This window comes from Lathyrus oleraceus, chromosome 5, assembly GCF_024323335.1.
Source record: "Lathyrus oleraceus cultivar Zhongwan6 chromosome 5, CAAS_Psat_ZW6_1.0, whole genome shotgun sequence".
Classification (NCBI taxonomy): domain Eukaryota; kingdom Viridiplantae; phylum Streptophyta; class Magnoliopsida; order Fabales; family Fabaceae; genus Lathyrus; species Lathyrus oleraceus.
The window spans coordinates 98,434,261-98,506,349 of record NC_066583.1 but is presented as its reverse complement, the minus strand read 5'-3'; the positions used below and the strand labels follow the sequence as shown (position 1 = coordinate 98,506,349).

Sequence of the window (72,089 nt, the reverse complement as noted above, 5' to 3'; positions counted from 1 at the left end):
GTGAAAAACACAAGAAAGGGGGGTTTGAATTTGGTTTTACAAGCAAAAGCTTTTTCCAAAACAAGAAAACACCACTAACAAGTTAATAACAAAGATATAAAAACACAAGTATTTTAATCTTGGTTCTCTTGAAACTCAAAGCTACTCCAGTCCACCCGCCAAAATGATTTTGCCTTATACACAAGGACTTAATCCACTATAATCAGCAAATTACAATAATCACAAAGAATAACCTTCTTCGTCTTCTCAAGGATCCAACTATACCCTAGTCTCCTTAAGGACTCACAAATAATAACCTTCTTTATATTTTAAAGGATAACATCCTCAAGGAATCAAACAAACAGTTTGAATAATGTTTTTATGTGTTACAAGATGCTTCTATAGAAGCAGATTTTACACAAATGATAAACAAACACTTAAAGAAAAACTGTGTATAAAAGAGTGATAACTTTTCACAAAGAAATAGACTTGTCAAATATTGTATCACCGACGAATTTTATTCAAGTCTCCAAGTATCACTTATATAGCATAAGAAGAAGATCGTTGGAGGGAAAATAGGGAAAGCTCATAGAGAGGTTGTCCACTGTTGGATGGTGAAATGAGGGATACTACGTATTATCCTTCGCCCAAAAAATCAGTGACATGTGTGATGTATAGTACTTTCCTTTGCCCATGAAATCAGGTAGTGGGAATGATATTTAATTTGTACTATGTACTATTTAATCACATTCCCATTTGATCTTATCTTCAAGTTCATTGACTTCTGATGAAATTTGATGAAGCATGAAATGAAGATACAGAAAGTTGGAATCATAACCTTTAGAATCTCTGGTCAAAACCTTGACAACGTCAGTAGTCTGGTTTGAGATCTTCGGTATCTTCAAAATCTTTAGAGTCTTCATAATTTATAGTCAAAACCTTGATAACGTCAATCGTATGGCTTGAGATCTTCAGAATCTTCAGCTATGTAACATAACTTCAGAAGCTTGCCATTCTTCAGAAGTTGGGTGATCAGCGTCATGTCCAGAAGCACGATCTGAGAGAACATTGCAGCAATAACATAATGTTTCCTCAGAGGCTTCTCAGGAGTGAATCAATACAGAAGCAGAAAGATCATTGCAGCAACAATATTAAACATCTTTCAGAACTTCTAATAGTTGGCGCATACGCAGAGTTAGAACTCATTGTTCAGAAACTGATAATGTTGCACATCATGTATTCATAATTAGAACTGGATGTTAAATCTACACAATAACAAACCATTAGGGTACCAAAGTTGTTCTCAAACAAATATAACATTGTTATCATCAAAACTCAAGGTATAGATGCAAAACCAAATCTTGTTCTAACAGGTCGTACCAGGATATGTCAGGTCTAAAAACTAATATTATATGTGAAGAGGTCAAACATAAATTTGATGTTAGTTTCCTAATAGTTGCGAAGTACCCCCAATGGGTAGCTAACATTGTGTATGTGCCTAAGAAGGATAACAAGGTCAGAATGTGTGTCAATTATAGGGACTTAAACAAAGCTAGTCCAAAGGACGACTTCCCTCTACCACATATTGACGCTCTAGTAGACAACACTGCTAAGTTCGTTGTGTTCTCCTTCATGGGTGGATTCTCAGGTTATAATTAGATCAAGATGGCTCCAGAAGATATGGAAAAGACTATGTTCATTACCCATTAGGGAATGTTTTCCTATAAAGGGATGCCTTTCGGTCTCAAGAACATAGGGGCAACTTACCAGAGAGCGATCATCATCTTTTTCCATGATATAATGCACAAGGAAATTGAGGTTTATGTAGATGACATGATCTTTAAATATCAAAGTAAAGAGGATCATATAAACCACTTGTAGAAGCTATTTGAGCGTCTCTGAAAATTCTGACTACGATTGAACCTTGCTAAATACACCTTTTGTGTTCGATCAAGAAAATTGCTTAGTTTCATCGTTAGCCAACGAGGACTTGAGGTAGATCCTGAAAAGGTTATAGCAATACAATACATGCATGTTCCACGTACCGAGAGAGAAGTCAGAGGATTCCTTGGGAAAATATTGAACTATATCTCCAATTTTATCTCCCATATGACCGTTACTTGTGAGCCCATATTCAAGTTTCTTCGAAAAGATCAAGAAATTGAATTGAACTCTGATTTCCAAAAAGCTTTTGAGAAAATCAGAGATTATGTACAAGAGAATCCTATTCTGATCCCACTTGTTCAGGGGAAACCACTATTTATGTATCTAATTATGCTTGAAGAATCGATGGGATGCGTGTTGGGGCAACATGATGAAACCGTCCAAAAGGAACATGCCATTTACTATCTAAGTAAGAAGTTTATCGATTGTGAAACCTGATATTCACTCTTGAAGAAAACTTGTTGTGTTTTAGCATGGGACACTCTTCGTCTGAGGCATTATATGATTTATTATACTATTTTGTTGATCTAAAAAATGGATCCAATAAAGTATATCTTCGAGAAGTCTGCCTTAACCGGAAGACTTGCCCATTGGCAGATGCTATTGTCTGAGCATGACATCTAGTATGTAACCCAGAAAGCTATCAAAGGAAGTGTGTTGTCTTACTACCTTGCACACCAGCCTTTGAAGTTTGACTTTCCTGACGAAGAAATTATGGCAATAGAAGATTACAAAATTCTAGGCCCTAATGAAGGACCTAAACTAGGATCCCAATGGATGCTCATGTTCAAGGGTTCCTCCAATTACATAGGGCATGGTGTGGAGGAGGTTTAGATGAACCCAAATGGTAGCTACATTCCTTTCACAATAAGGTTGTGCTTTGATTGCACGAATAACATAGAAAAATATGAGGCGTGCATCCCGGGTATTGAAGCCGCAATTGACCTTCGAATCAAAATCCTTGAGGTATATGGTGACTCAGCTTTAGTAATCTATTAAATCAAAGTCGAAGGGGAAACTCGTGATACCAAACTGATCCTGTATCGCGCTTATGTCATGGAGTTGATAAAGTACTTTGATGATATCACCTTTTATCAAATCCCGATGACATAAAATAAAGTCGTTAACACTTTGGCAATATTGGCCTCAATGTACCAGGTCAGGTTCCGTAATGAAGCACCTCTCATCCTGATAGAGCGGAAAGTTGAGCCTGCCTACTGTCAATTGGTTGAAGATTTGTAAAATCAAGAGTGCCCAACAAATGCTACAACCTTAGACAAGAAAACCTTGGGGAAGTTAGCTTCCAAGTTCTTCCTCAACAATGGTGTACTATACAGGAGAAACCACGTCATGATTTTGCTCAGATGTGTGGATAGATACGAAGCATACATGTTGATCAAATAGATTTATGAGAGATCCTTTGGACCCCATGCCAATGGGCATGCCATGGCTAAGAAGATATTGATAGTTACTTGTTATTGGTTAACCATGAAATCTGATTGCTTCATCTATGCTAGAAAATGCCACAAGTTTCAAATTTATGCTGACAAAGTACATGTCCCACCAACACTGCTAAATGTTTTAACTTCTCCTTGACCTTTCTCAATATGGTGCATTGACATGATTGGCGCCATCGAGCCTAAAGATTCCAATGGAGACCATTTCATCATGTTCGCCATAGATTACTTCACCAAATGGGTAGAAGTTGCCTCATACACCAATGCGACGAGACAAGTGGTTGCCCATTTCCTGAAAGAGATTATCTACCACTATGGAGTTCCAAGTCGGGTCATCATAGACAACAAGACGAATCTGAACAACAAGATAATAAAAGAGTTATGCGAGAGCTTCAAGATTGAGCAACATAACTCTTCCCCATATCGTCCGAAGATGAATGACACTGTTGAAGTCGGTAATAAAAACATCAAGAAGATCCTACAGAAAATGGTGAAAACCTATAAGGATTGACACGAAATGCTACTCTTCGCATTACATGGATATCGGACCTCATTCTTCACTTAAACTAGGGAAACCTCATTCTACTTGGTATATGGGATATAAGCAGTTCTCCCAATTGAAGTAAAGATACCTTCGATGAGAATCTTGATGGAGACTAAGCTAGAAGAGGCTGAATGAATCCAAAATAGGTTTGACTAACTGAACCTCATCAATGAGAAACAGATTATCTTTTTGTTCCATGGACAGCTGTACCAAAAGCGACTCAAGAGGGAGTTTGACAAGAAAGTCTATCTTCGGGAATTCAAAGAAGGAGATCTTATGCTTAAAAAGATTTTGCATATACACAGGGACTCGCGTGGGAAGTGAACCCCCAAGTACGAAGGTCCATGTGTTGTAAAGAAAGCCTTCTCTAGAGATGCCCTGATTCTTACAACTATGGATGATGAAGACCTCTCACAACCCGTGAACTCTGATGCAGTCAAAAAATACTATGCCTAATAAAAACCCGCTAAGTCGAAAACCTGAAAAGGCAACTTAGGTAAAATGGGTATCCCGGTGGACTAAAAACTCGAAAGGGCGACCCGATAAAAAGTTAGGGATAAATAAAAAAGTAATAGCTCACTAAGTTGAAAACCTGGAAGGGCGACTTAGGCAAAAAAGAATGTCCCTGTGGGCTGAGAACTCAAAAGGATGGTCTAGGCAGAAATTAGGGACGAAAGGTAAAGACTGCATCAGATAAAACTGATCAACACAAAGAGCCCGAGATAGAAGATCAATCCAGCTGCTTCCTTCAAAAGTAAGGTTTTGTAGAGTCATGGTTATTAGGGATAGTTGTAGTTATTGGATTCAATGTAAACCTTTTCCCATTACCATTTGCAAATTGTAACATTCCATGAAGCTACGTTATTTGCATGCTACCATTCTTGAATTAATACAAAATTTGCCTATCATTTACTGTCATTTGTGTTCTTCTATGTTTTTATTTGTTATGCGAAATATCATTTGTTTGTTAATAATGAAATTTTGAATTTAAAAAGAATTTTTAAAACATATTGAAAAACACAAATTTGCTTTGACATATGTGAGGATTAAAAGGAAATCATTTATTCCCCGAAAGTCTCAAGGTTGTAAAAGCACTCCTAGATCACCACAACATGAATCTCCATGGAGCACAACCTATAAATCCTCTGGAATGACCCCTTATTTGGTTAACAGACGTCAAGCTTGGTGGATCCTCTCCTGGCAGCATCTATTATAGAATACTTGGTTGAGTTATTGGTGTTGAGGAATCAGAACCTCCATAAATAGCCTCTACAAACTCCCGGTTTGCATAAGTGTCAGCATTTGCATATCATGATCATTTATATATCATGCATCAAAGCAAATTCCAATCATGCATAACCAAAGTGTAATTCACGCTTATCTAGTATTGACCCTGGTCTCTTTGGTTGATCATATATCCCTTGACCTCATAAGTCCAACTTTGATTTGGTGCCCTTAAATCATAGTTCGGCTTTCGCAAGCAAAAAATCCGTTGAAGCTGGCAAAAATTCCATTTGAAGCCGATATATATTTTATTGATGCCTACAGTCAAGTCCAGTGTTATCTGGAAAACTCCGTTTGAAGTCGGAAAATATTTTACTGATGCCTTTAGTTAAGTCTAGTGTTATCTGGAAAACTCTGTTTGAAGCCGATAAATATTTTACTGATGTCTTCGGTTAAGTCCAGTGTTATGTGGAAAACTCTGTTTGAATTCGGTAAATATTTTACTAATGCCTTTAGTTAAGTCTAGTGTTATCTGGAAAAATTCGTTTGAAGTCGGTAAACATTTTATTGATGCCTTCGGTTAAGTCCAGTGTGTCGCATCCTGCGAAAAATCAACCGGCGAGCCTAAAAAGAAAACACACAGAGCCGCCACTAAGCGTTATTTATCCCAAGATAGGGAAAGGAAACGCTCAGAGAAACCTGGAAAGACATGGTCTCGCGACCAAGACAATGGGTTCGGGAGTCGGTTACGCGAGGGGAAGGTATTAGCACCCCTCACGTCCGTCGTACTCGACGGGATCCACGTTCTAGAAAGATAAGGTTGCTATAAACATACATCACACACACACACGGGGACGCAGGTGGGGTTAAGAAGAAAGGGCTCGATAAGGTATCGCACCTTATGCCTACATATCTTGTCTGGAACAAGAATCAGAGCCACTGTAGTTCGGCTTACACACGCCAAACAACACAAAACAATCATACAAAGGGGGTGGCAAACATGGAGCCCGACAACCACTGGATGGAATTACGTCGGCATCCGAACCAAAATATGTACAAAACGGCAAACGTGGAGCCCGACTGCCAATCACTGGGCTTACGTCGGCATCCGAACCCAAACAATCAATAGCAAGTAAACACACGCAAAAAAGAAAAAGGTTGCCCGGAGTGGTCTCGCACGACCACCTGCCTACATACCTCGTCTGGCACGAGGATCAGGGCGATGTAGTTCCCCTGAACGGGACTGAATTGCTAACCAGAAACCGGGGAAAGATACACAACTAGGGAGCTGAGACTCGAGCCTAATGTTGTCATGCATCGTTAACCCTAAGTTCGGTTTTCTATCCTACTTGCATAAGCAAACTAACCTAACCAGGAAAGAAGCTAGCACACAAGCATACAATCATATATCATCAAATGAGAACAGGTATCCCAAACAAGCATGTCAATCAGATATCCACATAACACGCACTATAGCCAAACAAGGGGCTCAATCAATCAGGTTTGACCGCCGAAGCGAGTCGTCTGTACAGGCTGGTTTTGCTCTTAACCTTGCCATTACGAGGCTAAGGTGAAGCAGATGAAAGGATGAAGTGAGGATCAGACCTCACGGCTCTTATCCCTAACCAGGGAGAGCTGACAAATGAGCATGGGTCCAGAATAGGGGAACCCTTCTATACTCGATGACTCTGACTCAACAGATCTTGGGCTTTTGATCTCAATGCTACAACCATGTAATGGGAGCAAGGAGAAGACTCACTGAATAGTGGGGGACAGGTTGCTTGTCCCTACCTTCCACCAATTGCCTTACTCGAAGGGCTTTTCCTGCTTGGCTTAAAAATAAACATACACAAGCATTGCCTCTTAAGGAGGACTTCAGACATTTATTTGCCCGGCCCGGTAGCAGCCGGGTCTCCAGACTACATGAAGCCAAGAAGACCTACCTCAATGCAAGTTGCTTAAGCAACGCAAAGCAAAAGTTCGCAAGGAATTGAGCAACTAAAGGTACCTGTACAAAAGTCAAACAGAATCAGCATCTACTTTCACAAACAGACAACAATATAATGATCAATTAACCAAGTACAATTATACTCATAATGAGGTGCATAGCACAAGGCTCACATGCACCAACATCCTACAAAACAAATACATTAGTCATATGTGTCAAGTAACACAATCCATAATGTGGAGCAAATCTCCTTAATCATTATCTTTAACCTGAAAAGGTACAATCACACTCCAAGGTAAGTACTATGACCACTAGGACTAGCCTAGGGTCAAAAAGATGGAAAAATCCTAAAACAGCAGCCAATTCATGATGAAAACCAAGTAATATCAAATACAAAGGGATCCCAATTGGTCCCATATTCAAACTATGTTCCTATTTTAAATTATGCAACCTAGAAGGCAAATGAAGCAATGTTGAGTCTCATACAAACAACCAGCAAGATCATATCCAACCACATGTCAAAAAGGATCCAAAAAATCCACAAAAATTCTATCCTAACCACAAGGCATTCAACAAGTCACATATTAAATTTCAAGTCATTTGGCCTAATAGATCAATAGGAATTAATTAAACATGGTACAGCATGCAAAAACAACATCAAATGAAGTCAAAATTTATACACCAACTTCAATCTAATGGTAAACAGCAATGGTGCATCATAAATCAGTAGGACCAAAGCCAAAAGCTACATTAATGTGTCAGGAATTATGCTATCAATTTTCATGTCCATTGGATTAATTATGAGGATATGGCAACATAAATGCTAAAGGTTACACCAATGGAACTCTAACATGCTAGGCAGTAAGAAAAAATACTAATCAAATCGAAAATGGATTGTAAAAATCCACAAAAATTATCAGTGATAGCTAACATGTTAAACAAGCTTCATGCAAAAAATTAGGGTCATTGGCCAATGGGAAGCATGGAAAAATATTTGGGGAATTCAGCATACCAAACTATGTCACATATGTACATATCCAATTTCAATAATTCATACATAACTAACCATAGGCTAAAAAATTATGAAATCTATGTCAAAAATTCCAGGGATGAGTTAGGAATCAATATCTCAATTTTCAATTATTTTGGATATAGCATGTGGTTTCTATAATTAAAATGGTAACATGTATGAAAATATGTACACATTAGAATATCTCTATGGCTATTTAGATTTTTTTAAGCAACAATTTGTTTTTTATTCTAAAAAAAAGAGAAAAAAAAGATGATCAACAAAAAATCCTTGAATTTTTTGGATTATTAGTGAGCATTTTGTGATTTTTTTGAAGTTTTTTAAATGATTATTTAATATTTATTTAGGTTTTAATATAGGATTAATTGATTAATTATGATGCAATGGCTCAGCTGGTAATTCTTAAGCTAATGCCTAAAACGGCACCGTTTCAAATAGATGAGGTGGACGGTGGTGATTGATTCTGGGGACTGAAACACGAATCCACAACGAAAAGCAGACGGTAGCGGATCAAAGCATGCAGAAATTTCCAGAAAGTCCTTCTTCTTCGCGCGGCCAGTGTTCCTCAACGGCGATAGCGGTTTCGAGCAAATGGCGACGGAAACGCATGAATAATATACCGATTGAAGCGGTTTTGTACCAGGATCATGAATCCATAATCAATTTCAACAATAGCTTACTACATAATGCGAATCGAAGGAAAAGGCGAATGGAGACGAAACCTAAATCGCGGATTTCTCCCTCAATCTTTAACGAAATTACAAATCACAAATGGATACGTTATCTATGAGCTACGTACTACACAATCCCTAACTCGATTGAAGCTACCACATGATGCGAAATCCAACCTTTTCTTGATGAACAACGACGAGTTCGGTGGACTTTGGCTTTGATGATGACGAACAGACGCGGCAAATCGCTTCAGGAAATGCGAGAGACGGTCCTTGTAGCTCCAGCACTTACGATTGATCAATCTTCTTGGACTGTTATGGAAATCGCAGGTTTTTTTGCAGCCGCTCGAATCGGTAGCTAATTCCCTTTGTTCTTCATCAACAGAACTTGTTCAACCTGCAAAATGATTATCAACCGAAAGTTTTTGCCAAAGTTCACAAAGTCTTCATCAATTTGGGCAAGAATTGTGATGAAGCTCTTCGTGAGAAATGAGAGAGAGGAGAGAAAATTTTCTGTTATCTTCTGTTAGATGAAAAGTGTGTTTGTGCCAAATGTGATTGTGAGAGAAAAATGATTAACCCTGCATTTCTGTTATGGATTAAATATATATACCAAACACTAATCCAGGTCTTAATTATGCTTAATGAAAAAAAAAGTGAATTAGTGAGAATTGGCTTGTGTGCATTTTGGACTTTAATTCTTTTTGAATTTAGAAGCATGACAGCAGCAAATTAACACTTTGAGCAAGTCCAAAATATCATTTGGGAGCTGTTGGTATTGGCCTCATTTGCAAATTCCCAATATTTTCCAATTTCACCATGTGATGGCTTATGTGTCCATTTTTCCAATTCATTTTCAAATCCAATTCTCAAACCGCAAGGCCTAGGCATGTTGTGAATATTCCAACAAATTTCAAATGCCATTTGTGAGGTGTTGCAAAAATCCCCACTCAAAAATTCCAATTATTTCACAAGTTGGACGATTTTGCCCCTGGTTCATTTAACAGTCCAGTTGAAATTTGACCTTTTGCATTGAGCATTTTTGGGAAAATCCAATGATGCACCCTCAAAGTACATGTCAAATGGAGTTTGTGCATATAAAGAACTTGCAATTTGGACAAAGTATGTGGTAGTTATGGCCTCCCGATTACGGTCTTTTCTGAAATTCATCTGACCATATCTTGCAAACCGTACATTGGATTTTCAAGTTCTTGGACTTTTTGGAAAGGTGAGAACAAGATCTACATCTGTCATGTTGAACAATTTTTCATTTGAAGCTTCCTTGGACTTCTGTTTTTGAGGTCAAAACTTTCCACTTTTGGAAACTTCTATTACAAGTCAGTTGCTATTTTTGGCAGTTTTTGTCCTGACTTGATTTTCTTCCTTTTTAAGCTTTGAGATGTCATTTAACACTTGTTCCAACATGAATGAAGTGTGTCTAACTCATTTCCACCTCCAAATCCATCAGATCATGTACAGTTGACCACAGTTGACTTTTCATCTGATAGATGAATCTGGCAATGCATAGATCAATTTAAACCCCAATCTCCAACTGAAATGGCTCAAGGGTGACACCCTAGCCTCAATAAGCACCATATAGTCACAAAATGAACCCCACAACCATCAGAAACCTCATCTCCTGACTAAGCCCTGACTGGCCCAATGCAACTGATTAGGGTTGACCAGTGGTCAAAACCCTAATCTCAAGGAATCTTCTTCAATCTTCAGATGACGTCCAACCATGATGATGATGATGTATCGATTCCATCAACATGAAGACCAATACCCTTGGGAGTCACAAAACCCTAATTCACAGCTCAATCCTCAGATGGCCCATGATCAATCAGTACAACCCTAGGCTTGCATTTTCTGACTTCCTCATCTTCTGATTCAAGACTTGGGAAGATAGCTTGCACTATGTAACCACATGTTATGCAATATGAAATGCCTAATGTCCTAAAATGAAATGCAAACATGTTAATGCTAGTCCCAAGAGAGGAGGGCAAATTTTGAGGTGTTACAGCTGCCCCTATTCAATCCACTGTGAACCTGTCGATACGAAATAGCCTCGGCTTTCGGATGATCAGGATGAAGAGTGATTGAATACCAAGAACAGACGAACAATTTGCACTCTGATGGGATAATAATTAACAACGCCTGTCAGCATCGGCGAAGAAACAAACTTGAAAAACGTCGACCTGAATACCAAAATAAATGGTAACACAGGGATAACCATGGCCTGATCACCACATCCGCCTGGGATTTGTCATTCTCTTCTTTTTTTTTTTATCTTTTTTTTCTTTTCTTGAACCCCAAAACTTCTCTGCGCAAACGATCCTCGGACCTCTGCATTTGAACCCCGGAACTTTTTCCTTCTTCTTGGTCTGAAAACCACCTCGGTCTGATCCCCGGGAAATCGGCCTGATCGCCACTTCGGTCTGGATACCGCCTCGGTCTGAACTCCGGGAAATTGGCCTGATCGCCACTTCGGTCTGGATACCGCCTCGGTCTGAACTCCGGGAAATTGGCCTGATCGCCACTTCGGTCTGGATACCGCCTCGGTCTGAACTCCGGAAAACTGGCCTGAATACCACAAGTACATCAACCTGATTGTTGGAAACTTCTTCGATCTGAGAATCGGAAACTGGGCCTGAACGCCACTTCGGTCTGGATACCGCCTCGGTCTGAACTCCGGGAAATTGGCCTGAATACCACAAGTACATCAACCTGATTGTTGGAAACTTCTTCGATCTGAGAATCGGAAACTGGGCCTGAACGCCACTTCGGTCTGGATACCGCCTCGGTCTGAACTCCGGAAAACTGGCCTGAATACCACAAGTACATCAACCTGATTGTTGGAAACTTCTTCGATCTGAGAATCGGAAACTGGGCCTGAACGCCACTTCGGTCTGGATACCGCCTCGGTCTGAACTCCGGGAAATTGGCCTGAATACCACAAGTACATCAACCTGATTGTTGGAAACTTCTTCGATCTGAGAATCGGAAACTGGGCCTGAACGCCACTTCGGTCTGGATACCGCCTCGGTCTGATCCCCGGGAAACTGCTAATCGCGTAACGTCCTCTGATTTTATTTCCCTCTCTGTCCGACGGAAACATCTTCTCCAATATCGCACTACTGGGGAACACTGCTGCTCTGACGTTCTGATGATAGACTCCTCAGAGTACCACCTAACCCTTGTCTTCAAGCGGTAACCACGGCTTGAGTCGCGCTGAACGCATCACCTTTCCATCTCTGTCCGACGGAAGAAATCTTTTCCAGTGTCATACCACTGGGACAATACCTTTGATCAAATCATGAGGCTAAACTCCTCGGAGCAACACCTTCATCTTTCGGCGAAACCACCCCTCAAACGGTAACCACGGTTTGGAACTAGCTTACGCTTGCAATGATGTATGATTGATTTTTCTGCGTAATGCTCCATAAACATGGAAATGCTACGCGATCTATTTATTTTTCTATGCAATATGCCATGCTATTTTTTCATGATGAATGCATAAAAAGAAATATCCCCCTCTGGGGAATTCTTCTGGGGAGCACAAGACACTCTGCTGAGGAACCCGTCACTGCTCCGATTCCACCCTGTCGGGGAATAAGTACTGCTGCTGGGGATAAGGCAACCCTTGCTGGGGAAGAACCTCCTTTGCACCCCATCCACTCAAGAAACCGCTGGGGATAAGCACCACCAACACTCTGTGGGGATACAGCCATCTTTGACTTGCTGGGGAATATCAAACCTGACTCCGCTTCGGGAAGACCCTCACAGATACCTGCTGCCTTCACTGGGGAAATGCTCACAGATACTCCGCTGGGGAAAATAGCAATCTCCAGACTCAACTGGGGATGCATCACTCTATTACCTGCTGGGGATAAGTACTGCTGCTCCTGCTAGGGAAACGCATACTACTCCGCTGGGGACAACCCATGCAATCCCTAGGTAGAATCAACTCAGCTGGGGATGCAAAAATCCGTCCGCTACGGGAACTTGTCCAATCCACTGGTAGGATGAACACTGCTGGAGATATATTTCTCTGAAAAAGACCCGCTCCACTCGGGGAGAAACAACCTTCAGACCTGACCGCTGAGGAAACACCGTTGTAAACCCGCCGGGGATAATCATCACGGCTCGGCTGGGGAGCTAGTCCTACGATTCTGCTTGGGGACTTAGCTGGGAAATAAGAATTTTCGGACTCATCCGGACCTTTTCTGCTCCATCATCTTGTATTTCAAGCCGCTTCGTGCTCGACGAGAACGTACTCCTGGGAATTATACAGAAATTTCAATTTTCCGACTTTGAAGAGTCTTCTTGATTAATTTCAATGGTCGTCGGACGTCTCTCGTCGTCTCTCCACCGTTCCTCCTTCTTCCCTGATCGAACTCTGCGGGGAATTACAAACTTTCCAGTCTTCCGACTTTGAAGAGTCTTCTTGATTATCATCAAGGCTCGTCGTACGTCTCAACGCCTTCGTCATTTTTCATACACTCGTCCCTGACCGGACTCTCTGGGGATTTCTCTTGTCAAAGCTTCCACATCACACCCTGCAAGTGAGTGAAAAGTATCTACAGTTCCTGCAAAACAGATCGTTAGATAAAACCGTGCCCCAGGCGCGTCAAGATTTCAACCTTTGGGTCACTCAACCTTCCAAATAAGATTTCAAGCTTCAATCTTATAAACATGCATTGGAAGGAAACCTGTATGTTTTAAAAATGCAAGATTCTTTATCAAAAATATCTGGACGTTTTCGCAATCAAAGCGGTAATGAAAAACAAAAACAAAATTATTTGACTGAATATGCATTTTATTAATTGAAAAAAGTGTGGCTCAAATGAGCAATACAAAAGGAAGCAATTCCTGAAAAGAGGTAATTGCGCTCAAAAGGAAAAATCTATCCTAATGGCAATGTGAAACCCGTGATCTCATCGAGTTCCAACTCGGTTACACCCCATACGTCCTCAGACTCTCCTTGCTTTCTGCCTTCTGAATAAGACAATTCTGATTGATCCCCACCGGGTATTATCCATGATGCTTCAACCAAAGCGCAAACGATCATGCTGGACGCAGTGGTTCGTTTCAATCCCTCTTTTGCCTGGACCGCCCTTTCGGGTTTTCAGTCCACCGGGATACCCTTTTTTGCCCAAGTCGCCTTCTCAGGTTTTCGACTTGCCGGGTGTACATTTTTTCCATTTTTTATCCCTAATTTTTGCCCGAACCTTTCTTTCTGTTTTTGGTTCGCCGGGATGCCCATTTTTGCCTGGACTATTTTATTCTTTTCGTCCAGCGGGTCAATTATACGAAGTATTTTTTAACTGCATCCGCATTCACAGGGGACGGAAAATCCTCACCATCCATGGTCGTTAACAACAAGGCTCCACCAGAGAAAACCTTCTTGACCACGAACGGACCTTCATAATTCGGTGTCCATTTGCCCCTTCGATCGTTTTGAGGAGGAAGGATCCTTTTCAGCACCATATCACCCACGTGATACACCCGAGGTCGCACCCTTTTGTCAAAAGCACGCTTCATCCGTTGCTGATACAACTGCCCATGACAGATGGCTGCTAACCGCTTTTCCTCTATCAGGCTCAACTCTTCGTACCGGGTCCTTACCCATTCAGCCTCTTGCAATTTCACGTCCATCAGGACTCTCAAAGAGGGAATCTGAACCTCAACAGGTAACACAGCCTCCATCCCATATACCAACGAGAAAGGAGTTGCCCCAGTAGATGTGCGTACCGACGTTCGATACCCATGCAATGCGAACGGCAACATCTCATGCCAATCCTTGCAGGTCACCACCATTTTCTGCACAATCTTCTTTATATTCTTGTTGGCTGCCTCAACTGCCCCATTCATCTTCGGACGATAGGGAGAAGAATTGTGATGCTCAATCTTGAATTCCCGGCACAGCTCTGCCATCATCTTATTGTTCAAATTAGAACCATTATCAGTAATGATCCTCTCGGGAACCCCATATCGGCAAATGATGTCTCTCTTGAGAAATCTGGCCACGACCTGCTTCGTCACATTCGTATAAGAAGCTGCTTCAACCCACTTGGTGAAGTAATCAATAGCCACTAATATGAATCTGTGCCCATTCGAAGCCGTAGGTTCTATTTTTCCAATCATATCAATGCCCCACATAGCAAACGGCCATGGAGACGACATTAAACTCAACGGATTTGGAGGCACGTGCACCTTGTCAGCATAAATCTGGCATTTATGGCACTTCCGCACGAAATTAAAACATTGGGCCTCCATCGTCATCCAATAGTAACCTGCTCTCAGCAGCTTCTTCACCATTGCATTCCCACTGGCATGGGTACCGAACGAACCTTCATGAACCTCTTTCATTAATTGGCTTGCCTCTGCATCATCAACACATCTGAGCAAGACCCAATCAAAATTCCGCTTGTACAAAACCCCATCCTTATTCAGGTAGAATACCATGGCTAATCTCCGCAGAGTCTTTCTATCTTTCTTAGATGCTCCCTCAGGATACTCTTGCGTCTCAAGATAGCGTTTGATATCGTAATACCACGGCTTCTCATCATCAGGCGCTGTATCAACAGCAAACACATAAGCCGGTCTATCCAGACGACCCACTTCCACACTGGGGAACTGATTCCACCTCTGCACCTTAATCAAGGCAGCCAGAGTAGCCAAAGCATCTGCCAAAGGATTCTCCTCTCTGGGCACATGATGCATCTTCACCTTGGTGAAAAACGTCAACAATCTCCTCGTATAATCTCGATACGGAACCAAATGAGATTGATGCGTATACCATTTTCCGTTAACCTGATTTATCACCAGAGCTGAATCTCCATATATGACAAGGTTCTTGATCCTCAAATCAATCGCCTCTTCAATTCCCAGTATACAAGCTTCATATTCAGCTACATTGTTGGTGCACTCAAATGTTAGCCGGGCAGCAAAAGGAATGTGGGATCCTTTCGGCGTAACCAAAACAGCACCAACACCGCTTCCATTCACGTTAACGGCCCCATCAAACATCAGAATCCATTCGGATTCAGGGTCAGGCCCCTCCTCCGGGATCGGTTCCTCACAATCTTTCGATTTGAGAAACATGATGTCCTCATCAGGGAATTCAAACTTCATCGGTTGATAATCATCAATGGGTTGCTGGGCGAGGTAATCAGACAATACACTACCCTTAATCGCTTTCTGAGAGGTATACTGTATATCATATTCTGTCAAAATCATTTGCCACCTCGCAACCCGTCCGGTTAATGCTGGCTTCTCAAAAATGTACTTGATTGGATCCATCTTGGAAATCAATAAAGTGGTATGAACCAGCATATACTGTCTCAGTCGGCGAGCAGCCCAGACCAAAGCACAGCAAGTTTTCTCGAGCAGTGAATATCTTGTTTCACAGTCGGTAAACTTTTTGCTAAGGTAGTATATGGCATGCTCTTTTCGACCAGACTCGTCATGCTGCCCCAATACACACCCCATAGACCCCTCGAGGACTGTCAGGTACAGAATTAACGGTCTTCCCTCCACAGGAGGCATCAAAATCGGAGGCTCCTGCAAATATTCTTTTATTTTTTCAAATGCCACTTGGCAATCATCATTCCACCTGACCGTTTGATCTTTTCTTAACAATTTGAATATTGGTTCGCACGTGGCTGTTAGATGAGATATGAACCGTGAAATGTAGTTCAATCTACCTAAGAAACCACGAACCTCTTTCTCCGTTCTCGGTTCAGGCATTTCTTTTATCGCTTTTACTTTTGCAGGATCAACCTCGATTCCTTTCTCACTTACAATGAACCCCAGCAATTTACCGGACCGCACTCCGAACGTGCACTTGTTCGGATTCAACCTCAGTCTGAACTGTCTCAACCGGTCGAACAACTTAGCCAGATCTACCAAATGCCCCTCTTCTGTTTGGGACTTTGCTATCATGTCATCAACATAGCATTCAATTTCATGATGAATCATATCATGAAACAAAGTCACCATAGCTCTCTGATAAGTAGCACCGGCGTTTTTGAGACCGAATGGCATCACCTTGTAACAAAAGGTACCCCACGGTGTAATGAACGTTGTTTTCTCCATATCATCTGGCGACATTTTGATTTGATTATAGCCAGAAAAGCCATCCATGAAGGAAAACACCGAGAATTGAGCTGTATTATCTACCAACACGTCAATGTGAGGTAATGGAAAATCATCCTTCGGACTAGCTCTGTTCAGATCTCGGTAATCCACACACATTCTTACTTTCCCATCTTTCTTCGGGACTGGCACAATGTTCGCAACCCATGGCGGATAATTAGTGACAGCAAGGAAACCAGCATCCCACTGCTTCTGCACTTCCTCTTTAATTTTCATTGCCATGTCAGGTCGAGTTCTGCGCAACTTCTGCTTCACTGGAGGACAATCTGTTCTCAACGGTAGCTTGTGCACAACGATATCGGTATCCAACCCTGGCATATCTTGATAAGACCAGGCAAAGATATCGACATACTCTTTCAATAGCACCACCAACCTGCCCTTAACACTTTCCTCCAAAGCAGCCCCGATTTTCACCTCTTTTCTAACCTCGTCGGTACCCAGATTCACAACCTCAATCTGTTCTTCGTGCGGCTGAATCACCTTCTCCTCTTGTTTTAACAATCTGGCTAATTCCCCTGGCAGTTCACAATCTTCTTCGTCTTCTTCTTCAGCAAGATAGATCGGATTGTCGAAGTCATACAAGGGTGTAACAGGATTGTTATCAATGAGATCCGGAGAGGAATCGCATCTGCATGAATGTTGATTCATGCATTGCTTTAGAACCGGTGTGAAAAAACAAAAAGAAAAATGAAAACATTGCCATTTTTATTTTGTTTTTAATTTTAAACTGCGAAAATAAATGAAAAACAGGGAACACCGCTTTTAACTGAAAAACATCCTTTTATTAATGATGCAAAATTCTGCAAATTTAAACATGAGGTGGCCCTTACAATGGACCATTACGTGTCGGGCAATCACGTATGGTTTGCATGCAAATAAGAAAGAAAACAAGAAAAATATTACTCTTCGAGGAGAGTGACCCGGATGATTTCTTCGGCTTTCCAGTTGTGGATTTCCATCCCTGGTGCGCACGGTGTTATCCATCGGTCCATATCACAGTCGCTGTCAGCATCTTCACCCATCATGCAGATGTGGTCTGGATCTAGCATTCCAGCACTGGTGAAAGTTACAGACGTACGACCCCCTCTTCCTCGTCCCAAGCCTCGGCCCGGTTGATATCCAACCCCAAAACGGTCTTTTTTCTCAGGGACCTCCATTATTCTGCCCCAGCCTGGAGCCTCTCCGCTTTTGACTACCTCAGCAGCCTGCTTATAAGAAGCGATGGACGGTTTCTCTTCCTCTTGCTTGGCGAACAAAGCATTCTCCACCCTGACGGTTTCAAATGCCTGACTCGGCGTTTCCCATATCTCGCCGTCCATCTCCACATACTTAAACGAAGACAGGTGGCTGACAAAGATGTCCTCCTCTCCGCAAACAGTAACGACTTGGCCTCCCCAGACATATTTGAGCTTCTGGTGCAAAGTCGACGTAACTGCCCCCGCAGCATGAATCCATGGGCGACCCAACAAGCAACTGTATGCCGGCTGGATGTCCATAACATGGAAGGTTGACTTAAACACCTCCGGGCCAATCTTTACTGGTAACTCCACCTCTCCAAACACGGCCCGTTTTGACCCATCAAAAGCACGCACTATCAAATCAGTCGGGGTCAAAATCAGCCCATCACAGTTTAGCTTTGCCAAGGCTTTCTTCGGCAACACATTTAATGAAGAGCCGGTATCAACCAACACATGCGAAAGCACGGCTCCTTTACATTCCATTGCAATGTGTAAGGCTCGGTTATGATTCCTTCCATCTACGGTCAAATCCATATCAGTAAAGCCCAACCCATGGCTAGCATGCACGTTGGATACGACCGTCTCTAACTGGTTGATTGTGATCTCCTGAGGCACATAAGCTTTCTTCAATATTTTCAACAAAGCTTCCCTATGACCCTCAGAACTCAACAGCAGTGAAAGAATAGAGATCTTAGAAGGAGTCTGCTGCAAGTGATCAACCAGCTTGTACTCTGACTTCTTGATAATCCTCAGAAATTCCTCAGCTTCATCATCAAATTTACTATCCGACCCCGCAGGCGTCGGTGTCGTCACAGGAGTACCTTCATTATTCACCACAAATTTTCCTTTTGCCCTGGCTAAAGCCTCGGCCTTTTCTTTTTTCTCTTTTTCTTCCTCTCCCCTCCTCAACGCGTCGGGAGCAAACAGCCTTCCACTGCGAGTGAAACCGCTGGGACCGGCATTATCCACTTTTAGCACGGTGGTTTCACTAGCAGTCTGTTCTTCAACCTTCTCACCGTTACAGTAGACCTCTCCCCCATAATGCCATGGCACGGCATCATCTTTGTCATATGGAATTGGCCCAGGTACCGTGATGGTAACTGGAGCCTCCTCCACCAGGTTAGACAAATCCACCGGATCATAGTATATAGTTATGGTGGAGACCTCTTCCTTCTTTCCTTCCGTCCTCTCGACCACAATCTCACCACCGTCCATCAGACCCTGGACATGCTTCCTCAGAAGCTCACAACCTTTCGTAGAAATAGTGCACTCAGCACACTCAAACCCACAGCCCGGGTAAACCCCATTCATCAGCAGTTGTCTTTTCAACTCAACCAAAGGCGTCTTCAACTGATCGACCTCAGACAGCCCCACTCTATCTTCCACAGAAATAGCGTTTACTCCCCTCTGACCATGCGCAGGCATGGGATTTGCATTTACGTTGGGAGAAGGCGCAAAGTTGATTGCTTTGGAATCCACTAGGTCCTGGACTACGTGCTTAAAAGCTTTGCAGTCCTCAATATTATGCCCGGGCGCCCCCGAGTGGAATTCGCACTTAGCATTTTCATTGCAACTGGGCGGCCTCTGATCAGGTCTCAAAGGCGCCAGCGTCCTCAGTTGCACCAGCCCGAGATCCAGAAGCTTCTTCAACAGAAACGAATAAGTCACCGGAGGCCTGTCGAATTGTCTATCATTTGCTCTGCCCCTGACCTGGTATCCAGCCCTCTGGGGCCTCTGTTGGAACGGTTGTCTTTGTTGCTGCTGTTGTTGTTGCGGTTGTGCTGACTGAGACTCAGCAGGAATTGTTACTGCAGCATTGTGCTGGAAGTAACGGTCCCTACTGGGTCCGCGCTGTGTATAAACTGCACTGGTGTCTCCTTCCTTCTTTCTCTGACCGTTATTACCGAACGGTTTCTTCGTTCCTGAAGAAGACGCAGATGCACCACCCTGGATTTTACCCAGCTTCAACCAACTTTCGATTCTTTCTCCTGCCACCACAATGTCAGAGAAATTGGTGACAGGGCAACCCACCATTCTTTCTGCAAACGGCCCCTGCAGGGTCCCCATGAACAAATCGGACATCTCTCTGTCCACCAGGGGAGGTTGCACCCTTGCAGCCAGTTCTCTCCACCTCTGCGCATACTCCTTGAATCCTTCGTTATGCTTTTGAGACATACCCTGCAGCTGGGTACGACTCGGAGCCATATCAGCATTAAATTGGTATTGCTTAAAGAAAGCATCTCCCAAATCTTGCCAGCTTTTGATATCGGACGATCTCAACTTGGTGTACCATTCCAAGGAGCCTCCAGACAGGCTATCCTGGAAAAAGTACATCCACAGTTTTTGATCCGCGGTGTATGCCGAGATTTTGCGGACAAATGCCTGGAGATGAGTTTCCGGGCAAGAACTGCCATTGTATTTGTCGAACGCAGGCGCCTTGAACTTCTGAGGAATGACAATCCCCTCCACCAGCCCCATGTTGGACATATTTACCACCCCAGGCGTGGCATAGCTCTCCAGCACTTTGATTTTCTCAGCCAGCAGCTGGATTTCCTTATTCTGAGGAGGAATGTCGTAAGGCACAAAAGGCTCATTTCGCATAGAGAACTGGTCAGCCTCTCTATCTTCCTCCTGATCTTCGTCAAACCCATAAAACGGAGGCACAAAGTTGTCTTTCATATTCTGACTAGGCCCAGGTTGACCAGCAGCACCAGCATTATTCACCAGACCAACTGTTGTCCTCTTTCCACCATCACGAGATCCCTGCCCCTGGTTGGAGACTCCATCCAGGTTGACCCCACTGTTCTGAGCAGAAACCCGCTCGAGTTTCTCAACTTTATCTGCGAGAGCCTTCTGACCAATGGCAAAACCTTGCATTATATTGATCAGTTCGGTCATTTTCTCCTTCAATTCCAGCATATCAGCACTGGGAAGCTCCATGAGTCTGGGAGTGTTTCTTCTTGTGTAATATCTGTGAGGGCGAGTTGAGTGCAGGGGTACAGCTCTACGAGCGCGAGCAATGGTTCCTGTTTACAAACAAGCGCGTTAGTAATAGTCACCTGCAAAATAAAACACAAGTTATCATGATTAATGCATGTATGCAGTGTCTATCCATATGAAGGACACTTTGTCTCTCGACCCTGGCATCATCGAGACAAATAATAAGCCGGCATTAACATTCTGATTAGCAGTGTTTGATTTTGTCGTGCAGATCGGAGATATGCGATTTAGCAAGAATACCCCCAACCATGTGTGTGCTTGTGTAAGTGCATACAGTAAAGCAAATAAAGCTTGTCACCCAATCACTGAATAGAAACCATCATTACATAACCAAAAAGTGCACAATCGGTGCAATAGTCATACATCAGATCAAATATCAAATACAATCCTCCAGAATAGAAAAGAAATACAGACAAAGTGAATTCCGTCAACAAGCCTGACGGTAATTCAACCCAAATGAAGGATCTAGCTAGATGAGGGTCCCACAGATGGCCTTATCTCGCCTTCCATCCTTGCGAACTCTGCGGCGAACCTGAGCTCTATGTTCTCCTGCTGTAGTCTTCCAACTTCCTTCTGATGAATCTTCATCTGCCTGAAGTAGTGGTCTCTCTCTGCCATGTTATGATCTCTCTCGGCCCTGATCTTTGCCTTTTCCGCTTCCCACTCTGCAGCGAGGACTCTGGCTCTCTCATCTCTCTGATCCCTGATTAGGATTTGCCTCCTCTTCTCATCTTCAATCACCTTTGATGCTCTGAACAGCTTCTCCTTTGTGATGTCATGCTCCCGGTTGGACGATGCTAAAGCTTGGCTGATCTTCCCATAATAGGCTGTATCCATCTCAAATCGCTTGGTCTCCAAAGCATGCCGCTTATCCTGATCTTCCATCTTCGCTTTGAGCTCCTGATTAGCTCTCTGAACCCGAGCAACACTCATCTCCAATTCCGTCTTCTCTGCAAGTAGCTGATCTCGTTCCCGCTTCATCTCTAAGAACTCATCCATACTAACAGTAGAAGGAGTCTCCTCAACCAACGGATACCACGGATCGACCATAGGAAATGGTAGACAAGTAAGCTCCACTCTCTTTCTGAGCCAATCATCGAACGGAGGAAAAGATCTGTTGTTAGCTCTACCCCAGGAAGCCTTGCCCTTCCTCTGAATGCTGCGCCATGCATCGGATACCTGCTTTACCCTATCCTGGTTATCCTCAACCGGGAAGTACACAGATTCCTGAATCTCACTCTTGTACGGTGGAAGCTCCATAGCGAATCCCATTTGCCTCTTAAGAAGTGTCGGGTTGTAATTGATGCAACCCTGAACCCCTATAAGCGGCACATTAGGAAAACCCCTGCAACTGCAGATAAAGTCCTGTCCAACTCCACTACTGTGAGTCCAATCTATGTCCTTAGCCCTCAAGCCCATCAGTTTGGTCGCCCAAGTAACATTCTGGCCCAGAAGAACAAAAGCACCCTTGGATGGTAAGTAACCCATAAACCACTTGACCAATAACTGCGCGCAGCATCGAATCAAACCCCCACGCCTCTTCTCATTCCGGTTATGAACCGAATAATAGACATCTCCAATCAATGTAGGGATAGGATTCCTTCGAATAAACAGGCGGATGGCATTGATATCCACAAAGTTCTTCTGGTTGGGAAACAAAATGATCCCATAAATGCTCGCCGCAACCAGAGCACAGACAGCTTCCCAATTCCCCAATTCTGACTGCTCTTTAGCCTTAGCCTCTAGGAAACTCAGATGAAAACCAGGCAGCTTACCCTTCTCCTTCAGATTACTCTTCACTTCCTCTGGACTCAGATAGAAAGCACGGGAAATCCCACCAATATCAGGTTCTTCCTTAGTAACACGGAAAGGAACTTGATCCCTGATCTGGATATTCAAAATATCAGCATAATCTTCCAACATCGGCCCTAGCACGTAATCGGGGAAGACGAAACATCTCAGCTCGGGATCGTAAAACTGAAGTAGAGTATGGATGGCGCTCCTGTCTCTGTCCATGAGCCTGAAAACCATCTTCAGAATACCCCCATACACCGCACGAAACAACCCCACATGGTCAGGAGTGATCAACGCTATCATATCCTTCAACACACTGATATCCGGGTCAAAGAAACTGTAAGCAACATCATCCTTCAAGCCGGGTCTTCTCATCTCTGAATAGAAAGTCTCTCAGCCAAGATCTCGATCCAAAGGGTCCCTGCATATGGGTAAACATGTGTTAGATGTAATTAATGCAAGATGCAATGATGCTGATGAATGAATGCAATGCGTTGCCATCCTCCAAGCCATCTGGTCATCTGCACTGAATCTGGGCTCTGAATTGATCATAACCATCTGAGGAATACACAATCACAATTCTGACCCACGGGTTCCGAAATAAACGGAAGACAGATACATCATCATCACCACTGGTCTCTGATCAGACACACCATCACCATCTGAATCGGCCCAGGGAATCCGAAATAAACGGGTCCCCACTGATAAATATCTCGGCCCGGGGAATCCGAAATAAACGAATCCCCACTGATAAATCACGGACAGCACTCCGGCGTCACGGCAACAAATAACCATAAATCCGACTCATAAATATGTCTCTGAATCACAGCTCAAAAGGTCACCATCTGATTATGCATCTGAACAAATCAACCTCCCCTCACAGGTTAATTCTAAACAGGTCATCCTAAGGCGGATAATAGTCTCAACGATCGGGCGGAGATACTCAATGGGTTTGCCCTTGCGGGTGTGCCATTGTAGCTCCCTTAAGATCGTCTAAACCAAAGATCCGGGAAATGATCGGTCATCAGAGTCAACAGCCCAAAAGAGATAACCCAACCAAAGTGGAGAACCCCACTGGAAGAGCACTTCTCAGATGAACCTCATCCGACTTGTGGTATGTCACGTCGCAACAATATGCCCAACCGACACATGAGCGACATGAGACCACGCTAATCCTAGGTGTACACTCGGGCCTGGGTTTTAGCCCCACTCAGAACACCCACCCCACACAACAAAACCACCTGCAGAGGACAGCAACAACATGATAGTATGATGCATGCAAACATTTAATGCAAGTATATAAACAATGGTTAGTATAATAAATGCAATAAATAAACAATACAAGCAACCAAACCTATACTAAAGCGCTAGGAGAGACTCGCTTAGGGACCATGGACCAGCATAGGTCAACATGCTCAAGTCCCCAGCAGAGTCGCCAGCTGTCGCATCCTGCGAAAAATCAACCGGCGAGCCTAAAAAGAAAACACACAGAGCCGCCACTAAGCGTTATTTATCCCAAGATAGGGAAAGGAAACGCTCAGAGAAACCTGGAAAGACATGGTCTCGCGACCAAGACAATGGGTTCGGGAGTCGGTTACGCGAGGGGAAGGTATTAGCACCCCTCACGTCCGTCGTACTCGACGGGATCCACGTTCTAGAAAGATAAGGTTGCTATAAACATACATCACACACACACACGGGGACGCAGGTGGGGTTAAGAAGAAAGGGCTCGATAAGGTATCGCACCTTATGCCTACATATCTTGTCTGGAACAAGAATCAGAGCCACTGTAGTTCGGCTTACACACGCCAAACAACACAAAACAATCATACAAAGGGGGTGGCAAACATGGAGCCCGACAACCACTGGATGGAATTACGTCGGCATCCGAACCAAAATATGTACAAAACGGCAAACGTGGAGCCCGACTGCCAATCACTGGGCTTACGTCGGCATCCGAACCCAAACAATCAATAGCAAGTAAACACACGCAAAAAAGAAAAAGGTTGCCCGGAGTGGTCTCGCACGACCACCTGCCTACATACCTCGTCTGGCACGAGGATCAGGGCGATGTAGTTCCCCTGAACGGGACTGAATTGCTAACCAGAAACCGGGGAAAGATACACAACTAGGGAGCTGAGACTCGAGCCTAATGTTGTCATGCATCGTTAACCCTAAGTTCGGTTTTCTATCCTACTTGCATAAGCAAACTAACCTAACCAGGAAAGAAGCTAGCACACAAGCATACAATCATATATCATCAAATGAGAACAGGTATCCCAAACAAGCATGTCAATCAGATATCCACATAACACGCACTATAGCCAAACAAGGGGCTCAATCAATCAGGTTTGACCGCCGAAGCGAGTCGTCTGTACAGGCTGGTTTTGCTCTTAACCTTGCCATTACGAGGCTAAGGTGAAGCAGATGAAAGGATGAAGTGAGGATCAGACCTCACGGCTCTTATCCCTAACCAGGGAGAGCTGACAAATGAGCATGGGTCCAGAATAGGGGAACCCTTCTATACTCGATGACTCTGACTCAACAGATCTTGGGCTTTTGATCTCAATGCTACAACCATGTAATGGGAGCAAGGAGAAGACTCACTGAATAGTGGGGGACAGGTTGCTTGTCCCTACCTTCCACCAATTGCCTTACTCGAAGGGCTTTTCCTGCTTGGCTTAAAAATAAACATACACAAGCATTGCCTCTTAAGGAGGACTTCAGACATTTATTTGCCCGGCCCGGTAGCAGCCGGGTCTCCAGACTACATGAAGCCAAGAAGACCTACCTCAATGCAAGTTGCTTAAGCAACGCAAAGCAAAAGTTCGCAAGGAATTGAGCAACTAAAGGTACCTGTACAAAAGTCAAACAGAATCAGCATCTACTTTCACAAACAGACAACAATATAATGATCAATTAACCAAGTACAATTATACTCATAATGAGGTGCATAGCACAAGGCTCACATGCACCAACATCCTACAAAACAAATACATTAGTCATATGTGTCAAGTAACACAATCCATAATGTGGAGCAAATCTCCTTAATCATTATCTTTAACCTGAAAAGGTACAATCACACTCCAAGGTAAGTACTATGACCACTAGGACTAGCCTAGGGTCAAAAAGATGGAAAAATCCTAAAACAGCAGCCAATTCATGATGAAAACCAAGTAATATCAAATACAAAGGGATCCCAATTGGTCCCATATTCAAACTATGTTCCTATTTTAAATTATGCAACCTAGAAGGCAAATGAAGCAATGTTGAGTCTCATACAAACAACCAGCAAGATCATATCCAACCACATGTCAAAAAGGATCCAAAAAATCCACAAAAATTCTATCCTAACCACAAGGCATTCAACAAGTCACATATTAAATTTCAAGTCATTTGGCCTAATAGATCAATAGGAATTAATTAAACATGGTACAGCATGCAAAAACAACATCAAATGAAGTCAAAATTTATACACCAACTTCAATCTAATGGTAAACAGCAATGGTGCATCATAAATCAGTAGGACCAAAGCCAAAAGCTACATTAATGTGTCAGGAATTATGCTATCAATTTTCATGTCCATTGGATTAATTATGAGGATATGGCAACATAAATGCTAAAGGTTACACCAATGGAACTCTAACATGCTAGGCAGTAAGAAAAAATACTAATCAAATCGAAAATGGATTGTAAAAATCCACAAAAATTATCAGTGATAGCTAACATGTTAAACAAGCTTCATGCAAAAAATTAGGGTCATTGGCCAATGGGAAGCATGGAAAAATATTTGGGGAATTCAGCATACCAAACTATGTCACATATGTACATATCCAATTTCAATAATTCATACATAACTAACCATAGGCTAAAAAATTATGAAATCTATGTCAAAAATTCCAGGGATGAGTTAGGAATCAATATCTCAATTTTCAATTATTTTGGATATAGCATGTGGTTTCTATAATTAAAATGGTAACATGTATGAAAATATGTACACATTAGAATATCTCTATGGCTATTTAGATTTTTTTAAGCAACAATTTGTTTTTTATTCTAAAAAAAAAGAGAAAAAAAAGATGATCAACAAAAAATCCTTGAATTTTTTGGATTATTAGTGAGCATTTTGTGATTTTTTTGAAGTTTTTTAAATGATTATTTAATATTTATTTAGGTTTTAATATAGGATTAATTGATTAATTATGATGCAATGGCTCAGCTGGTAATTCTTAAGCTAATGCCTAAAACGGCACCGTTTCAAATAGATGAGGTGGACGGTGGTGATTGATTCTGGGGACTGAAACACGAATCCACAACGAAAAGCAGACGGTAGCGGATCAAAGCATGCAGAAATTTCCAGAAAGTCCTTCTTCTTCGCGCGGCCAGTGTTCCTCAACGGCGATAGCGGTTTCGAGCAAATGGCGACGGAAACGCATGAATAATATACCGATTGAAGCGGTTTTGTACCAGGATCATGAATCCATAATCAATTTCAACAATAGCTTACTACATAATGCGAATCGAAGGAAAAGGCGAATGGAGACGAAACCTAAATCGCGGATTTCTCCCTCAATCTTTAACGAAATTACAAATCACAAATGGATACGTTATCTATGAGCTACGTACTACACAATCCCTAACTCGATTGAAGCTACCACATGATGCGAAATCCAACCTTTTCTTGATGAACAACGACGAGTTCGGTGGACTTTGGCTTTGATGATGACGAACAGACGCGGCAAATCGCTTCAGGAAATGCGAGAGACGGTCCTTGTAGCTCCAGCACTTACGATTGATCAATCTTCTTGGACTGTTATGGAAATCGCAGGTTTTTTTGCAGCCGCTCGAATCGGTAGCTAATTCCCTTTGTTCTTCATCAACAGAACTTGTTCAACCTGCAAAATGATTATCAACCGAAAGTTTTTGCCAAAGTTCACAAAGTCTTCATCAATTTGGGCAAGAATTGTGATGAAGCTCTTCGTGAGAAATGAGAGAGAGGAGAGAAAATTTTCTGTTATCTTCTGTTAGATGAAAAGTGTGTTTGTGCCAAATGTGATTGTGAGAGAAAAATGATTAACCCTGCATTTCTGTTATGGATTAAATATATATACCAAACACTAATCCAGGTCTTAATTATGCTTAATGAAAAAAAAAGTGAATTAGTGAGAATTGGCTTGTGTGCATTTTGGACTTTAATTCTTTTTGAATTTAGAAGCATGACAGCAGCAAATTAACACTTTGAGCAAGTCCAAAATATCATTTGGGAGCTGTTGGTATTGGCCTCATTTGCAAATTCCCAATATTTTCCAATTTCACCATGTGATGGCTTATGTGTCCATTTTTCCAATTCATTTTCAAATCCAATTCTCAAACCGCAAGGCCTAGGCATGTTGTGAATATTCCAACAAATTTCAAATGCCATTTGTGAGGTGTTGCAAAAATCCCCACTCAAAAATTCCAATTATTTCACAAGTTGGACGATTTTGCCCCTGGTTCATTTAACAGTCCAGTTGAAATTTGACCTTTTGCATTGAGCATTTTTGGGAAAATCCAATGATGCACCCTCAAAGTACATGTCAAATGGAGTTTGTGCATATAAAGAACTTGCAATTTGGACAAAGTATGTGGTAGTTATGGCCTCCCGATTACGGTCTTTTCTGAAATTCATCTGACCATATCTTGCAAACCGTACATTGGATTTTCAAGTTCTTGGACTTTTTGGAAAGGTGAGAACAAGATCTACATCTGTCATGTTGAACAATTTTTCATTTGAAGCTTCCTTGGACTTCTGTTTTTGAGGTCAAAACTTTCCACTTTTGGAAACTTCTATTACAAGTCAGTTGCTATTTTTGGCAGTTTTTGTCCTGACTTGATTTTCTTCCTTTTTAAGCTTTGAGATGTCATTTAACACTTGTTCCAACATGAATGAAGTGTGTCTAACTCATTTCCACCTCCAAATCCATCAGATCATGTACAGTTGACCACAGTTGACTTTTCATCTGATAGATGAATCTGGCAATGCATAGATCAATTTAAACCCCAATCTCCAACTGAAATGGCTCAAGGGTGACACCCTAGCCTCAATAAGCACCATATAGTCACAAAATGAACCCCACAACCATCAGAAACCTCATCTCCTGACTAAGCCCTGACTGGCCCAATGCAACTGATTAGGGTTGACCAGTGGTCAAAACCCTAATCTCAAGGAATCTTCTTCAATCTTCAGATGACGTCCAACCATGATGATGATGATGTATCGATTCCATCAACATGAAGACCAATACCCTTGGGAGTCACAAAACCCTAATTCACAGCTCAATCCTCAGATGGCCCATGATCAATCAGTACAACCCTAGGCTTGCATTTTCTGACTTCCTCATCTTCTGATTCAAGACTTGGGAAGATAGCTTGCACTATGTAACCACATGTTATGCAATATGAAATGCCTAATGTCCTAAAATGAAATGCAAACATGTTAATGCTAGTCCCAAGAGAGGAGGGCAAATTTTGAGGTGTTACACAGTGTTATTTGGAAAATTCCGTTTGAAGTCGGTATATATTTTACTTAGGCGTTCAGTTAAGTCTAGCCTCATCTCGCATTTCATTTTTAAAGTCCAACATCGTTTTGTATTCTATCATTTTTAAAAGTCCAACACCGTTTGGCATCCTATCATTTTTAAAGTCCAACTCTGTCTGGTATTCTATCACTTTTAAAATCCAGCACCGTCTGACATTCTGTCATTTCTTTTCCCCAATAATTTATTATCCCCAGTGAGTCTTCACCCATTCGTCTTTACCATTTTCCTGTGGATCACTAATACCATATGTATCCTTCATTCCCCACAAGTCTGGTTATCATCTATCATAAAAAATCATGCTAGGGTTCACCTAGCAAAAAAAAAAGTCCTTCAGCTCATAACATAGCATGTCATTGCATCTAAGGGAAAACTTCGGGTCTTATATATTTAAATACCTTTCACCCTGAACTCATGAGGATTACCATCACTTATGACATCCAGTAAAGCTATTTAAATAGGGGCAACTGTCATACCCTAAATTTTACCCCACCTAATTCATCTACATTCACCCATTGACATTCATTCATCTATATCTCATTATTTGAAATGACTCCTTATGACCATTGCATATGGTCATAAATGTTTAATTTTCATGCATAAGTCAAGATTAATATTTACTTTGTTTTGTTTCGACGAGTTCATACGTTCCTACATACATATGTTACATGTCCATAATTGACATTTATTTTGAAACTCACCTAACATTTGTTAATTTGGATGCTTACAGATTTTCTTTTTATGAATTTTTCTTAGAGTTTTGGTTGATTTTTAACCAATTAGAGTCACCACCATTTGTTTATTCATGCATACATTGTGGTTAAATTTTAAACTTTTTTCTCGTGTTTATTGGGAAATAGATTTGAAGCTTTATCTTTGTGTTACAATTTTCAAGATTAAATGGGATAGACAAGTCAAATATTTAAACACCATTAGATTAAGCAAGCATTTTGTTATAAAGATTAATCTCTCATTTATTTATTTTACATAATACATAAGTGCTATTTACATCAATTTCTAAATTAATTAAAAAAAAGGGGGGGGGGGGGGGGGGAGGTTGTCTTTCTCAAATGGATACTCTCAACTTTGAGTTCCATATGTTGTTGTGGCTTGCTGTCATGAATAATGGAGCATCAAAAATCCAACCCAAGTAGCAACATAGTGCAACACCTCATACACCATTTAGGCACTTGTTTTGTTCTATGCAAGCAGAAAAAAAGTAGCAAGGTAGCATAATTATGGAAAGAAAGTACCGAGCAAAGAGCTAAAATAGAAATGTGCAAAGCAAAACATTACATGTTTTAGACACATCCTAAGCTTACACTAAAATGGCAAGATCAATATGGCATCTTAGAAAGCATAGTAGACCATTTCCATTCTCATCTTTTTTTTTGCAGCAAACATACATCTCAAACCCCAATCTTCACTATATAAAACCAACATTAATAGAATACCAAAATAAGGAGGAAAAAGTAACCCAAGAGGAAGCCATTAAACAACAGATATCCCAGCAAATCTGAACATCATAAAAAAAACCTAGCTACACCATAACGCATTGCATTGTAAAAAAAAACTAACCACTTTCAAGAAAGAGTACGTTAAGAGAAACAGAAAGATACACTGATAAGTAAGGGGTCCTAGTGAATTGATAACAAACGGTAGAAACAACATAAGAGTCATACACGCAAGCAAAAAGAAGAAGCAGTGGAATCAAAAAGAGCAATATTACCTGGTATTTGCGTTGAAATTGTTCCTCAAATAGGTAGCTTGTTTTTTACCTTCTTTCTCATCTGCATACTTGCTTTGAGGCTGTAACCATTTTCGTTCGTCTCGGGCCTCCTCTTTTTTGTTTCTTTCTTTTATCTACGATTCAGTTTTTGTTGTGTGCATTTTGATGTTGATATATTTTCCATAACATGTTTGGCGTCGTGTTTGAGAGGACTTAGTTTTTTAGGTTAATTTCGATTTGTTTACCAGGGGATTTTACTAGCTTGTTTTCTTTAAATCTCAATTACAGAGAAGAGAGATTAGGGAGAGTTTTGTTTAGGACAAAAATGGCAGTTTATGCAAACTAAATAGCGGATACGAGATGCGATTTTAGAAGAGAGAAAGAGAGATCGTGATAATTGATATTTTTCTTGAGGTGAGTTTGACGAGCGTGTTTCCTAAGAAAACGAGGAGTGACTATTTTGGAACATATTAAAGTTCTTTTTTTTTAACTTGGCTTCATGATTCGGATCCGGGCCAACAAACCTATAACCCGCCACTTCATAGAAAATTTTACCCTATACCCCTACAATTGTACCCATACCCCTACATTAAATTTTTTTTTACCAAAATACCCTCATATAAATAGGGTATATTTTCCCTTTCAATTTTTTTTTACCATTTTCGTTGAAGACTTCCGGAGAAGACAAATATTTGGCGTTTTTGCACTGTATACCGGAACACTTAAGAGTAAGTCTTCCGGTTTGGATATTTGTATACCGAAACACTTCTCTAAAGAGCTCCGGTTTGTTGTCTATAATGGACACTGAACCGGAAGTCTTTTAGAAAGTCTTCCGGTTTGTATACTTGTATACCGGAACACTTTCTTCAAGACTTCCGGTTTGGTTGATGTATACCGGAACTCTTTAAGAAAGTGTTCCGGAAGGCTTTTTGTTTTTTTTTGCTAACCGGAACTCTTCTTGGAAGTGTTCCGGTACGTTTTTTTTTTTTTTTTTAATTTTAATTATTTTTTTTAACATTATTTTTGCAGTGGTTCGAAGAAGAGGTGCAGATGGCCGGATTCCAGTCCGCACGTTAGACCGGGGTGCATCTTCATCTGCAGCTGCAGCTGAGCCGACTGGATATCCAGGAGGGCCGTACGATACGTCTCTTTTGGTGAAGTACGAGCCTTTTTAAATGGACATCCACATTTCTTGGACGCACTTTGGGTACCACTATCACTAATCTTGTGTTTCCCACCTTTATCACAACCAAATATTATTTTGTTACTTCTCCCTCTCTTCCCTGTTTCAGTATCTGAACGACTGATAATAACAGTTACTTTATTGTCGATTCCAACCTTTTTAATCCATCTGATAACCTCTTCTCGTGTACCAAATCTTTCCGTCGTCATAAACGCATCAGTAGTATCTACACATATTTTGGGAAGATTTTCCATTTCTGTAAAAAAAAAAAAAAAAAAAAAAACGTACCGGAAGACTTTAGGAAAGACTTCCGGAACACACATAATGCATACCGGAACTCTTTGGAGAAGAGTTCCAGTATGCAAATTTTTTTGAATTTTTTTTTATATGAACCGGAACTCTTTCCTTAAGTGTTCCGGTTTGTTTATTTTTGTGTTCCGGAAGTCTTTCCTAAAGTCTTCCGGTTTGGAAAAATACATACCGGAAGTCTTTTTGTAGGAGTTCCGGTGCGAGGGGTGTGAAAGTGTAATTTTTGCAATTTTCAACCGAATGGTAAAAATGAAATGGTAAATTGGTTAAAACCAATTAAGGGTAAAATGGGAATTTTTAAATTTTTGTAGGGGTATGAGATTAATTGTAGGGGTACAAGGTAAAATTTTCCACTTCATAACCCTTCTGCCCTAGGCCCAACTTCCTTTTCATTTATTTGGTTTCTTTTAGAAAAAATGAAATAAATATAAAATAGAACCAACCTTTTTATTAAATTTAATTTAAGTTTTTTTTTGAATATATCAAAACAAAAATGGTAAAAAAATATTTTCTTTATTTAAATTTTATCTTTTTAATAAAGTAAGATCTCCTAACTTTAGAATATATAATAATAAATTTTTTCCCTTCAAAATATGTATATATATAAAGAGGGATTAGATTCCTTTAAAATGATAGTTTATTTTTATTTTATTTATTGAGTTTTATATGATAGGAACTTAGTTGTAATTTGCTTTTTATATCTATATAAAAATATAAAGAATATAATAATATCTTAATCTAAAAAAAAATCTAAGTAAAATAAAATATATAATTTTGTTTTTCTTTTTGAAGTAATTTTGTTTTGATTTTATAATTGTCATTATTTGCATGTTTGTTTATTTAGTTTTCAATTTCTTATATTTATTATTTATTTATTTTATTTCATCATTATCCTCCAATTTTTAAAATGTATCCTCCACCCTTTATTTGTAATTGTGTATTTATTTCTTTATTGCTTTCTCTTTTATTTATTACGTAGAATAATAATTAAATAGATAATAGGTAAAAAACCTAAATATAAAATCAAAACTTTTCAAAAAGAACAAAAAATTATAAAGCACTCGATTCAACATCGAGCCACATTTCTTAAGACAAACCACCAATCATTTCCATTCACTTTACTTCATCTGCAAATCATTTTCAAAACCCTAAAACCAATTCAAACTTTTTCATAATTGTCAATAAAAAGTTTGATCCAACGTCAAGTTCCTTTTCCAAATAAATTGAAAATAACTAACCCTTAACAACTTTGACCATCTTCATAACAAAATTGGAAGAAAAAGATTATCGGGATAAAAAGTCAAGTTGTAGTCTCGAGTATTAGATCAAAATTGTAAGAGCTTGCAAATCATAAATACTCGTCTTTCAAACCCAAAAATTCATCAAACACATTCAAATATTTTTGCCTCTTGGCCCAACCGTTAAACCATTTTCAAAAACGAAAGACATTATATCTTAAGATGATGTCAAGTAATACTTCATCTACCATCGTTGAGTTGAGATAAGTGGTATTTTCTCGTGAATATTGATACCTAGAAACTCATTCAATGTGATGCAAACGTCCGCTCCTCACTTGTTTTGGGTAGCAAGCAATGTTTTTTTCGTCGATTGAGACAAAATAACTTTAGCTAAAATTGACCAAAAAATAAAATACTTTCTACCCAAAACTACGCATGTCTTGAGTTCTCTACTACACCCAGAGATACGTAGGAGCAAGATTCAAAATCTTGTCAGACACATTAATAGAAAATCCAAAAATATTTTCCTTTTTCTTTTTACACCCTAATAAAAAAATAAAACCTTTTGTCCCTTTTTTGCTTTCAATAACTTGAGAAGCCTAAAATTTCAGGCTAACATTAATGCACACAACTAACCAAATGATTCTTGTTGAGTACAACAACCGTGAGGGGTGCTAATACTTTCTCCTTGTATAATCGACTTCTGAACCCTGATTTGGTTGCAACGACAAGTAATCATTTTCATTCTTTTAGGGGTTTTATCGGTATTTTCCTTTTCCCTCTTTGGGAATAAATAAAGTTTAGTGGTGACTCTGTTAAGTCCATTTTATGAGCGTGTGATTATGCTTCGCGAGGCCGTGTTCTCATTTTTCGAGGTACGACAATATGCAACACCAACATTCATCACAAAACAATTAAGTGGTCAAAACTATTATGTAAATGAATGAATTATCAAACATAAATAATGCATGAGCAATTATACAAATGCTCAAATGCACATGATTAGTAATACACATTTAAAAAGACTTAAATGCAAACAAGAACAATAAAAAGTATATGCTATAGAGATAAATGAGTAAAGGTACGGATGTAATAAGCAAACCAATCTGCAACTCTAGCACAAACACATATAATGATATAAACAAACCAATCTGCAGCTCTAGACAAACATATATAATGAATTATATTCATATTTCTATATAATGAAGTTGTTTGAAAGTGAATGAAATATTCTTTAGTTCAACTCCCGTAGTTCCTTTCAATTATCTTTTGTTCCTTTAGATTTTAGCTTAGTATCCTTTAGTATTTATCTCACCATTATCTTGGCCAGGTTATAACACAAATAAAGTCCTTTTGATTTTTGTGTACATGTATTTCAAATGTAGATATTATAGTATTTTCAAGCTTATGATAGTTCTAACTTTCATGATGTACTTTGAGTGTAAACAGATAACCTAAACACTTAAGAGTGATAGAATATTATATCATGTGAGGATCTTGCCAATTTTTATGTATTCTTTGGTAAATTATCCTCTTATTTTTTTGATTGTCACATGAAGTTACTCACAAATGTCATTTCCTTGAAGCTTAGAATGAGGATTTTATTTACCCCTATGTGATCCTGAAAGTATTTTAAATTGCATATCCTGTTTTTGTTCTTGTTTCTCGTTTTTAGTTTTGTATTTATTTTTAAGTTAGAATTTTGCTCAGAGTGACAAAGTTCAAGTGTGAGAGAATTGATCAATGTATTTTAATACATCATACTTTACTTTGTGCTACAACAATTTTATAATTTCTTGCATTATTTTCATTATTTTTAATATATTTTTGATGTTAAGTTTAAATTTACTTTGATACCCTATCATACTTTACTTTGTGTTGTTGTCGGGACTCCCTATTGATTTTAGACAATTTAAGAATCCTAGTTTATATTCTTCTTAGATTTTTTTTGTCTTTTTTTGTTGATTTTCATGGTTGCATTATAGTGGTAACTATCTCAATCTATCAGGTGACTTTATAAGCCACTATTTTAAATTGCTCCGAAATTTTTCCATATAATAAGAATTGAATCAACACAAAATCTAATAAGTCACTATCAAATATGCCTAATAAAATCACTAATAAAATAAAATTCAAAATCAAATTAATACATAATCAACATAAAATCAAATAAAATCAGAAAGCACTACAATGCAAAAATTACAAAAATGGCAATAATATCCCTATTAAGAAAAATAATGGAAAAATAGAATTGCGATTAAAATAAAATATAAAAATTATGAAAATATGACTAAAAATCAAATAAAATCAACTAAAGAATCTAAAAAAAAAATTGGATTTTTTAAAAATATCAAATAAAATAGAAAAAAAGGAACTAGCAATTTTGAGGGTCATTAGAAGTCTTTTCAAAGGGAGTACTATTTGTTGATTTTTTTTTCTAATTTTATGGAAAAATTTCGAAGCAATTCGAAACAGTGACTTACAAAGTCATCTGATAGGTTGAGATAGTTATCACTATAATGCAACCTTGAAAATCAACAAACAAAGACAAAAATGAAAACAAGACTCTAAACAAGATTCTAAAATTAACTAACATTAACAGAGAGTCCACGACAATGACACCAATTTGATTTGTTATCGCACACGAGTAAAAAATGAGTAAATAAAGTGTAGAATAAGGAAGCGACACTCGAGTCGTATCGCAAGGACTCTAAGTTGATTTAAACAAAGGAAAGAGACAAAAAAGGGAATCATAGGTTTTTAAACAATTCAAAATAAAGAAAATGATTACAATTATGATCAACAAATTAATCTACTGACTCAGTAATTTCAGACTTATCATCGGGTATTATATCACCAATTTCCTAAGCGAATTCAATTACTATTTGATTATAGTATCGATTAACAAATGTGATCAACACTATGTGAATTATATTTATATTTTCCGCATTAAGCATGACGGCTGATAATCGAACGAAGTTAATGAATAAGCTAAGTTAACACGCGGAGTTAAGGAACATGCATCGATCAAATTTAATAAACATTATTATATGCAACTCGAATTAAGCAAACAAGAATACACAAAACATGATTGAAAGAAATTGAATAAAACTGATAATATAATAACCTCAAAGTCTTGATGAAATTCACAAAAAGTATATTAGCCTTGGAGTTTAGCCGGTCATGTAATCCTAATACTCTCTCTAATTCCTATAAATTGTCTAACTTTCCCTAATGCTGAGTTTAACTTAAATAATAAAGAAAATTGGGTTTTAAGAGTAACGACACGAAAAACATAAGCTTACCCAAAGCTAACTAATTTATATTTATAAAGTCCGGAACGAAAACTGATAATTTGAATCCTCTGCACTCCGAATTGGCTTATAACATCAACATAAAACTTATAGCTCTTTTTCTTAGCTTTCCAACCCATACTAGGATACGTCAAACAAAATCTCATAGCTCTAATTATGATCTACATAGTGAGAAGATATCAAATTATAGTTTATTCTAAAAATAAGCAAAATAAATAAAATTGACGTATTAAAAGTAGTATAAATAATGCAAGAAGTTATAAAATTGTCGTAGCACAAAGTAAAATATTGTGTATTAAAATACACTAATCAAGTAACTTAGAGTTTCCTCGAACGAGAACTAACCTAAAGTATATCCAAAGGAGTACAACTGAAGTCTGGCCTAAGAGACTTTAAGTAAAGTCTTGTATGAGGGATTGATAGAAGTCCATCCCAAGGGGCTAAACACCTTGTTTGAGGGACTTTGAGTCTCACCCGTCGAGGCTTAAGATACAATCTCTTCTGAGGAACTGAGAGACCCATCAAAACAGGCTCATCTAAGCGTCGCGCCCAAGTAACACAGAGTTTCCTCGTCCAGGATCTAACTTGAAGTCCCGCCTAAGGGACTCAACGTCTCGCCTGAGAGACTTGGGGCCCCTTAGACAAACACCTCAAACGCTTTATTGTTTAAAGTGCTTTGACGTTTATCAAAGCCCTTGTGCTTTAGAAACTGTGTGGTGATATATTTGTAAAAGATCTTTTAAGAGCAATAGAGTGCCAATCTCCCTTAAGATGCGACTCATATCCACCGTCCGTCATTAGGGACTGCCTCGCACTATATGGTGATATATTTGTAAAAGACCTTTTAAGGGTAAGGGGATGTCAATATCCCTTAAGGTGAGACTCTTATTTGTCGCCCACCATTAAGGTTTGCCTCGCACTGAATGCTCCTTACTCTCCCAATCATGGGAAACGTGATAAAAGATATTCCTCGGCCAGAGAGAAATCATTATCAATAGTTTACTCTCATCTTCTTATGAAATAGAAATTCAACGGTCCAACATTGACTGAGTGAACGATTATCATTCCCAAAGAAACCATAGGCCTAAAGTGCCTTTATAAATACCTAAACCTTATGGTTGAGAAACAAATCATAACTTACCCAGAATAACGCATAACCCAAGAGTTTTTCACATCATGTGAGCTAACTCTCTCTCTCATTACCATAAACACCACCAAACAAGACCTTTCGCCACCGCGGATAAGCTCTCACCACCAGAAAAATACTACGGTTTCTGGTCATCCTACTAGTTTAGAGCATGGTTTAAAATTGTAGCCCACAACCGCAATTGCACACACAATATTGCTAATATGGTAGTCTCTGCAACCGCATTGAACCGCAATTGCGGTGTGGATTAAAACAACGCGTCTGACCGTCATTAGAAATCACATCAGACAATTTCGCCCAGATTTCTTCAAATATTTTCATTAAAACTTAAAATTTAAGAAATCTCAAACTCAATTTAGTTCCTATGTAATAAAAAAAATATTAATATCTAGTATTTCTTAACCATATATTTCAAACTCCTCTCAATTAAAATTCACGTTACGAACGATCGCAATACATATCACAACAACCACAATAAATACAATCACAACACGTACAACCACATCCGTGGTTTTAAAACCATAGTTCAGAAGTTCACACACTAGTGTGCTTTTTTGACAAGTACATGTATGTTAAATCGATGGTTCTCTATTGCCTTTAAAACATCTTTGGCCTTTAGTTTTTAACCATCAATCCTACCTTTTTCATGTTAAGTAAAATATTATCTTTTTCCTTTCTCCGTATATGATAATAACAATATTCATCCTTGATGTTGACATTATTAGTGACATTATGTTACCGTATATATATAGCAGTATTAACAAAACAAAAAAACATAATGCACTGTTGCGTTGCATATGAATATGAATCCATTCACAACAAATAAAAATATAGTGACGATTGATTGGTAATGGATGGATGGGTGGAGATGCTTTAACACCTTCCTCAATACTCGACACGTGTCCCTCTCCTTTCTCTTTTCAACCCATTTTCCTTTCATTAAAAAGTTTCTTTTTTTATTATTATTTTTTCTCTCTCTTTCTTCTTCTTCTTCTCCAATTCCTCTCTGGCGATTCCAACTCTCACCCACCCAGGTATGCATACATCATCAAAATTCATCTTTTCTTCATTCTATGTTAATTTCTTCAATCTAATTAATGGTTTCATGTATCAATTTCAGCAGGAAATTCAGAATTAGTGAACTCGAGAAAGAATCTAATTAGGTAATGAAATCTTTTACCTTTCTTTTATTGTATAATTGTTAGCTCAGATCCAGGCAATTGGTTATTTTATGTGGAAAAATGGTGTTTTTATCTTTTTAGGGTCTTGGGTTTCTTTTTCTTTCTTTCTTGTATGATTTTATATATATATGTATCTATCTATCTATAAGTTTTTGAGGATTTAATCTCTTTTTATTTGGTGCAATCTTTTTTTTTTTTACAGATAAAGTTTGTTTCTTTCAAGTTTCAGCTTTCAAGCAGTTTGTTTTTCACTAGAGTTTACACAGATAGACAGATGGGAGTAAGGTAGTATTTGGAAAGCTGTAAGGTAGAGCTATTTTTGGTCAAATTATCGATAAATGGAAGTTCAGATGGACTGTTGTTGGCAAGATCTGAATTTGAGTTTCGCCGAATGGTTTTAACTAGTCCATGCTTTGGATGATTGAGTTTGTTTTTTCTTAGATATGAAAAATCGTCTTGTAGAATTTACTCCCCGTGTTCTTGGATTGTTTTCGATTGGAAAATCGATTGGGGAATCAGTGAAAATATGGCTAGCTGTGTGATATTAGAAGGGTGGGATTGTGACTTTTTGTATTACTTAGACAAAGGTTCTGATGGAAGAAATGTCGGTTGCAGTGCCATTAAGAGCAAGTAATTCAGTGTGTGATAATCCAACTATAGCTACTCATATGGATGTTTCGAGACTTAAGTTGATGGCAAATGCAGAGCTGATATCAAATGCTATAACTACGATATCCGCTGATAGTTTTTTAGGTTCTGAGGAGGATCATATTGATGACAATCTGGACGATGAGGTTGGTGTTTCGGCAGTCGCACCACCTTTGCATGGGAGGGAAGGGGAAATTCTTTTGTTGAATATGATATCTCAAGGTAGCGATGAACTTTTAGTCCCAGAAGTTGATGAGGATGATTCATTATCATTAGAAGGAGATCCGATTATTTACAGCACTCTATCAATAGCCAGTGAGAATAGTAGTGTTTGTGGAGATGAGTTCTTCAGCTCGGAAGATAACTCAGATTTTAGGACAAGGAGTTCGATGGACTCCATGGACATAGATAAGAACATCTCTTCTGTCGAAGTTGTTGCTAGCGCTGCTGTTTTTGACGATTCAAATCTGGAGGCAGATATTATGAGCGAACCCCTTGCTGCAGCACCGAGCCTTGGAGACGAAACAGGAGTTAGGTCCGTCCCAAGGCCTACTACAGCTGTTCTTCATCAACCACCTCTTGAAAAAGGGGTGGGTGGAACAGTCGGTCGGAGTGTTTTTGAATTGGATTGTACCCCACTTTGGGGATTTACATCTTTGTGTGGAAAAAGACCTGAGATGGAAGATGCTGTTGCAATTGTACCTCGGATGTTGAAAATTCCTATTCAAATGCTAAATGGTAACAGGAAATATGATGGAATTAACAAGGATTTTAATCAGCAGACAGTTCATTTCTTTGGAGTATATGATGGCCACGGTGGCTCTCAGGTAAAAAAAATTATTTGTTTTAAGGGTCTGTATGGGTTTGACTTATATGAGCTTATTTATTGACATAAACACTTGTGAGAAATAACTTAAGACATGTGCATAAGTTGTTTTAAACTTATATATGTAAATACTTAAAGATAGCTGTTATGAAAACAATTTGACTTTTTTGTTGTTGCTATAAACGCCTTATTAAGCTATTTATGAAAACATGACATAATTGTGATTCTTGTCTCCAATTTTTAGCATTTTTCTGTCTGTAAATCTTCACATTGAGCTTGCTTTCTTGTTTAGGTGGCAAATTATTGTCGTGATCGTATGCATTTGGCTTTAGCCGAGGAAGTAGAATTGTTCAAGGAAGGTCTAAGACTTGGAGGCCCCAAGGATGATTGTCAAGCTTTATGGAAAAAAGCTTTCACTAATTGTTTTTTGAAGGTTGATAATGAAGTTGGGGGGAAAGTCAATTGTGAACCTGTTGCACCAGAAACTGTTGGTTCCACCGCTGTTGTAGCTATTGTTTGTTCATCCCATATTATAGTTTCAAACTGTGGTGATTCCAGAGCGGTTTTGTGCCGTGGAAAAGAACCCATGGCTTTATCTGTGGATCATAAAGTAAGCATACCTCCAATTATAGTTTTGCACATTCTTTGGGGAAAATACTATTTACTGATTTACATAAACTGGTGTCTGATTGTGATATGGTAGCCAAATCGAGATGATGAATATGCAAGAATAGAGGCAGCTGGTGGCAAGGTAATACAATGGAATGGTCATCGTGTATTCGGGGTTCTTGCAATGTCAAGGTCTATTGGTATGTACTAAATCCTCAGCTTAATTAGAGGTTTCTATTTGACTTCCTTCCCAGTGCATCTGTATGATATACATCTTAGTTTATGAATGAATGGAAAAGGTGGTACATTACATCGTTATATATTGTATGGGATGTTGTTCATATCAAGATTGCGAAAATTACTAATTTTAGTGTTTTGTGATGCATATCATTTATTTTACACAGTACGTGATTCTTCAAAGTTGTAGTTCAGAATAGTTTATTTCTATCTGGAATAAAGAAGTTTTGTTGGATATCTCTTTCCTACCAGTGCATTGGCTTGTGTGATGAATAAAATGTTTTTCACCGTTAATAGTATTCCATTAAAGCCAGAAGATCTTTATGCGACTTCAAACATTCACCGTTATAAAATGTTTCTTAAGTTGCAACTGAGGCTTGTATGATACTTAGTTAGTTCAACTAAAACGTTTTTGCTCATCGTTCTTCTGGCTTTCAGGTGATAGATATTTGAAGCCATGGATTATTCCTGAACCAGAAGTTACATTCCTCCCTCGTGCAAAAGACGATGAATGTCTCATTCTAGCCAGTGATGGCTTGTGGGATGTCATGACGAATGAAGAGGCATGCGACTTAGCTCGTAGGCGCATACTTCTCTGGCATAAGAAAAATGGCTCAGAGCTGTCATCAGTAAGGGGAGAGGGAATCGATCCTGCTGCACAGGCAGCTGCAGAATACCTATCAAACCGTGCTTCGCAAAAAGGAAGCAAGGATAACATCACTGTCATCGTGGTAGATTTGAAAGCTCAACGAAAATTTAAGAGTAAAACATGATTGTTTAATGAACTGCTCTTAGGTGTTTGAATACATAAAAGCTGAATTCAATCCATTATAGTTTGGCTCAGTAATTTTTCATCTGGGCGCATAGATTGAGCACTCTGCACTAAATGATAGATTCCCCTTTTGTTAGAACACTCAATTGATTAAGAGTTTCATTGTACGCTGCTGCATTGGGGCTATGTAAATCTTTGCTGCTTATTGTAGATATAGGATTATGTGTCTTTCACATGTGTCGGCGACTCAGCGTCAGCATATTGTATTCGATTTTAAGCCTCTTAGAGAACAAAGGCTCTGAGGTATCTGCTTCATATAGTTTTCACCTGTGCTGTTTATATAAAAGTGGTAGCTATTTGGCATTGTTGTTTTCAACTGTGATTTTCAGTCATAATCTTCTGTTATACTTCACAATAGTAAACTCATATCACCATGTTTCTTTGGATATATGAACACGAGAACACTTGTATTTTCAAGCCCTACTTGTGCATTGTGCAGTGGATTCATATAATTTGATCGTGACTGAGTCTGAGATTGAACTGTAATGATGATGGTAGATGGTATAGCTGCAGCCAAAGTTTCTTATATCAAAAACAGGTGCACTTGGAGATAACATAAGATATTTTGCTTACTAAAAAACTCCGAAATATTCAGCATGCTTGTGGTGAAGCAATATTTATTACAAGGCTTTTTATTAAGCTTTTATGTGGTTATTATGATTGATGATTCCATAAATATCTAAGAATGTTGCTGTTCTGATTCTGATTGCCGCAAGCAATAAGACAAGATAAAAGGTCCTACTTGTCTGCCAGTGTCATTCTTTCATGTTTTGCAATGGAATAAAAGTGGATGAAAATGACTAATGAACTATCTTGTTTGCCAAGAGTTGTCACTAAACCCAGCTACTTTATTGTTGCATTAATTAATAAAGATACCCATAATATGGATTTTGGACTTATTTTCCTTTCTAGAAATACATGATTGAAACTTGCAAGGGAAAAAGTTCAAACAAACACTTAGAATTTTATCTCATTTTCATATAAGCATTGACTTGCAGATCCATAAGATATTAGTACACTAGTAGGACCATCCTTGGCCACAATAATGCTGATCTATGGACATGGACATGGACATTTTTGGTGAATGGGCTATATGGATTTGATAGCATATTCTTAGCATAATAATTCTGAAACTTTGACAAAATAGAAACGCAAAATAAAGTGGGTGTTGTGTATGTCCTTGTCATTCTCTTTAATTTGAACAGCAACAAGCATTATTGAAATTCAATCAAAGGTTACTGTCCACTCTAGATTACTATATATCTCACGGTTTTTATAGTTGGTCCACTAATGCATTATTCAGAAAATGGTCCACCTTAAACAAACTATCATACCATGTTCTACAGAAGAAACTCTACTATTATTACTTAGTTTCCGGGAGTTTGAAAGACACAGCATGTCTCAGAAAGTCGCATAGCATAGAAAGGAAAAGTCATAACCATTATTATTATATGAAACTACACTTCAAACAAGGGGAAGCATGGCCTAGTATTTCCTGTATGCCAACTCCTTTATAACATCAGCAAGACCCTTTTCATTCTTAACACTCTGAACCCAGTTTGCATTTATATTAACTCGCTCGAGGCTCTGCTTCAAAGTTCTAACAATCGCGGGCATAGGATGGCTATCAAAGAATTCCTCTACTTCCTTTGCCTTCTCAAGGGAAGTAAACTGCGCCAACAGAAAACAGAAGAAAAAAAACGGAATTATTATTGAGCATTCTATTACTATATGCAACACTCCAGAATTAAGGGGTGTCAAACTTGCTAAGAAAAACATTGGAAAAAGCAAAGAGAAGAAGACAAACCGGTGAGACAGTTGCACTGACAAAGCGAGTTATTAAAAATCCAGAACCATAAGTTTTTGAGATGTGTTCCCAATTTTCCTGTATAAAATTAAAGAACCATAAAAGACTTGAAGATAGAAAGAAATGCGGTTAACACAAAATAGACTTCATAATCTCCATCAGCTTTTTCTCTTCAAAATCAAAGCACGGAGTAAATCTTAGCATGCACTTTAGGCTTAGAGATAAACTATGACAGATGACAGGAAATCTTGGTATGAGATTTAAGGAAGTATTTAAACTCTAGTTCTACGATCAAGTTTTCTCCGAATATAAACAATGAAACTAAACTTTTTCAAATGATCAATTTCCTAAACCTTTAAAGGAATCTAACAGTTATAAAATTAAACCAAAAAATGTAGTACACTTCATCTCTATTCAAATATTTCACACTCCAAATGACTACTGCAATACTATGATATGTTATTTATACCTTAAGCCATGCCCAAGCCACATCTCTTCCTTCCCGATTGACACCGAGTCCAAAAACAGCATCCTGACTTCGGACCTTGTACATGCGTGACAGCATATTAATCTCCAAACTAATAATGATAATATGCCAACTTTTTTTTATCTAATTATGTATTATGAGTTCAAATAATATCTTAAAATTAGATACCTCCGAAGATAACATAAAGTTAAGAACTTCAAGAATTAGGTCTGGATCAGATGAAGAAGACAGCGAGCCTACAAGCATAGAAAATATTAGTATCTAGCCTAAAAAATACCGTGTTATGCCTTCACTGAAGATATTTCATTACCCAGAATACGCGTTTTCTCCTGACTTAGGTCAGTTTCTCTGTATAGTTTCAGAAGTGATTCATAACCCGAGCGGTTAGATTTGGTTGCCCGTTTCATTACAGCCACGTAAACTGCCTGCCAACATTAAAAAAAGTCATCAAAAGAAGAATACATAAGAAGATTCCATATGTTCAAAATTTCTAATGATGCTGCAGCGAACCCTTCTTATATCAGGTGGAAGAAGTGGAGTATTTTTGTTTTCTAAGAAAGCCTGGAATCGCCTGCTTGCTTCATCCAGTGTCAGATCATGTCCAAGTTCAGCAAGGGAAGTCAAAATTTCTCCTCTCAACAACGCATCATCATGAGTTTCTCCTGGTTTAGGATCCCAACCAAGCCTCCTGCAAAGCAATATAAACAGGAAAGTTGTAGCAGAAATACTCTAATTCCTTAAAAAAATCGTTAACCGCAATATAAACCAACTTACTCTGCAGAGTACTGGAGAACATTAATAGAAAACTGTTTGAAATAATTTAGCAAGTCTGGAACTGCATCAGCTGCAATATTTTGAACTTTAGAACTTATCTGTAAAACAAGAGAACTGAAATTAGATCCAATAAATAACCTATGTAACTAATGAGCAATATTGGGAAGAAAGCATTACTGATATCAGGTTAGAGAGCACAGTATAATCATCTTCCTCCCTATAAGCTGCCATCAAGTTAAGCAAGGAGGTCAATGATTCTTTGCGAGCATTACAAAGTGCATATGTATCATCCAAAATTCCTGTCAAAGTAGTAACTCACAAATTATCAGTATTTTCCTCTTCTACCATTGGAACTAAATTGTTAAGAGATTATCTAATTTACCAAACCGGTCTGATGGAGATAATATTTTTTTCTCTATTGCATATCTAAGTTTAGCAGCAAGCAACTCATCATATTTCACCCTGTAGAAACCAGCCTGCTCCATATTAATTTTAATCCAAGATTTGCTGTCTTCGGTAATCGGGGAACCGAGTAACTCTTTAACATCACGTGTTTCAGATTTTGTTTGGAAGAGGAAATTTTTGTGGACGTCATATGAGCCAAAGCATAATGTTATTGGAACAATCCATTGGCCTTCCCCTTGAGCACCACTTGACAAGAATTGTGACTGCCGATAAACATACAAGGCTCCCAAGTTACAATACACATAAAGGGTTTTCTCTGAAGATAATCACGACAAGAAACTAATGAAAAGGTTGGATGCAATGGTACCTGATCAAACTCCAAATTCTGATTGTTGACTTTAACAGATACAACAGGATATCCTTGCTGCTTAGTCCATGTGGTCATTAACTTATTCACAGGTTCACCAGATCCTTCCTCAAGTGCAGCCCATAGATCCTCAGTCTTAGCATTTGAACAAGCATGCTTTTTTATATATGAAGCTAGTGACCTCTGGTTAGATAAAAAAAACAATGTGAGAATTTAATCACAAAAAGTGCAATATATAACTTGGCTTGGCCATGTTCTAGTTCATGCATAATTTAGTACTATACGCAAATTCTAGTACATCTGTATATGAGTCATTGAATACATACAAGATGCCCAGCCAACTACACCGTGCAACCTACTTAGTCAGCCCACTCCATTCATAGTGAATAATCAAAGTTGAGAGAAAATAAAAAAACTGGCAACAATATTTTACTTATGCTGTGAATAGTGATACTCCCTAGTTCCCTTCTAAATGTCGCTTTTGTAGAAAAATTTATTCCTATTTAGTTATCATTTTCAAAGTTCAATGCAACATTAACTATTATTTTGTCAACCATACACTTAACTATTTATCATAGAGAAATAACTGGAATGAGATAATACATGGTTGAAGGTATTATAAAAAGATCCATAAAAAATAACAATTTTTTTTATTTACTTGGTATGTGTAAAAAAACCTTAAAACAACAGCTAAAAGGAACAAAGGGAGTATAATTTATCATCCCCATATGAGCAGTTCACTGTGGGTTCTCATTCCATAAAATCTGGCATTGGACATACAGTTTTTATGGAAGTGGTAAGAGGCTAAGTACCAACCTGAAAGCTTTCAGCACCAAGATAGCTTTGCAGCATCCTAATAACAGATGCACCTTTTTTATAGCTTATTGCATCAAATATCTCATCAATCTCACGAGCATGATTTATCTCCACCTGCAAAAATAGTTTACGAAGATAAAAATAGACAGACAATATAATTAACTTTCAATTGTGTATTATATATATATATATATATATATATATATATATATATATATATATATATATATACAGACACACACATATATACAATTAATAATATAATCAATGCATTGCATGAAAAATTAATCTGCATGAAATTCCAGATCAGATAAAGTGAGCCAAATTTCTTATTTAGTCAAACTGAACCCAAGAAAAACTGAGACTAAACATTACCTCAATTGGGTGGGATCCGGCAAGCCCATCTAGTCTAAGACCTGCCTCACTTTCATGAAGAAATTGAGACCATATTTTCCACTCAGGAAACAAGCCATCAGCAGCTAAATAACTCACCTGACCACACCAAAAGAAGACGAAAGAGCGAAGGAAAACTGCCAATTAGTTATAAAAATTAAAAAGCACCAAAAATAACAAGACTCTGTACGGCTTATAATATGATGTGAGTCACAAAACTTACCCATGTTGCAAAACCTTCATTCAGCCATAAATGGGTCCACCACTCCATTGTAACAAGATTGCCAAACCATTGATGTGCTAGTTCATGAGCTACAACAATTGCAACCTTAAAAGCAACCAAAGAATGTAAGAAATATTTTTGATCCTCCGGTTATTAATAAAAAAGACTGGTTTTGAATTTGAGATTGGGGAACTTAAGCCTCTGACACAGAAACAATTTTATGAAAAGAAAACTACCCTCTGTTTGTTAGCAGCAGCAGAATGCTGATCATCATAGAGCAAAGCAGTCTCCCGGTATGTAACCAAACCATAATTCTCCATGGCTCCAGCAGCAAAATCAGGAATTGCAATCATATCCAATTTTGGCAAGGTGTAAGGAGTGTCGAAGTAACTGTTGATTATCATAGTTAATTGGCTAATGAATGATAGGTAATAAGAGCAGATGAAATGAAGATTAACATATATAACCCACCATTATCCACTTGCAAACCTAATATATGAAGGACGGCAATGTCATATGGTAGTAGAAAGACTACATATAAACAGCCACAAAAAGGTTTGATATATATATATATATATATATATATATATATATATATATATATATATAAATAAGGCTTTTTCCCATTAATATTAGGCTGTTAGTCTTTATATATATATATATATATATATATATATATATATATATATATATATATATATATATATATATATATATATATATATATATATATATATATATATATATAAAATAAGGCTTTTTCCCATTAATATAGGCAGTTAGTCTTTATATATATATATAAAGGTCTACATAATAAGGCTTTTTCCCATTAATATTAGGCGGTTAGTCTTTGGGGGTGGATAGTGGTGCTTGGAAGCCAAACGTACCAAGAAAGGATGTTGTGTGCCATAAACTTGCAATGAGAGGATAGAAAACCAAACTGTGCATAGAAACTGATAGGGACTTGGGTATTATGGGGTGCCCAAGTCTCACGTTGAGTAGTATGAGATGCTTAGCGGAGTATTTAAGTGGCTTGATTGGCACTTCCCTCTTGATAGCTAGATTTTAAGGGAGGGTTCCCTCAATGCTTGGATACATATCATTTGGTATCAGAGATGATTGTTGGTGGCTCGGAAAGGGCTACCTACAGTGGGGCTGACTTGGAAAGGTGCTTGGTGGAGTATTTAAGTGGCTTGATTGGTTCTTATCCCTTGATAGCTAGCTTTTAAGGGAGTGTCCCCAAATGCTTGGATACATATCATTTGGTATCATAGCTGATTGGCTCGGAGAGGGCTACCTATGGCGGGGCTGACTCGGAAAGACCAATTAAAGTGTTGTAGAATGCAGCAACCCGAGGCACCTAAGATGGGGCTGACTCGGAAAGGCCAATTAAAGTGTTGTAGAGTCAGCAACCGGGACGTGAGCTCTCAGGGGTGGTGGTATGATATAGGTACTTGGGTATTATGGGGTACCTAAGTCTCGGAAAAGTAGTATGGGATGCTTGATGGAGTATTTAAGTGGCTTGGCATCTCTCATCTGCTTGTTACTGGGTCTTGTTTCAGTTTTTCTCTTTTTTTGGGTCACACTTCTTTTGTAAAGTAGTTGTCACTTGAGACCCCCAAAAATATATAATTTTTCATGTTTTGCCGCGACAAGGTGGATTAATGGAATTGAATATAAATAAAGACCAGAAATTTTTGTGATAGATAAATTCCTGCTAGGGAAACAGAGGATTGTAATGCTTACTCCTTGTATAGTCCCAAAGTTTTCACAGCAACATCAAGTGCAAATTTCCCTTGGTTTGCCTTGCCAACTTGACAATACACTCGGACTTTGACCCCTGTAGAGAGGTTAAATTCAAGAACAAAAGGGAAAGTCAGAACTAAAAAATAAGGGCAATAACTAAAATGTGCATAGCAAACATGACTTTACCATCGGGAGTGTGATCTTCCACATAATCAAACAAACCAACGACGACAGCAACCAAATATGTTGACATGATTGGTGATTCTTGATATGAAACAGTTTTGAGATTGTTATCAATTTTTTCTTCAGCAACTGGCATGTTGGAAAGAGCAACAAGGTCGGAAGGCACATCCAATGTAATCTTGAAAGTGGCCTGCAATATTAATCACAATGAATAGTCATCCAAACCTCAAGGCATTCATGATTAGTTACGGTCTTACCACAAACAAAAAGGAAAAAGGGAAAAGTCAGGGAATAGATACAAACCTTGCAAGCAGGTTCATCCCAACAAGGAAAGCATCGTCTGGCATCAGCTGGTTCAAACTGTGTAACAGCCATATTCCTCTTCTCACCATTATGCTCATATTTGCTGCATATAAATAAGCATGTTCATATGATGTATGGTAACCAATAGGGTTCTCAAACAAACAATTTAAAAACCAGTAAAATCCCAACTTGTTAAGCTCTATCCCTACTTAAATTTGACTCAAATTAGTCCCTACTTTGAAAACTTTTTACGAATCAGTGGTCAAATCAAATGCAGATTAAAGCATCAATCCAGAAAATCATTTTAGTCTGAACTTGTTACTGGAACTTTGAAATCAAGCAAGCAAAAGGAATAGCTTAAAAAAACAGTTACCTTCTGTAAAAACCTTTCATTCTATCATTCAATATTCCTTCAAACTGAATATTCAATACACCCAATCCAATAGGTATTTCCTCGGAAAACTCCAATACCAGAATTTCATCATCTTCAAATAATTCAACTTTCGTAGGTTTGAAAACCTACAAAAAGACATTCATCGATCCTAAATAAATAAAAAAATTGATAGTTGACGAAAAAGAGTTGAGAAATGAGAGTACCTTGGAGGAATCACGGTTGGTAAATGAAACGGCATTGTTACCGACGGTGAGCTCGGCGGCATTGAGAACGATGAAATGCGTAGCGGTGATGATGTCGAGATTGACGGCGACGGAACCGGAGAAACGGCAATCGATGAGGTCGGGTTTAAGCCTAATGTCGTAACGGTTTGGAACAGCGAATTTGGGGAGACGAGGTTGTCCTTTGAACTGATCCATCTTGATGCGACAGAGAGACACAGAGGAATAAATTTGTTCGGTTAATGATTCGAATTGACACACAATACAGACGGGTCCAACTCTTAGTACTTGTAGTGATGATGAACTAATCAATACGACGTCGTTATGTTTGTCTAACTTGTACTCTTGTATCATGGGTTAAGTATAAGTTTCTCTAACGTGTACTCTTGTTCTTAAATGGATTAATTACTCCCTCCCTAAGCAAGAATCAATTTTTTCACACTTATTAAAAAAATTAAATGTTTATATTTTATAACATATGTTTTATAGAAAGGTGTAAAAACAATTTATATTGTTATTTATGGAAAAAATAAGAGAGAAAATAAATTATTGAACGCAAATAGATATTAATAAAATGGTGTTTGAATTTCATCTTTTATCTTTATCTCTTAGAATAAATTAATTTTTATTGAGAGTGGTTCAAAAATAGAGAAAGGGAAGAAATTTGATAAATGATTGGAAGGTGATAGTCAACGAAAATGAATGTAGTGTCGGATCCAGATTTACTACATTAAGTGAAGAAATATTTAAATTGATCGGAGATATAAATACTTTCTTCGTTTCTTTTTAAGTGTCATTTTCTTGATAAATTTTTGTTTCTTTTTTAAATGTTAGTTGCAAAGTTCAAGGTAGTATTAAATGTACTTTTGTCAAAATTATTCCTATGTAATTATTATAGAGAGAGAAAAAAAATAAAATAAATGTAATATATAATTAAGAATATTATAGATAAATGGAGAATTATTATTTAAAAAGTAATAATAATGATTAACTTTCTTAATATGCCTAAAAAGTTAAAAAATGACACTTAAAAATAAACGGATTGAGTAATAATCATGAGATATTAATATGGGTAGCATTGGAAAATATGGTAACAAAAGGAACAAATTTAATGAAGAGAGGAGTATAATCAAGGAATTCAATTTTGTTGAAGCTGGAAAAAAAAAGTAATCAACTTCTATGAGAATGTCAAGAAAGTGTTATTTAATGGACCCATAAAGACAATAGAAGAATTAATGAATGGTATTAAATGCATGAGAGATATTAGTGGGAGCAAGACCAAAATATAGATCACATAAAGGGTAAAATTGGAAAGGCAAGGAAAACCAACAAACAACGCAGTGGAATTCGCACTAAAAGTTTGACCAGATGTGAAAAAATGGTACTCCCTCTGTTCCCTTTTAATTGTCTTTCTTTGACTTTTTCCGTATAGCAATAAAGATAATAATTTTTATTACTTTTCAAGTAATGATTGTCTTTTTATCTATAATACCCTTAATTATTTAGCCTTTTCTCTCTTTTCAATAAATAATTAGGGAGACTTTTGACAAAACAACCATTAATATTGCATTGAACTTTGAAAATGACAAATAAAAAGAAATAAATTTTTTACTCAAAAATGACAGTTATAAAGGAACGGGGGGAGTATTCAAGAGTAAATTTAGTGGAGCAAGTAGGGCAAACAAAATATTTATTGGGAAAAAGACAACAAAGCTACATGTGGACATTTTAAAAAGGAGTTGGGAAGCAGGAATATTCGCGATGTGAAAGAACAAAATATTAACGACAAAATAGAGCAAGCCATAATCACAGATGCAACAAATATGGAGAATCTAAAAGAACCTTATCGCGGGGTGGAGAGGAATAGTACTAAAGTGGGAGAAATAGATGAATTTGAAGTAAATGAAAATGATGGAGTTACAATGATTCAGCGAGCGCCGGAGAAAGGCAACATGGACATGGAGAAAGTGCTTGAGACTCCTTATATTATTTGTCTTTAATGATGAAGGAACAATATAGTTTCCTTTAGGGGTGTTCGTGGTGCGGTTTGGACGGTTTTGACGATAAAAATCATCCGAACCGCAAGAGAAAAAAGCATGTGGTTTGGTTTGATTCGGTTGATTTTTAGAAACCAAACCAAATCAAACCAATGCGGTTTGGATTGGTTCGGTTGGTTCGGTTTTTTACAATATTTTTATTGATTCATACATACACCTATAGAGAACAACGTAACTTTGTATTTAGTCATTCATACATTACTAAATAACATAAAAACTTATCATATTTAGACAAAAACTTCGCATTCAATATACACAAAATTAGATTAGACAAAAATGGAATAAAAAAAAATATAATAGTAGAGTAAAATAATATCAAAGACATTATAATAAAACATAAAAAACATATGAGATGAGAGATTAGAGAAAATGAAAAAAAGAACATATGAGATGCGGGATTGAGAAGAAATGTGCGATAAAAATGTAATTGAAAGAGAAAATAGTAACATAAAAGATAAAAAAGAAAGAACATAAGAGATGAAATATTATAGTAGAAAAAGCGAAACGTACATGGTAAAGAAGATGAGAAGAATATGCGATACTACTGGGAGAGATTTAAGAAGGTTGAAATTGATATCCTAAGTGTGAGTAAGAGAAAATCGTTTTTAATTGTAAAGTTAAGGCATACTAAGTTTGAGTTTTGGATTGGATGTGGGATAATTGAAGTTTGAGTTGTAACATAATGCGGTTTGGTTTGGTTTAGTTCGGTTTGAAAAATACAAACCGCAAACCAAACAAAATCGTGCGGTTTTGTTAGAGAATGACCCAAACGGATTCGAACCAAATGCGGTTTTGGTTTGGTTTGGTTTGGTTTGCGGTTTTCTATTAGGTTGGTTTGGTTTTGAACACCCCTAGTTTCCTTGCTTGGAAATGCAGAGGCACATCAAGCAATGCTTTCTTCAGGAATTGTAATCAATATGTAAGGACATATAAACCAAACATGGTGGTTATTATGGAGATGAGGTGTGATCCCTCTAAGTTGACAAAGAGTTTCAATATAATGGGTTATGACAACATTGTCGTAGCTGCGAATGAAGGCCCTGCAGGTGGTATTGTAGTCTCTTGGAACAAGCAAAATCTAAAAGTGGATATGTTGGACAGAAGCTTACAACATATACATATGAAAGTTAAGATAAAGGAAGGAAAATAATGGTTTTTCACAACCGTTTATGCTAATCCCCTATAGGATAAAAGAAAAGTGTTATAGGAGAAATTGAAGAAGGTAACTGACAATATGAAGGGTGCATGGTTGGTGTTGGAGGTTTTAATGATGTTGCCAACTCTTCTGAGAAGAAAGGAGGGACTTAAGTCTCTGTTAGAAAATACAACACTTTCATGGAAAGGATAAACAAATGCAATTTGATCGACATAAATGCTAATGGACCCAAGTTCACATGGCGTGGGCCTATTTATCATGGTGGGAAAAGGATATATGAGAGATTGGACAGGGCGCTTTGCAATGATGATTGGAGTTTGGATTTCTCAAATGCTCGAGTCAAAGTGCTTACAAAGAGTCGAATTTTCTGATCACCATCCGATATTGTTCTACTTAAACAATGAAACACAACACTAAAATAGAAAAGCGATTTTGGTTTGAGAGACTAAGATAAAAAGCAAAATCTAGATCTAACTACATTACCATATTATAATTTGGTACCTATAAGCATATCTCATGAAGTTCATCTTTCCCAAGTCGCCCTTTCATTAGTTTGAGCGTCCCTTTTTCAAATACATCGACTGAATCCCTAATATCTCTATTCATAAGCACGAGATCTTGCGTGAGATATGTATTAGCTCAAAGAACGTTACATAAGGGATCGTAGGAGTTAACCACACTTCTTAGATTTTAGGGAATCAATCACTCATTCTTAAAGTGACTGCTACATACTAAGAAGACTCAGTTCAAGGCCAAGGGTCTATAAATACATTAGGGTCATGATACAGGAGGGACCTAACTAATAGCACAGGGAAAATACACACATGCAGTAGCTTCCCACTTCAGTGAGTTAGCTTTTAATACCACAACAACACTAAAGCCTATGACAATCCTTATTCACTAGTGGTTGCTACACATTTGTACTTGTAGCAAGTAATTTTTTTTTTGGGGGGGGGGGGGATTTCACCCTTATTCTAGGTGATGACACCCTGTTGGGTTTTAATTGCAATGATCTTATTCTTCCTCTTTTTGTACTTGGATATTTTGTCAAAAAATTTAGGGGAGTTTTTTAATGCACCCTTTAAGTTTCTTAGCCACCATGCAAAAATACATAAATGTCCCTAGATTTCGGAGATGCATCTTCGGATTCACCAAAGGCTCAGTTAACGTTAAAATATTCCGGAGATGCATCTCTAGAATATTTTGGAAGTTAAATCGCGTCAGACCCTTCTCCTTACTCAATTCTCATTTTGCTTAAAAACAACTTCAAACTCTCTCAAGTTTTTTTCTCTTCACCAAGTCAAAAATCAATCAACAAAGCTCAAGGGAACTTGAGTCAACATCTGAAACATCATTCAACCCTGAAGGAAGGTTGAAATTTGTAAGTGTTTTGAGTTTTTGATAAGTTTTTGAGTTTTTGTGTAAATGAGTAGAAATTGATGATTAAGGTTAGAAAAGAGTAGAAATTGCATGTATGATAGTTTATACATAGTATTTTACACATTTGTTGGATGAAAAGAATGATCAAAGCATGTTTTTTCCCAGATTGCACGGGATACATTGTCGCCATTGACACAGCTGTTGAGTTGCGGAAAATTCCGGAGGTGCATCTTCAGAATTTTTCAATGTTTTAGTTTCCTAGATTCCGGAGATACATCTCTAGAATTTTCTTAGTGTTTTTTTTTTATTTTCTTGCTTGTGGCGTTGTTTGCATGCACCAATTCTCTACTTTACTTTAACTTATAGGCATAATGGCTGATAGACACGATAGACTGAGACACGAGAGAGTTGCACATCATGTATTAGTGTGACGGGAGAAGAGTAAGTAGGTTTCGGAGGCTCCTAGTCCCTTTGGCCATGTAGAGCCATCTAGTTTTAGGGCTCATGCTTCTCCTCATGCTACTTTATCTTCTTCTTCCTGTAGGAGACGAGATTCACCTACTGGCACATCACTCCCTCCTTTTTAATTGACAAATTTCTAACATTGATTTTTATTTTTTTCAAGAGCGTGATCCATAGAAGTTTATCAACCATGGGCAGAAGATTATTGGCTTTCCTTAACGACTTACACTGAGAATATGTCGCGTGCTTTTGTTGTTTCCCCGCTCAAAGGGAACCAGGCGAGAGCCTTTTAGAGTCTATCTTGACCATTTGATTGCCAAGTACATGCACTTCAGCAACTATGTTGATCATTGTGAGATGCAACCATTTGATGAAATAGTGCTATACTCTAGATGGTTGGCCTGTGGATCGCGTCTCATTGCTCCTCATCTTCTTGAGTGCGTCATGCAGTAATTCAACTACACTAAAACCATTCCTAGACACCCTGTTGTCTATGTTCCTCTTGCTTTGACACATAGACACATAAATGACATGTTTGATGATAATGAGAGTCATCTAATACTGGAGGAGGCATAAAGTACCATAACTGAGAACAACTGGAGCTATGTCGAAAGATATATAAAATGTTTCTTTAGGGTGTCACATTGTATATGGTGCATGTTGTTATAGGAGATCTGCCGAGGCCAGCTCATCAGGAGATACTATATGAGGAGCATACATAATTAGATCATGTTAAGGATGTCTTGCCTAGATATCATCAGATATGGGAGATTGTGCATGAAGGTATTGACACATGTGTCTTCCCTGATGGATCTAATGTGAGGCATGTCTTAGATGCCATCTTGATGGAGGAACGTGGGACATTGATGTATCGGAGACAGCGCCGGAGGACGGGGGATTGATGGCTGAAGAGATAGAGGAGGCAGGGCAGAGGTAGCCAGACATACACAATAATGCATTAGTATATAATAGTAGTACCATGATCTGTATTTTATTTTGACATCATGCTACTTTATCATTGTTCTCGACTTTTTTTTGACATTTATTGGTCTTTTATTTATATATGACATTTTTGGACCATCTGGATTTATGTACGTCTTTTTTTGAATTTCGATTGTATGGTTTAAATCTGCATTTGAATACACATAAACAAAACATAACATGAAGAGTTGTGTTCTGATACGTTACGAAGATGTATCTCTGTAAAATTCACGGAGATGCATCTCCGATACAATACACGTGTATAATGACTTATGAGTGTGATGGATAATATGTTTTAAATTGCTCCATAATATTTTTGTGTTCAATCAGAATTTGATGTGTTCGAAAATTCATCTCCAAAATCTAAAAATATTTATGTATTTTTACGTGATTAAATATAAAGGATACATTAAAAAGTTTTCAAATTTAGTATTAGGATCATTTTCTTTTATCACATGGACTTTGGTTCTTTGAGCCCACCAAATCTTTGCCTAATATAATAATATAATAACATGTCAATCACTTTTTAGATATTGTGGATAATCTCTTTATTCTGATTATTGATGTTGTTTTGTTGAGCATTGTTGACAATTTATTGTAAATCTTTGAGGATATTGTCATGGGTTTTCGTTCCCCAATCCCACATAGTGTAGTTTAGGTTATGGATAATATATTTGTTTTACAAGGCTAGACATATTTTCTAAAGGGATTTTGGGAGAATATTTTCGTTGTCACCTCTCACTTGTAACACTCCCCAGTTTTGAGTATTTTTACTATTATATTCTTTTATAAAAATCAAATTTATCTGTTTTTATCTGAAATTTTTAACTTTTCCAATTTTTTATTATTCGATAAAAAATTAAAAGTTTCTAAAAAATACCAAAATTTTCAAAAAAATTCCAAAATTTTTAAAAAGAATTTTTTATAATATTGAAAATTTTGAAATTTCAAATATAGTACCAGAAATTTAGTGTTAAACTTTTTTTTATTGAATATGAATTATTAAAAATTTTATTTAGTTGAAATATCCGGTATAAAATGGAATATTTAGAATTTCTATAATGTTTTTAAATTCATGTAAATTTTAAAAAATTTAATAAATCAAAATATTTTAATGCATTATCAAAAATTCAGTGCATATCGAAACAAAAATTTCATACGAAAGTTTGTTTCAAAGTTTTTGAGAGATAGTTTTAAAATTATGAAAGTATTGGAGTGTCGGGTTTAAATTGGGGTGATAAGTTAAATACTCGATATTTGGCTCTTTTTCTTGAAGGAGACAACAATTATGCTTATGAAATAAGAGCAAAGGTTGAATGTATGGACCATCACTATCTTTTTAGCTTGCCTCGCCTATTTGTTGTTTTGAAGATTTTGCAAGTTTTTTCAACTCAGCGGGTTTGTAACGTGTGACTCAATAATGGCGGATGCAGCAGTGGCAGGAAACCAAGTAAAAGTGTTTTAAACTGGGGTCACCCCAATTGAGAAACTGACATTAATATAAATACTCAACTTTGTTTGGTTTTAAGTGAAAACAAACTTCCTGCGAATTTTCCTATTGAATTTGTTTTCAGGATCCTAAGGTAAATCCGCAGGAAATACCCGAAGGTAAACCCACAGAAAACAATGAAGGAATAATAAAAATCAAAGAATACAAATGCATGATCCAATAAATGATATACTCATAAAGGATTAGAGGACAATTGGTCTTGTTCTTGCCCCCAGAGAGAGTCGTGTTCCCTAGTCCAAATAGTAAACAATAGACTTTAAACTGGTTCGGCATCAAATGCATACTAAAACTAATGTTGCACAGAACTGCTCAACTGGTTGTCCGCAAATCGCTACACATGAACTGCAATGAAGAGTAGAAAACCTTCCAAAGAATGTCAAGGACCAAATAAGCAGTTTTCAATTGTTAAATTTGCTAAGAACCTAAGATTGAACAGATTTTCAAGAATAATATTTATATTGATACTACCATCAGTATCATTCAACGACCTAATCAAATTGATCAAAAAAACTATTCAAAGAAAAAATGCATTAAGAAAGGGATGTTGCATATACCATATATTGACAGGGATGAACAACTGTCACAAGGCTCTCACAAGCAGATCACACACTCTTTTCCGTGGTCGCTGTCATCCACGCCACTCTCCACTAAATTTCCAATATTATATATCTCCTGCAGGTCATACCGCATTCCATTCACCAACATGATCTTCTTAACAACTTTTACCCGAAATTTTCCTTTTTCCTTCTCGAACACTACTTGAGTTATCTGAGAGTTTGTGTTACCAGATGAATATTAGAGGATGCCTATGTTTTTGACGTTATCGGTGTTGTGTCGCAGTGTCCGTCTCTTGTCGTGTCCTTGTCGGAGTCTGTGCTTCATAGATTTTGGGCAGCAGCTCCCTATATCTTAGCCTGTGGCACATATTCTCATTCTGATGTGAAAACAGGATTAGGAGCATGCATAGGACAATTATAAAAAAAAATACTCACAGGATTATATTATTGTACACAACTAATAAAATAACTTCATGGATCTTGTAGAGTTAATTCATTTCATCACTTATTCACTTCTGGTGGATCTATGGACATGGACATTTTTGGTGAATGAGCTATGGATTTGATAGCATATTCTTAGCAAAATGATTCTGAAACTTTGACAAAATAAAAACGCAAAAATAAATGCAGACGTGAAAGTGGGTGTTGTGAATGTTCTTGTCATTCTCTTTAATTTGAACAGTAACAAGCATTATTGAAATACAAGAAATTGGCCATTTATATAAAAAGCAAAATTTGAGCACATGAAGTATATTTAACCATAATTTATAGATCAGCAGGTTTCAGGGCCTTCGAAAGACACAGAATGTCTCAGAAAGTCACATAACGTAGAAAGGAAAAGTCATAACCATTACTATTATACGAAACAACACTTCAAACAAGGGGAAGCAGGGTTTAGTATTTCCTGTATGCCAACTCCTTTATAACATCACCAAGACCCTTTTCTTTCTTAACACTCTGAACCCAGTTTGCATTTATATTAACTCGCTCGAGGCTCTGCTTCAAAGTTCTAACAATCGCGGGCATAGGATGGCTATCAAAGAATTCCTCTACTTCCTTTGCCTTCTCTGTTAAACTGATATACAATTTTCATATTATTTCAATCGTGTATTACAAGGAGGGAATAGGTTATATTTATATACACAGAAAATCTATTTCTAATTATAAGTAAATCAGAATAATTATAGCCAAATCATGGTAATTAACAATTAATAACTATATTCCTATTATAGTTCCTAAAATCTTGATAACAGCTAACGCCAACACTCCCCCTCAAGTTGGTGCATAGAGATCTCGAATGGCCAACTTGTCAAGTGCGTTGTAGAAGTCTCTGCTACATACAGCTTTTGTGAGTATATCTGCTAATTGATCTTCAGATTTAACAAATGGAAATTGAATTATCTTGGTCTCCAAATTTTGCTTAATGAAGTGTCGATCTATTTCCACGTGTTTTGTCCGATCATGTTGAACCGGATTATGAGCAATTTCAATTGCAGACTTGTTGTCACAAAAAAGGTTCATCGCATTGTTCGGAGCAAAGCCAATTTCAATTAATAATCTTCGAAGCCAAAGAAGCTCACAAAGACCTTTAGCCATCCCGCGAAACTCTGCTTGAGCACTTGATAATGCTACAACCTTTTGTTTCTTACTTTTCCATGTAACCAAATTTCCTCCAACAAATGTAAAATAGCCTGAGGTGGATTTTCTGTTCGTGACATCTCCTGCCCAGTCAGCGTCTGTATAACCTTCAACTTGTACATGATTATTCTTTGTGAACATCAAGCCTTTTCCAGGCGAGGACTTCAAGTACCGCATGATTCGAATTACCGCGTCCATGTGATCTTTGCTCGGGTTGTGCATAAATTGACTTACTACACTTACCGCATACGCTATATCAGGTCGTGTATGAGATAAGTAAATAAGTTTGCCAACCAATCTCTGGTACCTTCCTTTGTTTGTTGGCACTTGGTCTGGATATTCTCCAAGTTGGTGGTTCTGGACAATTGGAGTATCTACAGGTTTACAGTCTAGTAGCCCAACTTCTGATAAAAGATCTAGGATATATTTTCGTTGAGATAAAAAGATGCCTTTCTTCGACCTAGCAACTTCAATACCTAGAAAATATTTGAGCCCACCTAGATTTTTCATCTCAAATTCGGTTGCAAGTTGTTTTTGAAGTTTTGTTATTTCCTCAGAGTCATCTCCTGTAATAATCATATCATCTACATACACAATCAAAGCTGTGACCTTACCTTGACGATGTTTCAGAAACAACGTATGATCTGCGTTGCTTTGTTGGAAGCCATATTTTTTCATTGCCAGGTTCAATCTCCCAAACCACGCTCTAGGAGATTGCTTCAAGCCGTACAAACTGCGTTGCAATTTACACACCACCTTAGTCTCATAATTTGTCATGTATCCCGGAGGGATATCCATATATATTTCTTCTTTCAAGTGCCCATGGAGAAATGCATTTTTCACGTTTAACTGATGCAATGGCCAATCCAGATTTACTGCCAGAGATAACAGGACTCTGACAGTGCTCAACTTGGCAACAGGTGAAAAAGTTTCTTGATAGTCTACGCCATATGTTTGTGTAAAGCCTTTAGCCACTAATCTTGCTTTGTACCTTTCAATAGACCCATCAGCTTTGTACTTGATAGAGAAAACCCACTTACACCCCACTGGTTTCTTTCCTTTTGGTAAAGGGACAAGAGTCCATGTCGCATTCTTGTTTAATGCCTCCATTTCTTCATTCATAGCTTGAACCCATCTAGGATCTTCAATGGCCTCTTCAACGTTGCTAGGTACACTGTATGAAGACAGCTCATTTGCAAATTTCTTAAGGGGTTCAGACAAGTCCTTCATAGAGACATAATTAGCAATTGGATACCTTGATCTATGATCCTCTTCTTCTGGAGAGTAACGCTTCGGTGGTTTTCCCCGATTATGCCTGTGAGGTAATTCATAGCTAACAGAGATATCACAATTATTATTATTATTATGAGATATAGGAGAGTTTACCTCAATGATATTCTCAGGAGATGGATCGTTGAGTACTGGAGAGGGGGGGAATTCCGATACTTCAACTTCAGGACTCATATGGTCTGTTTGAGTTTGACAAGAATCACCAAAAACTTCAGCTGAAGGTATATCAATATCTTTGAACCAGTCAAATGTCGACCAATTCGACTCTTCTTCTGGTGTCTCCCCCTGAAGAGAAGAATTGGGTGATACAGATGAGTAGAAATGGTCGAATTCCAAGAATGTAACATCCATAGTTACATAAATGCGTCGAGTAATAGGGTCATAGCAACGATACCCTTTCTGGTGTACACCATATCCCAAAAACAGGCAGCGAATGGCACACGGATCAAGCTTTGTACGCTGGTTTTTATGTAGGTGAACAAACGCAACACACCCAAAGACTCGAGGTGGCAGCATTTGTATTGTAGGCAGCGGTACAAATGTGGACAAGGTCTGCAGCGGAGTTTTAAATTCAAGGACCTTCGATGGCATCCGATTGATGAGATATACTGCTGTAGTAACAACGTCAGTCCAATGGTGGTGAGGCACATGTGCTCCATGTAACAGAGCACGAGCAGTTTCAAGAATATGGCGATTTTTCCGTTCTGCAACACCATTTTGTTGTGGGGTTTGTGGACACGTGGTTTCGTGAATAAGTCCGTGTTTTTTGAAATACTCATGGAATTGATGATTTACAAACTCCCCACCATTATCAGAGCGAAGGATCTTAATTTTCTTTGAGTATTGAGTTTGAATCATTTTATGGAATTGTTGAAATATGTGTATCACTTCATTTTTTGTTTCAACAAATAAATCCAAGTCATTCGAGTGCAATCATCAACAAATATTACAAACCACCGATAACCAGAGATAGAAGATTTTGGGGATGGACCCCATACATCAGAATGGATTAAAGCAAACGGAGCATTACTTTTATTCATACTTGATGGAAAAGTAACTCGATGACTCTTGGCTAAAATACAAGCTTCACATTTGAAGTTCAACAAAGATGTATCTGAAAATAAGTTTGGGAACACATGTTTCAGGTAGCCAAACGAAGGATGGCCTAATCGGCGATGCCAAAGTAAGACTTGCTCTATTTTATTGTTTCCTGGATAATGCATGTGATGCGCTCGGCCTACACTAAAATCCTCCATATAGTAAAGTCCCCCTCTCTTAGTACCACGCCCAATGATCTCCTTCGTGAGAATATCCTGAAGGAAACAAAAAAACGGATAAATCAGCACAACACAGTTCAAGTCTTTTGTAACTTGACTCACAGACAACAACTTATGAGATAGAGAGGGAACAAGTAGTGTATTTGAAAGCGAAAGGGCTGGTGATAACATCACAGTTCCAGCCCCTGTTACCGCCGATAAACCACCATTTGCGTTGGCAATACTTGAGCGCCGAGGGATTGAACGTTCAGAAAAATCAGCAGAATCGAACGTCATATGATCGGTAGCTCCGGAATCAAGTATCCATGCATTAGAGTCATCATCATGATTAGAGCAAATCAGAACATTACCTTCAGTGGTGTGGGAACTTGATTTTGGAATGAGGGAAAGATGGGGTTCGACAGTAGCTACTGCAGCTTTTCCCGGGTTGCTATCAGTTGTATCGCGACGCTTTCGAGCCTGAAAATCTGTCCACCAGTCTGGATATCCATGAAGCTTAAAACAGGTCTCGCTAGTATGTTTGTTACCTCCACAATGAGAGCACTTGCCATTAGATGGTTCTTTATGTTTGGATTGAGAAAGTATCTTACTGCTATGTAATTTGAGACCCTTAGATGCAAGAACTGCTCCAGATAATTCATTGGAGTTGTCTGTCATCACTGCCTGACGAAGAGCTTCCCTCCTAACATGTGCATATGCTTGCTCCACTGTTGGAAACGGTTTCATTTGTAAAACATCGCTTCTGATATTATCTAAGCGGTCATCAAGTCCATCCAAAAACACATACACTCGTTCTTCTTGGATAAGTGTATTGTAGTGTTGGATATCAACTTGACATGTCATCGGATTTGGACGACGAAAATCTATCTCACGCCAAAGTCCTTGGAGATCGTTATAATATTTTTCAAGAGAACCACCGGCTTGTTTAAGACGTGTCTGATAGAATAGAATATTTGATTATTATTAGTCATAAATAATTTCCTATAATTAGGATTGTATCATAATTACATACGTTACACATTGTTGTATATATACCCTATTCAGATTAATGAAAAGGCAACGCATTCCATTATCTTACATGGTATCAGAAAAACAAAACAGAAGCGTTCCTCATTCTCCTTCGTGAAGCAGCCGCCGCCGCCTTCCTCATTCTCCTTCGTGAAGCAGCCGCCGCCGCCGCCACCGGACCTTCGTCCTCTACATACCGCCGCTGCCGCCGCCACAGGACCTTCGTCCTCTACATACCGCCGCCGCCGAACACATCCTCTTTTCTGTTCGCGCCGCCGCCGTCGCACCACCGTGCACGAAAACCACCGCCGAATCCGCGGATTGTTCTGGTTCTTCGCCTCTGTTCGCAATTCAGATCTCCTTTCTTTTGGGTTTCACATCTCTGTTCCGACGATAGCACACCACAACACCGTGATTTCTCTCCTCTGCGCGTCCGTGTTGTCCACTGTTGTTGTATTCTACTCGTGAATTGTTACTGTGAAACAAGAAGCAGTCATGTCTGATTCCGAAAACAGCAATAGCGACCACAATACTCAGAAAACTCCCACTGTAGCCAATGTTTCCGAGCAGTCCGTCGCTGCCACCGGTGTTTCAAAACATGATTTTCATCCCGCTCTTGCTGTCTCCAACATTAGGAACCACATTCCTATTATTCTTGAGATGGAAAAAGATCAGTATGGAACATGGGCCGAGCTTTTCCGAATTCATGCTCGCTCACATCGAGTCTTGCATCACATTGTTCCATCTACGGAAAAAGCACCTCCAGCCCCTACCGATGCCGAGCATGAACAATGGACCACTCTTGATGCCACCGTTCTCCAGTGGATTTATTCCACCATTTCTACTGATTTGCTGACCACTATCCTGGAACCCAACTCGACTGCAGTAGAAGCTTGGAATCGCTTAGAAGATATCTTTCAGGACAACCAAAATGCTCGAGCTGTCACTCTTGAGCAAGAGTTTTCTAACACTCGTATGGTGGATTTTCCAAATGTCTCTGCTTACTGTCAGCGTCTTAAGATGCTTTCTGATCAATTGAGAAATGTCGGCTCCCCTGTCAACAATCATCGTCTTGTCCTTCAGCTGATATCAGGTCTCCCAGAAGCTTACCGTAGTGTTGCCACCTTGATTCGCCAGAGTAATCCTCTCCCTGCATTCTATCAGGCTCGTTCAATGCTCACTTTGGAAGAAGCCGGTATGGCTAAGATGGCAAACACAGGCTCTCATGCTGCCATGCACACCACTCAGTCAAAACCTATTGAAGACACCTCTCAGCGTGGCAACCGCCGCCCCAACAACCGTTCTCGTTCTCGTGGCAACCAGAGCCGCGGAGGGGGACGCAATAACCGCAGTGGTCCTCAGCCTGGAGCTCCCAACACTCCTCCATCATGGTCCTCTCCTCCTTGGCAGCAGCAACAACAGTACCCAGCTTGGCAACCATGGGGTTGGACTCCACCACCATGGGCTATGCCACCGTGTCCATATCCCACCTCTCAGTGGGCACGCCCTGCCGGTCCTCCTAAGCAACCAGGCATTCTAGGACAACGTCCTCAGGTGTATGCAGCCTCTACCTCCTCTCAGATACCGACAGACATTGAGACCGCAATGCACACAATGTCACTCCACACTCCTGACAATCAGTGGTACATGGATACGGGCGCAACATCTCACACAGCTGCATCACAAGGTAATCTCTCGTCTTATTTTCCTATAAGTAATTCAAATCAGAAAGTTATTGTTGGCAGTGGCCATGAAATTCCAATTCACGGCACCGGACACACACAAATAACCACATCTCACCAACCACTTCACCTTAAACATGTCCTGCATGTCCCGAAAATTATTAAAAATTTAATTTCTGTGAGACGACTCACCACTGACAACAATGTTTCTGTTTCCTTTGACCCTTTTGGTTTTACTGTCTCTGACTTTCAGACGGGGATCTCCCTTCTCAGATGTGACAGTCGTGGAGATCTTTATCCAGTTACCACTTCTCCTAGTTTTGCCGGTCTCACTTCCAGTCTCTGGCATAGTCGTCTTGGTCATCCTGGCGTGTCTGTTTTAAATTCCCTTCGCAAAAATAAGTTCATATGTTGTGAACCTTTTAATTCTTCTGTTGTTTGTGACTCTTGTGTTTTAGGCAAACAGGTTAAATTGCCATTTTTTGATTCTCAAACTACGACCTTGATGCCTTTTGATATTTTACATAGTGATTTATGGACGTCTCCAATTTTAAGCTCTGCTGGTCATAAATATTATGTATTATACTTAGATGATTTTACAAACTTCTTGTGGACTTTTCCTATTAGCAGAAAATCCCATCCCATGTGTTTGAAACGTTCAAGTCACTTACTCAACTCATTCAAATTCAATTTTCAAAAAAAGTCAAAACATTTCAATGTGACAATGGCGGTGAATATAATAATGAGCCTTTTCAAAAGTATTGCACAGATCATGGTCTAATTTTTCGTTTCTCTTGTCCACACACATCCTCACAAAATGGGAAAGCGGAACGTAAAATAAGAACCATTAATAATATGATACGCACTATGCTAGCTCATTCTTATGTCCCCCCCTCATTTTGGCATCATGCTCTCCTCATGGCAACTTATTTGTTAAATATTATTCCCTGTAAAACACGTCATAATCAGTCACCAACACAACTTCTGTATCGTCGTGATCCCACATACACACACCTTCGAGTCTTTGGTTGTCTATGTTATCCATTATTCCCGTCGTCTACCATCAATAAGTTACAACCCCGCTCTACTCCGTGTGTCTTCTTGGGTTATCCACCGAATCATAGAGGTTACAAGTGTTTTGATTTGTCTAATAGAAAATTAATAATTTCAAGGCATGTTATCTTTGATGAAACTCAATTTCCCTTCACCAAGATACACTCCCTTCACCTCACTCTTATCAATTCCTAGATGATGACCTTCACCCCTACCTTATACATCAGTGGCAAAATCAAATTTCACCACCTATTGCACATAACCAATCAACACCCAGAAGCAAAATTGACCAGCCACTCCCCTCAATAAACCAACAATCATCATCTCCTACCTCTCAGACCAACCCACCGACTCCAATAAACTCTCCCACATCACCACAAATTCAACAACATCCACCTCCACTTACACGAACCATCACCACACGTAGCATGAAAGGCATTGTTAAACCCCGCAAAATATTTAACTTATCAATCTCTCACTCCGACCACACCATCTCTCCCATACCTAAAAATCCTAAACTAGCCTTATCAGACCCGAATTGGAAATCTGCAATGCAATCTGAATTTGATGCTCTTATTAGAAATAAGACGTGGGATTTAGTTCCCCGTCCTTGTGATGCTAATCTTATTCGATGTATGTGGATTTTTAGACATAAGAAGAATTCTGATGGCTCCTTTGAGCGTTATAAGGCTCGTCTTGTAGGTGATGGCAGGTCACAGATTGCAGGTGTGGATTGTGATGAGACTTTCAGCCCCGTGGTGAAACCAGCTACCATTCGAACAGTGCTCAGCATTGCTCTATCCAAATCATGGCCCATTCATCAACTGGATGTCCAAAATGCATTTTTACATGGTGATCTTCATGAGACTGTTTACATGCATCAGCCATTGGGTTTTCGCGACCTCCGTCATCCAGATTATGTATGTCGGTTGAAGAAGTCATTGTATGGTCTTAAGCAAGCGCCCAGGGCATGGTACCAACGCTTTGCTGACTACGTCGCCACTATTGGTTTTCGTCATAGCACATCAGATCACTCTCTCTTCATATATCGACAAGGTTCAGACATCGCCTACATTTTGTTGTATGTAGACGACATCATCCTCATTACCTCCACTCAGGTCCTCTGCAAATCAATTATGTCACTCTTAGCATCTGAGTTTGCAATGAAGGATCTGGGTCCTCTGAGTTACTTTTTGGGTATTGCAGTATCTCGTTATCCTGGAGGTATGTTTCTCAGTCAAAGCACTTATGCTTCAGATATCATTGCACGTGCTGGCATGGCGTCTTGTAAACCGTCAGCCACTCCTGTTGACACCAAACAGAAACTCAGCACCTCCTCCGGCACTTCTTATGAGGATCCTTCCATGTATCGGAGTCTTGCAGGGGCCCTACAATATCTCACCTTCACTCGACCTGACATATCATATGCTGTTCAGCAAGTTTGTCTTCATATGCACGCCCCTCGCACGGAACACATGCTTGCTCTTAAGCGCATTTTGCGCTATGTTCAGGGCACCTTACATTTTGGATTACATTTATCACCATCTCCTATTACAAAACTGATCTCCTACACTGACGCTGATTGGGGTGGATGTCCTGACACCAGACGGTCTACATCTGGTTACTGTGTTTTTCTAGGGGACAACCTTATTTCTTGGTCTTCAAAAAGACAACCTACTCTCTCCCGTTCTAGTGCTGAAGCCGAATATAGGGGAGTTGCCAATGTTGTCTCAGAATCGTGTTGGATTCGCAATCTTCTCCTAGAACTCCATTTTCCTATTCCTCAGGCCACTTTGGTGTATTGTGACAATGTTAGTGCCATCTATCTATCTGGTAATCCTGTGCAGCATCAGCGCACTAAGCATATTGAGATGGACATTCATTTTGTTCGGGAAAAGGTCGCGCGTGGTCAGGCTCGCGTCCTTCATGTCCCATCCAGACATCAGATTGCAGACATCTTCACCAAAGGACTTCCTCGCATTCTCTTTGATGATTTTCGGACCAGTCTAAGCGTCCGTGAACCTCCCGCTTCGACTGTGGGGGTGTGATAGAATAGAATATTTGATTATTATTAGTCATAAATAATTTCCTATAATTAGGATTGTATCATAATTACATACGTTACACATTGTTGTATATATACCCTATTCAGATTAATGAAAAGGCAACGCATTCCATTATCTTACAGTGTCACCCGTCGCCGAAGGTCATACACCTGGGAGGTGTCACTGCCATCAAAGTACGTGGTCGCAATTGCATCCCACACCAGCTTGGCAGTGGAGAAGCGAATAAAGTTGCTGATTAGAGAAGAGCCCATTGAGTTGATTATCCATCCCTTAACAATCGCGTTGTCAGTCCGCCAACGTCGAAACGTAGGATCTGTTTGAGAGGGTTGCGGGAGATCTCCATTGATATATCCTAGTTTGTCTTTGCCCGAGATATACATCTCGACCACCTGGGACCAAAGGGGATAGTTGTTGCCATCTAACTTGATGCCAATCGGTGCCACCGTATGGTCAGAGCCAATTTGTGATGGGGCTGACGCACGGTTCAGAACTTCCGTCATTTTCGTCGTCAATTCAGCAAGAATGGAAGACGAGGTAACCTCATCGGAGTTTGAATCCGAGTCGGCCATGGAAGAAGGATGGAAAGTGTTACCGTAGGTCAGGATTAAGACCTGGCGGCTGATACCATGTTAAACTGATATACAATTTTCATATTATTTCAATCGTGTATTACAAGGAGGGAATAGGTTATATTTATATACACAGAAAATCTATTTCTAATTATAAGTAAATCAGAATAATTATAGCCAAATCATGGTAATTAACAATTAATAACTATATTCCTATTATAGTTCCTAAAATCTTGATAACAGCTAACGCCAACATTCTCAAGGGAAGCAAACTGCACCAACAGAAAACAGAAAAAAAATGGAATTATTATTGAGCATTCTATTACTATATGCAACACTCCAGAATTAAGGGGTGTCAAAATTGTTAAGAAAAACATTGGAAAAAGCAAAGAGAAAAGGCAGAAGACAAACCGGTGAGACAGTTGCACTGACAAAGCGAGTTATTAAAAATCCAGAACCACAAGTTTTTGAGATGTGTTCCCAATTTTCCTGTATAAAATTAAAGAACCATAAGGACTTGAAGATAGAAAGGGAATACGGTTAACAGAAAATAGACTTCATAACCTCCATCAGTTTTTTCTCTTCAAAATCAAAGCACGGAGTAAATTTGAGCATGCTCTTTAGGCTCGGAGATAAACTATGACAGATGACAGGAAATCTTGGCAAAGGATTTAAGAAAGTATTTAAACTCTACTTCTACAATCAAGGTTTCTCCGAATAGCAACAATGAAACTAAACTTTTTCCAATCATCAATTTCCTAAACCTTAAAAGGAATCTAATAGTGATAAAATTATACCAAAATATGTAGAATACTATACTTCATTTCTATTCAAAATATTCTCATTTCTATTCATCGTATTTCACACTTCAAATGAAAACTGCAGTACTTTTATGTGTTATTTATACCTTAAGCCAGGCCCAAGCCACATCTCTTCCCTCCCGATTGACACCGAGTCCACAAGGAGCATCTTGAATTTTAACCTTGTCCACGCATGACGCATGACATTATATCAATCTCCAAACTAATAATATGATAATATGCCAACTTTTTTATGTAATTATGTATTATGAGTTCAAATAATATCTTAAAATTAGATACCTCCGAAGATAACATAAAGTTAAGAACTTCAAGAATTAGGTCTGGATCAGATGAAGAAGACAGTGAGCCTACAAGCATAGAAAGTATTAGTATCTAGACCTAGAAATAGCGTGTTATGCCTTCGCTGAAGATATTTCATTACCCAGAATACGTGTTTTCTCCTCACTTAGGTCAGTTTCTCTGTATACTTTCAGAAGTGATTCATAACCCGACCGGATAGATTTGGTTGCCTGTTTTACTACAGCCACATAAACTGCCTGCCGACATTAAAAAAAAAGTTATCAAATGAAGAATCCATAAGATTTCATGCGTTCAAAATTTCAAATGATGCTGCAGCGAACCCTTCTTATATCAGGTGGAAGAAGTGGAGTATTTCTGTCTTCTAAGTAAGCCTGGAATCGCTTGCTTGCTTCATTCAGTGTCAGATCATGTCCAAATTTAGCAAGGAAAGTCAAAATTTCTCCTCTCAACAACGCATCATCATGAGTTTCTCCTGGTTTAGGATCCCAACCAATCCTCCTGCAAAGCAATATAAACAGGAATGTTGTAGCAGAAATACTCTAATTCCTAAAAAAAATCATGAAAATAAAATCCAACTTACTCTGCAGAGTACTGGAGAACATTGATAAAAAACTGTTTGAAATAATCTAGTAAGTCCGGAACTGCATCAGCTGCAATACGTTGAACTTTTTGACTTATCTTTAAAACAAGAGAATTGAAATTAGATCCAATAAATAACCTATGTAAATAATGAGTAATAATATCGGGAAAATAGCATTACAGATATCAGGTTAGAGAGCACAGTATAATCATCTTCCTCCCTATAAGCTGCCATCAAGTTAAGCAAGGAGGTTAATGATTCTTTGCGAGCCATACAGAGTGCATATGTATCATCCAAAACTCCTGTCAAAGTAGTAACTCACAAGTTATCAGTATTTTCCTCTTCTACCATTGGAACTAAATCGTCAAGAGATTATCTAATTTACCAAACCGGTCTGATGGAGATAATAATTGTTTCTCTATTGCATATCTAAGTTTAGCAGCAAGCAGCTCATCATATTTGACCCTGTAGAAACCAGCCTGGTCCACGTTAAGTTTAATCCAAGATTTGTTGTCTTCGGCAATCGGGGAACCGAGTAACTCTTTAACATCATGCGTTTCAGATTTTGTTTGGAAGAGGAAATTTTTGCGGACGTCATATGAGCCAAAGCATAGTGTTATTGGAACAATCCATTGGCCTTCCCCTTGAGCACCACTTGATAAGAACTGTGACTGCCAATAAACATACAAGGCTCCCAAGTTACAATACACATAAAGGGTTTTCTCTCTGAAAATAATCACAACAAGGAACTAATGAAAAGGTTGGA

General features: G+C 38.6%; 4 protein-coding genes across 5 annotated transcripts in view; 1 reads left to right on the top strand and 3 right to left on the bottom strand.

The window, feature by feature from the left end:
• Positions 1-21,501: 21,501 nt before the first annotated feature.
• On the bottom strand, positions 21,502-28,058 carry LOC127087906 (uncharacterized). The gene is made up of 3 exons (XM_051028824.1): positions 27,665-28,058; positions 25,781-25,845; positions 21,502-23,410 (listed from the first exon to the last, which is right to left on the bottom strand). Exon 3 carries the CDS (start codon positions 23,362-23,364, stop codon positions 21,661-21,663), a length of 1,704 nt encoding a protein of 567 aa, XP_050884781.1. The 5' UTR covers positions 23,365-23,410; positions 25,781-25,845; positions 27,665-28,058; the 3' UTR covers positions 21,502-21,660.
• An 11,235-nt stretch (positions 28,059-39,293) lies between these two features.
• On the top strand, positions 39,294-43,133 carry LOC127087904 (protein phosphatase 2C 53). 2 transcript variants are annotated; one of them, XM_051028823.1, is made up of 6 exons: positions 39,294-39,518; positions 39,608-39,647; positions 39,868-41,140; positions 41,432-41,749; positions 41,843-41,948; positions 42,424-43,133. In XM_051028823.1, the coding sequence occupies exons 3-6, from the start codon at positions 40,259-40,261 to the stop codon at positions 42,756-42,758; spliced, it is 1,641 nt and encodes a 546-aa protein (XP_050884780.1). In that variant the 5' UTR covers positions 39,294-39,518; positions 39,608-39,647; positions 39,868-40,258; the 3' UTR covers positions 42,759-43,133. The 2 variants fall into 2 exon arrangements, with proteins under 2 accessions (XP_050884780.1, XP_050884779.1); XM_051028822.1 differs by having other exon boundaries at positions 39,605-39,647.
• A 1,022-nt stretch (positions 43,134-44,155) lies between these two features.
• On the bottom strand, positions 44,156-51,256 carry LOC127087901 (aminopeptidase M1). The gene is made up of 19 exons (XM_051028820.1): positions 50,919-51,256; positions 50,695-50,840; positions 50,322-50,424; positions 50,022-50,208; positions 49,836-49,929; positions 48,326-48,479; positions 48,090-48,194; positions 47,849-47,965; positions 47,474-47,587; positions 46,658-46,840; positions 46,268-46,553; positions 46,063-46,184; positions 45,886-45,983; positions 45,622-45,799; positions 45,422-45,536; positions 45,280-45,347; positions 45,094-45,168; positions 44,625-44,702; positions 44,156-44,488 (listed from the first exon to the last, which is right to left on the bottom strand). Exons 1-19 carry the CDS (start codon positions 51,132-51,134, stop codon positions 44,303-44,305), a joined length of 2,625 nt encoding a protein of 874 aa, XP_050884777.1. The 5' UTR covers positions 51,135-51,256; the 3' UTR covers positions 44,156-44,302.
• An 18,426-nt stretch (positions 51,257-69,682) lies between these two features.
• Positions 69,683-72,089, bottom strand: part of LOC127087903 (aminopeptidase M1) — a 5,207-nt gene continuing 2,800 nt past the window's right edge. Inside the window, exons 9-17 of the mRNA XM_051028821.1 lie at positions 71,709-71,994; positions 71,504-71,625; positions 71,324-71,421; positions 71,064-71,241; positions 70,865-70,979; positions 70,723-70,790; positions 70,530-70,604; positions 70,034-70,111; positions 69,683-69,894 (exon numbers count right to left, since the gene is read on the bottom strand). Of these exons, the coding sequence (XP_050884778.1) occupies positions 69,814-69,894; positions 70,034-70,111; positions 70,530-70,604; positions 70,723-70,790; positions 70,865-70,979; positions 71,064-71,241; positions 71,324-71,421; positions 71,504-71,625; positions 71,709-71,994 (1,101 nt within the window). The 3' untranslated portion in view covers positions 69,683-69,813. The remainder of the gene's footprint in view (positions 69,895-70,033; positions 70,112-70,529; positions 70,605-70,722; positions 70,791-70,864; positions 70,980-71,063; positions 71,242-71,323; positions 71,422-71,503; positions 71,626-71,708; positions 71,995-72,089) is intronic.

Coding starts and splice junctions, on each gene's coding strand:
- LOC127087906 (XM_051028824.1), bottom strand. CDS start 23,364: ATGAGAAGACCCGGCTTGAAGGATGATGTTGCTTACAGTTTCTTTGAC.
- LOC127087904 (XM_051028823.1), top strand. CDS start 40,259: ATGGAAGAAATGTCGGTTGCAGTGCCATTAAGAGCAAGTAATTCAGTG. Junction 41,141..41,431: donor ATGGCCACGGTGGCTCTCAG/GTAAAAAAAATT, acceptor TTTCTTGTTTAG/GTGGCAAATTATTGTCGTGA. Junction 41,949..42,423: donor TGCAATGTCAAGGTCTATTG/GTATGTACTAAA, acceptor TCTGGCTTTCAG/GTGATAGATATTTGAAGCCA.
- LOC127087901 (XM_051028820.1), bottom strand. CDS start 51,134: ATGGATCAGTTCAAAGGACAACCTCGTCTCCCCAAATTCGCTGTTCCA. Junction 50,209..50,321: donor GGGATGAACCTGCTTGCAAG/GTTTGTATCTAT, acceptor TTAATATTGCAG/GCCACTTTCAAGATTACATT. Junction 47,966..48,089: donor ATGAAGGTTTTGCAACATGG/GTAAGTTTTGTG, acceptor TGGTGTGGTCAG/GTGAGTTATTTAGCTGCTGA.